The sequence below is a fragment of the Prosopis cineraria genome, unplaced genomic scaffold, assembly GCF_029017545.1.
Source record: "Prosopis cineraria cultivar Desert tree isolate PC_DT_omini unplaced genomic scaffold, ASM2901754v1 PC303, whole genome shotgun sequence".
Classification (NCBI taxonomy): Eukaryota; Viridiplantae; Streptophyta; class Magnoliopsida; order Fabales; family Fabaceae; genus Prosopis; species Prosopis cineraria.
In genome coordinates this window covers 1-56,293 of record NW_026555630.1, presented here as the reverse complement: position 1 = coordinate 56,293, position 56,293 = coordinate 1, and the positions used below count along the sequence as shown (strand labels likewise).

The window sequence follows — 56,293 nt, the reverse complement described above, 5'->3', positions numbered from 1 at the left end:
TTTTCATTTATTTGATGGGTAGATTAAAAAGCATGTATGTATAAGTGTACTCTTCGTTACTTAAATAAGTGATTGGGAATTCAATATCAACCTTGTGTATGTTACAATTTAATTATAAGAGATCTATCATTTGCCTTTCATATCTTGAGAGGGGTAATTTTTATTGTCGGCGAAATCTACTCCTTATGCTATATATATATATATATATAAGCATATATATGTAAGTACCGGGTACTTGAATCAACTGGCTAATGATTGATTCAGCTTAACTGGACTTCTTGAACTTAAACTCTAAGTATACAGTAGTAATTAAATTCTTGGGAGAGGTATACATACACCATTCAAATAGGTGCTGACAGTTGGCTGATCCGATGTTGGCATAAATATTGAAAACTGAAAGTGTAAATGTATTAAAAAAAAAAATTCCAAAACTTGGAGGGACATAATCCCAACCAGTCCCCTGGCTCCTCTGTCATTGTCTTCAGGTCAAATGGTCTTGCTCATTCTCGTACAATATATATATATTGGTGTGTGTCTATTTTACGCCATCTTGAAAACTAGTTTTTTTGATAAGGATCAATTTAAATCCTCTAAAATTAAAACATATGAATTTCTTTGATATTTTATTTTTTTAAATATTTTTATTATTTTATTAGTATTTTATAAAACATAAAATCTTATTTATTTTAGAAAAAATATAATAAAATCTTCCTAAATTATATAAATGATAACGTAGTACCTCAAAATATCATAATCCATTGAAATTTTTAGAGATTTTGTGTTAATAAATATTAAAATAAAAAGATCATTATACCCTTATTTAAAAAAAAAAAAAGAACCACAAATGCAACTTTTGTTTAAGAAATAATAGTTTTTATTTTGTGAATAAGAAATTAAATAAAAAATCACAATTTATCAATTGTAATTTCAATCTCAAAATGATCAATAACAACTTTGCTTAAAAAAATAATAACTCTTATTCTGTGAGTGTAAAAGTTAAATAAGAAATCACAATTTATTAAGTATAATTTTTGTTATTGAGGAATAAGTTTTTCAAATAATAAACTTCAATCACAACTTTGTTTAAAAATAATAAATTTATTCAAAGAATTGAAAATATTGAACAAGAAATCACAACTTGTCAATAAATGTAAAATGATCTTTTCAATTTAAAATTATTAATATAGAAGTCTTTAAAAATTTCAGTAAAATTATGATATTTAACAGAGACTAAATTATTATTTATATAATTTGAGAGGATTTTATTATTTTTTTTTTTAAATAGCAAATTTACAAATTCTCGATTTAAGAGGATTCATTCCGACTAAGAATAAAGTGAGAGTGTGGGTAGAATATGAGGAGTCGAACCTCCTAATGTATTAAAAAATGTGATGCCTGGTGCATACAGATTAAGAAAACAGAACCAAAAATTAGTAGGGAAACCTAACCCTGCACATAGGAGCTCATTAACTTTTGAGATCAGACTTAGGGGCATGTTTGGATGAGAATTAGGTAAAACAGAGTTTAAATAAAATTGAGTTATAAGCATGATTTCAGGTATAATTGATTTAATCAAACACAAAAACATGTGGGAGCTGCTTATGAGAACACTACATTTTGGACTTTCATAATTCATTTTTTGTGTTCATAATTGATTTAATTTAATCAAAATATGAGTACTGCTTGTATAACTCTTTAGAAAATTAACTTTTTAAAGATATTCATCATCCAAACACCCACCATAACTGAAATGCAATACACTCGCATTAAATTTAGATCCCTTCTTATGGCTCTGTCACCTAAGAAAATATAATTATATATATATGAGACAGAGACATCCATGTAATTAAAAGAGAGACATGTACTAATTACGAAGAGAAAATATTGAAAAGGAACCGCGCATAAGCAGCAAAATCGATATTAGTGGCAGAAAGTAGGGACCTACTTGGGAAAATAAATTGGCGTTGTTGCCCACTACTGCAATTTTACATATTTTAATTTATATAAACTCTCCTAAGCTTGACGATGAGGTTGCAATCTGCAATATATATACATCCCAACTCTTTCATTTCTCAAAACCGGAGTCTTAGCTTCATCATCTTCTGTGTGTGTGTATATCTTGTTCTTCTTCTTCTTCTCCTTGTGCCATGTCCAGAATTCATCCAAGCCATAATCATCATCAAGGGCGGATCAGTCCATGTCCAAAGAGAAGACTCATCCGTATGTTCTCACGGTGTGGAAGAGATCCACCATGACCTTCCAGGGCACCGACGGCTTCACCGTCTTCGATCACCATGGAAAGCTAGCTTTCCGAGTCGATAACTATTCCAGAAACAACTCCACCGCCATCCTCATGGACGCCGCCGGCAACGCCTTGCTTACCCTCAAGCCTCAGGTATTACCATATCATATGGAATCTGAAGAACAAGGGCCTATTATTTAGTATAACTCATGAAAGTTTAAAGCCATTTGATATATATATATAGAGAGAGAGAGAGAGAGAGAGACTTTCATATTGATATTAACAAATGATTATGTCTTATGTCTTATGTATGCATGCATGTATGTATGTGACAGATATTCAGCATGCAGTGGCATGCATACAGAGGAGAAGGATGTTGCAGAAGAAGAAAAAGCAGTGAGAGAGGCGAAAAGCCAAAGCGTTGTTCAGCATGAGATCAAGTGGGTCAATGGTGTTTAATGGAGGATCAGGGGACGATGAAGAAGAAGCTCAGGTGTTCATGGGACCAACATCATCATCATCATCATCATCAGGTTGCAAGGCTCATGATGACACACCGGATTTCAAGGTACAAGGATGTTTCAGGAGGAGAAACTGCGTGATCAGGAACAGCCAAGGAGAGATCGCTGCCAGGATTTCTAGGAAGAGAGTGAAGAACAAGACGGTTGTTCTTGGCGATGATGTTTTCAACCTCGTTGTTCAACCTGGATTTCAACCTCAACTCATGATGGCCTTTGTCATTGTCTTGGATCGCATCCATAATAAGCACTACTATACTCCTCTCTTGTGTTCTTAACACACACGCACACGCACACGCACACGCACACACACATCAATGTCATGTATAAGTACAACCTTCCTACAAGAACAGGCATGGCTTATTACTTTGCTCTTAATCATGAGTGATTTAATGACTTCTGTTTCAGAGTCTTGACTGAACTGGGTTTTTCACTCATCTGTACTGCTTAATGTATAACTCATTTAATTGACTGTGGATTATAAAAATAATTAGCATAAAACCAGGTTCAAGTTCTGTTGTGAATATGATCTGTAAAATTTATGATTTTAAACCATAAGGCTTGTAATAACTAATTCTGAAGAATTCTGAAACCCCACAAATGTAGACTTTATCTCTTCACTGTGATGAGAAAAACTTGCAATCTATCTTTATTCTCCATGCATGTTTTGAAGGGGAATGGTTTGTATGAGATGAGAAATTCTTGCATATTTGTAAACTATTCAATAAAAACATGACATGTCATGTATTGTAAATATAAACTAATGATGAGAGAGAGAAAAGAAAAAAAAAATTAAAAGAAATCCTATTCTAAAAATAAAAATCATTAGAAATAATGATACATGAGACTTTATTTAATTGAAATGATGCAATTTTATTGAATAATCTATAAATAATGTGGTGCACTGAGTCCATACAAGAATTTCTACGCATGAGAGATATACAGGTGGTTTCATTCAACAAGCACGAGAGATGTATATAATATGGGGTTATCAGGAATACAAGGAATGGAAGCAAAACTCTGAACATGGGTGGGGATTAGGCCTTAGACTTTTTCACCTCACATGCTAGGATTTTCACAAGTTGTTTTAGAAACTTCTCTTTTTAATAAAAAGTTAAATCAATCCCTATGACAATTAATAAATTAGCAAGCTATGAGATCTGAATGAAGACAAACATGTAAGTGCTTCATGGAGATAGATATTGAAGAAAAAGTGTGACCTCATTCTATTCCTACGAGATCTGCATGTATGTGTGTTTGTGTCGAACAAACTTTATTATAGGCAAATAACTTGCAATGTCTAATATTTCTAGTATCATTAGGATGAAAAGCCCTTTTCATTCAAATGGATCCAAGATAGTTGTATAGGCGAAAAAAAAAAAACCCATGGGCCCATTTGTTTCCTAAAAAGTAATGGAATGGAATATAAAAAAAAAAACAAATTGAATTATCTAATATTTTATCGTAAACATGAACAAAAGAAAAAAACTCAACACCACATACCCCAAACATGGAAATCACTATACCTATCCACAAACTTTGGGAATCATGACTCTCAGTCTTACAAATTTAATTATATATCCCTTTGAATATGGTTGACTTATCTCTTCTTCACATATGGATCATCATATTTTTATCTTAATTTTTTAATAAATTTCATTTCATTCATTTCTCACAAACAAATAGGGCCTATGACTTCCCTAACCTTAGGGCTTATCATGGGAAAATGATAATAAAATTTTATTGAAGTATATAAATGACAATGAGATCCTTCAAAATATCATAATTCTTTTGAAGTTCCAACGAACTTCTTTATTAATAAATTGTAAAATAAAAAGAACCTTTTATCCTTATAAAAAATAAAAGTTCCTAGGCTCCAAAACATATCTGCACGCGCTCTTCTTCTTGTCTTCATCTCTTCCACAACTTTTTTTTTTAGCTTCTGAAACTTTTCAAAGGATAGAAGTATAGGCTACCATTTAGCTAAAGTCTTCTCCTGTTAGTTCACATTGGGGTAGATTTTTTCTGCTCTTATGTTGATTTTCTCCCATTGTAAACTTTTGATCTCTCATTTGTAAAAGTTGAGCTTTCATGTTCATAATATTTAGAATAGTTGTTATTAGATAAAATGTAATAGATATGTGATCATGTAGTTTGAAAAATAAACATATTGATAAAAGGTGATTTAATTGTTACAGGTTGGTATGAGAAATGGCTTTTACTTCTGCTTCTATTGAAAGTAAAATATAACATACATATTTTCAAACAAGAGTAAAAAAATATTGAAAGTAAATATAATATGATGGGAGAGTGTGGGGTAAAAATGGTAAGAAAGGGGATAACACTTGAAGAATTGAGAATAATAATATCATCTTGTTTTGGCATTGCAACTAATTTTAGTGACATAAAATATACTATGAGCTTTGATAAAAGGGTCCTTATAAACCTTATTGATGATGTTGGAATTACTACCCTATTTGAGTATAATGTTTGAAGCAGTCATGGGTATATAGGTTGTAAAGGAAATGACAATAGACAATAAACAATTGAGGAAGTGCAAGTGTTAGTTTCTATGTTAATGTATATCCACCTTTATTGACACCCTATCCCCATCATGGGATAACCCTATAAAAATGTGAGCATCTTTTGCTTTAATTTCTTTAACTTCCCTCTAATATGAAATTGATGAGAAGGTGAATTGTGGTTATGGATTTATAATCTATAAAAATGAGTATGACCATCTAGATGGATAAGCATGACTATGACTGTGAACATGTCATTGCATGGATTTGTATAATCATAGATCAGTAAGAGTTCATCTGAGATAGTAAGGCATTATAAAAATCCATGTGATACTTACTCACTAGTACTGTGAGGTCTTAATTGTTTTGGTTCTTGATTATTGCCCTAGATTGGGTGGAGTGACACCCTATGAGTTTGGAATGAGGGAATTCACTATTTGAGAGTGAGTGTGGGGTCTTGATTGAGTCACCCTTTAAATTAAAGAATGGGGCTAATTTAGTCACACGAGTTAGTCCTATATAATTTAATAACCCTTGAGTTTAAACAGAAGTTATAAGAAGGGTTTACATGTTTTTATAGTCATGAATATATCATTGAAATATGTGTTGAATAATTATGGAATTTATAAACATGCATGTATGCCTAAATTGCTTTTATGTGCCATTCCTCCATGTACTTAGTTATTGAGATTGTAAAATCTCATTCTTGTGGTTTAATATTTTCTAGGAGATACTCAGATTCAGGCATTTTGACATAAAGGCAAAGCTAGAGACATATAGCTAATGATAATGTCTCTAGTTATTCCTAATGTGTAATTGAATATTTATTTCCAACATTATGAGTCATTTGCATAGATTTTATTCTCACTTGCTTGTAGCCTATGATGTTGATTTAGGCATTTTTGACATGAAATGTTTTATGTCTTTAGAATTAAGTCAAGTGACGTATGGTTTACATAATTTGTGAGGATTGTTAATTACCTCTAATTTGATTAGCCTCCTAGTTGATGGTAAGTCTTGAGAGGTGTAACTTGAATATTTATAGCTCATACATATGAGTTAAGTGTTATGCATGTGTATTTATATGTGATGAGTGTGTTTGGCCTGGTAGTGGATGGTAATGGCTGAGAGTTAGGGGTTTGGGACACTTGGTTGTTGTCGTGAGTGTGGCCATATGCTTATTATCACAAGTGTTTAAAATTCTCTTATGATATTGCATTATTGTAAAACTAGAGCCATTAATTAGATTATTAAATTATCTTAATGTGGATGCTTGGATCACCTGAATCGGAGGTTCAAGCAAAAAGTTAAAGGTATTAAAAGTCAGGTCTTGATTGTTATCATATTTGTTGTTGATGTAGCATGTTGGTCATGGTGAATTACCTTACCGACTACAGTACATGACTCAAAGAGTATCAACCGCTTAGGATTGTGTAGTTAGCTGCAACGAATACCTTCTATGATGCAAGCTGTAATATCCATCTTAACTAATCACAATTAAAATCATAAACCATGACAATCAAGGGATTAACCCATAAATAAATTACCAAGTTTAATTTAAGAAAAGGGGATCCCAAGTTTTTCATAAGTTAAAATGAGTCAAATCCAATCATTAACTCTTTAATTAGAGTAAAATTAAGTTGTGAAAGTATGGGATACCTTAGACGAGTGAAAGGAGTAAGAAATCAATTGAAAAATCTCACTTTGCTGAAAACAGAGCAATGCGTTATGGCTTATGCTCTCTACAGCGCAGCTTGTTGCCATGCGCCGTAACTTGTTGCACACAAATGAAAGCAATTCTGCTATCATTTAATAGCAAAATTTTGGCAACTTTTGACATGTTTCATTTTTTTATCTAATGTCTGAATGACATGATCTAAGTGTTTATGGAAAGCTCTTTCATAAATTAACTAATAAAATGGGTTTTACTGTCAAAACAAGTCACACTAGGAAGTTAGGCACCCAAACACAACTTTCACGATAATAAGTATGTCTAAAACTCAAAACAAGTATTAAAAGCCATTCTTAACACTCAGACCATATTCATTGGACCTAGGATTACTTGTATAACATACCACAAGCACACATACACTAGTATATCACAACTTCACTTCCCAACCCCTTTAATATGAAAAATAGAAGGGGGAGGTAATAACATTGCGTTGCATAAAAAATCAATCACATCATACTTAAAACAACCATACTACACTTGCTCTAGTAATTTTAACCTTATCAACTTTACAACTTAACATAAACAACATTTCAGGGCTTAAAATACTATCTAAACAACAATGTAGTGCAAGTAGAAACCAAATGCATTTTAAATTGGGAATATTAATCTATTATACAAAATAAATGAATCTTAGAGGCATTACTCTAGGAATACCTAAATTCCTAAGCCTCTGGAGCTTTTTTTTTCTTTTTACACTAGAGCTAGAGTCTATAAATGTTAAAGGAAAGGGAAAGTTTAATCACTCAGTAACTAAAGTAAACCTACCATTTATAGTTGTATATCAATTGAAATAAAAACATATAGGTATAAAATAGATTTTCTTAAAAACATGCATTAACACATAACTCATAACTTATCATTTCTTAGTTAACTCATTTTTCATTTCATCGCAAAATATATTGTCACAGGACACTTAGACATACGATCATTACCTGCTATATTAACACAACTTACCACAACTCAATCATGTGACACGTGATATATTCACATAGGCATGATCATACCATCCTTATACCCTCCTTATTTCTTTCGATTGAAACTGTAGACTATAACATTGTATAAGGCTTTGTCCATGTGACTAGATTACCTAAGCTCACCAATTGTGAGGTGTGACCTGGCCAAAGATCACAGCACTCACTCTCGGACTACTGTTTCTCCCATTCTCAAATCTTGAGGATGTTACATACCTTAAGCTAATCTCCTTAATAAACTAGTGGAGATAGCTAGGTTCTAGTTCGTCAACAAACTATGAAATAATTCCTCGATAAATTGTGAGACAAGACTATACCCTTGTTTATCGAAAGGCAATCGAAAATACTATATAAATTTTATCTACTCCTGTTCCTAGGTAAACTCTGGCCAACTGATGATGCCATGAAATATGCCCACTCATTTTTCTCAATATCATTTTCAAAATCAACACATTGAGCTCACGACTATGCGTTACCTAAGTAAGCATCAAACTCATTTTCACATTTATCACATGCAGTAAGCATCAAACTCATTTTCACATTTATCACATGCATCTATCATTTCCAATCTCAACAATTATCAACTACTTATTTCATCATCATAATGAAACTTTAAAACTCTTTCCATAATCACTTTGCATCTTTTGTTCAAATCAAGGTAATCATATGAATATATGAATTTTATAACATTCTTATACATATTCACAAATCACAATTTCACATGCTAAATACATATTTACATTACATTGCAATTAATAAACAATTACCTAAAGTAGGGTTCTCTTGGTTACTTTAAATTTTTGAGAGATTAAAGGTTTACCCCTCAATATTTTAGGCTCCAAACTTGATTTCCTAAGCTACAATGGTGCTCAAAATCTCAATCTACAATTAGCCAATTCTAAACTTCATTAATAATACCAAATACATAATTTCCACTCTTATTTTCTACTTCATTAACACCTAACATCCTTAATTTTCACGTTTAGTTTTACCCATTAGGTTTATTAACTCTCTTTTCTTTTCAATAACACTAATGAGCCATTAAACCTCTATTAATGGCATTGCAAATCTTCTGACAACCCTCATAATTGTTGTTTTCAAATATTAATGATATTTACCAACCAAGGATGTCAAAACTCAATATTTTTTAGTTTAAATACTCCAATCTCATTATCTCTATTTAAGCCAATAGATTCAAACTCATATTCTATATAGACTGAAAATTGTCTCTCATTATTAAACCCTAGCCAAAAACTTCATAACTGTGGAAGGAATAGGGAGGAATGGAGTATATGATATTTACCTTAAGTGTTTCTAGCTTTAAAATGTCCCTAACACTCCCTAATATGAACCTTAGTAGAGCTTGGTCGCTTGTTCTTAGTTTCTCCCTTTTTCTTCTTTCAATTTTCTGTTTATTCACGACTTAAACTGTAGAAAATAGGCTGTGCACTATGGCACTTGGCACAAAAAGGCTTTCTGCCTTGAATTATTCTCTGTGCGCCATGACGAACATGCTGCATGCTATGGCATGTGGCACAGAGACATCCCTTCACATTCTTCTCTTCTTTTCGATGCCCGAGTGGCCCGACTTCACTTCAAACCCATACTTAGGGCTAAAAATACAACTAAATACATTCATTAGATCTCCCTAGCTACGCACCACATCAAATCATTCAATTATCCTAATTAAACTTGATCAATTTCTTTAAAAATCTAGGGATTAAAACTTGGGATGTTACACAAACTGTTGGGGTGTTCTCTACACCATGAGCCACAACAAATTGCAATCTTGGTCACGACAAATGATCCTGTTTTGCTAAAAAACTCTCTAACCCCATTCCAATTTGTTTCAATGCTCAAATGCTTTCCCTTGCTTTCGCAACAAATTATACTCTGATTTTGAAGTATTTTAAGGATCTTTTATAAATGTATTCAAATCTAAACTATTTTATTTTGGGATCTCATTTATGCCAAAATATTCTTAATCAATCATTAGAGTTTTTAAATAGCCAAGATTGATCCTATCTTCTTTTGGTATCTTCTTAAGTTGATTTATTGGCTTTAAGGATTGTGGTTATATGTGATTAATGTGAAAGGACATTACAACATTTCATATTAGACATCACCAATAACATTCTCTTGTTGGGTAAGGAACCAAAAACTTTATGATCTATTTTTGCTTTTGTGCTACGAACTTTGCATTTTGAATGCTCACTCAAGTTAGCGAGGGGTATGCTAGTTAGAGATTATGTAATAGCACCTTTTGATGAGAGATATGAACATTAGACTTTGCAAAAACTAGTATTTTTTGAATCATATGAAACCAAAAAGGCAAGCAACGAATGACAAATCAATGGATATTTGTACCCAAGTATGACAAAAGTAAGAGTATTTTATGGAAGAACATAGAATCTATTTGAATAGCCTCTTATAACTTATAGTAGGAAGGCCTTGTATCTCGAAATTAATTCATCAAGTTATGATAAAATACTCACAAGTCCTTATTGTGTGTGATAATGTTCTATCCCATATGATGTCATTAAACAAAATGAATTTATGCATTACCATTTATTACAAAGTTAGATTGTTACTCTTCAAGTCTTATAGTGACGAATTTAAAGTATATTGAATTTTCGAATTGATATGAATTCTTCAGAGAATAGGTGGCCATTTCGAATGCATAGAAGACAATTTCAAATTGCTCTTTCATTCACAATGACTATTAATAAAACTCAAGGGCAATCATTATGTCATGTTGGATTATACCTTTCTAACCTAGTGTTTACACTCGAACAACTCTATGTTACACTTTCATGATTAAGGACTATGGAAGGGTTGAAGATTCTATTGCATAACAACAGGGATAATATGAAATCAATAACTTCCAATGTTGTTTATTGTGAGATTTTTCATAATTTGAAAGCATCAAATATTAAATGCCAATGATTGACGAAGAAGGTAAAAGTGTTATACTATTTTTAAACCTATGAATTATATCAATTGAAATTTTTTCACAATAGTTTTATATAATTTAAAAAGTTTCGTGTTCTTTTAGGTTTTGCTTCCTTAAATAGTACTTCCTCATTTCATTTCTTTGATGTAGTCATACATTTGAATGATAATCATGATAATTGTGATGCTTTCTTTTAAACTTTTTGTTTGTTGTGAAGTAATGAACAGTTGAAATGTTGTTTGGACAAGCAACATGGTTGTGACGAAAGAATAATATATAGTTGGAGTAATTGTTATCGGTGCAATGCATGGAGAGTAAATGCTGGTTCTTTTTTTTTTAAAAAAAAGTTAATAATGTATAAATTTTTAAATATTAACCATCCCCATTTTATGGTGGTGGAGTTTAAATACGGGTTGAAATTTAATTTCATTATTTATATAAAAATATTTTTTAAAAAATGTTACAAATGATATTCTTAATGTGTAACAAGTAATCTTTAAATTTATAACCATTGGTATTTCAATTTTTTATTTTTAAATTTAATTTTATGTGATTTTATTTAAGTTAATATAAATTTTAATTAAATCTAAAATTAATTTAATATAATTTAATAAATATCAATGTAAAATATAAAATATCTAATATTTTTATTTTTTTATAATTATTATGTTTGTTTATTTACAACAGATGAATTATTTTTTAACTAAAATTTGTGTTTTATTACTAGTAAATATTTAATATATTTATATTTGATATAAAAATTTGAATAACAAATGTGTGAAATAGTAATTATTTTATCATTTGATAATTTTTATATATTTTTAATTATTACCTTTACTATCCATGTATATTTGTGTTAATATAAGGTAAGATAATGTGTTAATATATAATCCTCCCTCCACTTAAAAATGTAAAACATTTTTAATTGAATCTTACCTTCTAATAAAGTAGTTACTTATATTTAAATTAACTCTATCTTTTTATATTTACCTCTATTTAATAAAATATTTCCTCCTAAATAAATTTAAAGTAATATATTCAATAAGGGTACTTTTAAAAAAATAATAATTATATCTTAAAAGATTTAAAATACCTTATATTTTTAAATATTCAATCCTTCAAAAAATACATTACATTTTTAAATGAAGAAACTAGTTTTTATCAACTTCATTTTCATTTTTTAAGACAAATCAACTTTATTTTCTTAGTCAATTTCATTTATCTCCTACTATTTAACATGGTACAAGGTTAAGATTCCTTTTAATCATTTGAAAAAATTGAAAAAAAAAACATGAATATAAGGAAATTAGAAAAAAAAAATTGGGAATTAAAAAAATTAAAAAATATATTTAATATAGAAGAGGTATAAATTCATAAAAGAAATTTTAATAATTAATTTTTGGCTCATACGAAATTCTTCCTAAAATTAATTGTAAACCCCGATAAAACCCTTTCTCGTGAGCAGCGGGTCCAGTTCTCTTAGTCGACGAGCAAGCTTCCCATACTCCGTCGGACGCCGTCCACCGTTGTTCTGCGTGGTTGTTCTCGGGCAAGCAGTGAAGAAGGTTCGAACCCTAGGGCTTTTTCTAGTCCCAAAATCCGGTGAGATTGATTTGTTCATTCTGGTGTTTGGAATCTAGATTTGAATTTTTCCTCGCTTCATCTGTTCCCGTTGTTCCTGCTTTGTTTTAAACTTTTCATTTTAATTTGGCTTTGAATCTGGTCGTGTAATCGTTGAATATTGACGCCTGTGGATTTGGGATTTTTTTTTTTGGTTCTAGTTTTTGCTTGAATGGTGTAATTGGCTATTATACTTCTTCCCTCTTCATTTTTATTACTTGCGACTTGTATGATTTGGATATTGTTTTTCTTTTCTTTTGCAATGTTGGATTTGTTGTGTCTTGGCATTCTGTTTATTAATCTTTCTATTATTATCAAATTTGGAAATTCTCAAAGGTACTTGTGATGTATGATCTTGTAAATGGCTTGGCTCGAGTTGTGTCAAAGTATCCAAAACAAAATTTAAAACGACATGATATCAACTTTGCACATTTCAAAGATTTCAGTGGGGGCATGGTATAGGTCCGCCTATGATGGCTTGTAACATTGAATTGTTTCTGTAATGAAAATGAAAGGTGATTCAGAGCTTGGAAATTTAACATTGTTTTAGATGTCAAACATACATGTCCAATGCAATCAAATTTATAGTGATTTTTGTAGTAGAAACATTAATATCTGGCCTTTTAAAACTTGTTTATGGCCATTGATTCCATTCATTGAACTTTATATTTGTCTATCCTTCAATTCTTCAAGGTAAAAAGAATTCATGTAGGGCTTTTGATTTGAATCAGAGTTTTGGGTTCTTGGTACTGAATGAATGAATGCATATGGATGTATGGAAGATTTTTTGCAGCAATGGTATTGTTCAATCACTGAAAGAAGCAGGCTTTGATTTGAATTAAAGGGTTAAATAAATTTCATTGGCTCTCATCTAAAAGCATCTGAATACTGGTCGATTTTAATGAAGATGATTGATCAGAGTCATCAAATATTTATCATGCTTTCAAACGAGGTGGACCAGACATGAATTATGAAGTATGTGTACTTGAAGAGGGACTTCTATATTTCCCGCCTGGTGGGAAAATCAATGTTCCATGTAATTTCTTGACAATTTTATCATCTGTGGACGTTGTATAGGCTGTTATGCTAGTAACTAACAATTTTGATTAGTAAGATTATAAGTAAGGGGCGTGACATTTTTTAGCTAATTTTCAATTCTCCATAATGATACTCTCCTCTTCCCCACGAAAAATATTTGGGTAGACTGTTCATGTGTTATGAGCATCTGCGCTTGTTTGAATCATCATGTATGATTGTTATTTTCCACGTCTTGTGGTATACTACATGATCTTGTGCCTTCTCAAATTTTAGTCAAGGAATGTGATTTTGAACTTTGACAGGGTGCAAAGCAAATAAAATGTCCAAAAGAGCAATTTCCCCCTGCGTTTTGACTCCATGAGTCACATTCTTGATTGAACAACATGAGGTTTACTGTAATTTCTAGATTACTTCCTCGTCGCCACACTCTACCCAGTACATGTGCACTCGGGAACTCTCGTGCATTCCAGCCTGATTTTGTACCCAGAGATCCAAAGGCCAAGCCAAGAAAGTACAAAATTCCTCAGTTTTATGATCCTTATGGTCCCAGACCTCCTCCTTCAGAGAAAGTTGTTCAACTTGCAGAGCGAATTGCGGCACTACCTGATGAAGAACGCAGCCAAATCATGCCTACTCTGGCAGAGAGACTAAGGCTTCCAAAGTTGCAGCCAATTTCAACTGAAGGCATGGACTTGGCCCCACAGGGTGGCGCGGCTGGACCGAAGGCTGAGGAGAAAAAGGCAGAGAAAACAGCATTTGATGTCAAGTTGGAAAAATTTGATGCTGCTGCAAAGATCAAGGTGATTAAGGAGGTCAGGGCATTTACCAGCCTGGGTTTGAAAGAGGCCAAAGATCTAGTTGAAAAAGTACCAGTTGTGCTCAAACAAGGGGTCACTAAAGAAGAAGCAAATGACATGATAGAAAAAATTAAAGCTGCTGGAGGAGTAGCAGTTATGGAGTAAAAGTATTGTTGGAGGCAAAAACTATATTCTGTACGTTGAGGCAAATAAATTACAATTTGATATTGTCTTGAGAATTTTCCTGTAGTCAGATATTGTGAGAGCTTACTGTTCGTATTTTTGACAGTTAAAATTGCAGTTTGTCCTGGGGGCCATCAGGTCAACCTTTTTAAACGGTTCTATGATGAACTCAAAACGATTTCAGCCGGTTACCAGTTGATGTATTCTTTCACTCCTTGCCATGATTCTCGTGCGCATGACTACTCCATGGTAATTGTTTGATCGTCTATTTGTTAAATTTATTTTTTAAAAGCTTTATATGCTCATGTTATCTATAAGAAATCAAACTGAGATTAAGCCCTTGGGTACCATAATATTTCTCTTTTCCCTTGTAGGGAAAATGGGAAAAAGAAAAGGTGTTGGGGTGGTGAGGGTGGTTTAATTCATGTTTTTTTATTAATTTATGTTCAGCTTACTTATTTTTCTTTTAGACGTCTTCCTAATACTGCTATTATGAAGATGTGCTTTATCATTTATTTGTAGGGCGATTAGAGCACACCAAGGTTAAATATTGAATTTTGCTCTCATTTTAATTTCCTATGCTGTTAATTCTTATTATTTTCTGAATTATCTCCTGCGAGGTATTGAAAAATTGTCAAATTTATAAATAAAATAACCCTGAAAATTTAATATAATAAGATTTTAAGGGCAGAGGTTAAATCGACTATTAAGTTAAATAAGGCGCTATCAAAATTTAACGAGATCTCCAATATTTGAGCTCCCGAGAATTTTAGTTTGCCAAAAAACCCACATTTGTATTCATTTACAATAGAAGATTCATTCAAAAGAATCTTTTAATTGTTTAAATACCAAATCAAACTTTTAAAGCTATAACAATTTAGTTACAAATGCTCAAATTATAAACAGTTGAACACAATAAGCAATTAAGCACCTTATCAATATAATGTATAATGAAATATGTAACCAACCATACGATTCATAGATCATAAATAATTAAGGGCAAATAATTTCTTGGACTCCATCCAACATTGCAAAAACCATGTCTACTTTTATGCCAAATCTTCTATGTTGAGCTGAATATCTGAGATCTGTGTATGTTCACAAGCATCAACCTTGTTGGCCCAAAAGGAGCATTATGATTCTTACAAAAATAATAAAATAAATGAGTAAACGGGGGAAATCAAGAGTATCTAAAATCTGATCAAAATTACCTAATGTTCTCCAATCACAGTAATACAATAATCACATCATAGCCTAAAACAAAAGTAATAGCAATAACATTATAGCCAAAAAGCAAAAGAAACAGCAACCTCAAGGTCCTGACTTGTAAAGACAAACATAATCTTTTGCGCATAACCAATTGTAATTTAATATGGTTAAGAGGGAGAGGGGAGAAAAAAAGAGAGAACAACCAGAACATGCATCCTTCACAGCAGATAGAGAACGATCCATGAATCAGTCTCCAGACACGTATGTCTTATCCTCGTAGTATCTTTTCTCACTCTCTCCCTTCTTCTCATTGCGTTTCTGCATGCATAATGGAAAACAATAATGGCATCATTGACAATAATAAGCAAAATTAGGATGAAACTTGTAAGCACATGACATGAGGAAATAATACATCATAAAAACATGAATATATATATATATTTTTTTAACTATGATGATCACATCCTATGAGGTGAACAAGGGACAATGAGAAAATGAACGAACTGATAATCACTGGGATTCCAACACGCACAAGCGTGCACGCATGCACAAAGATCTGATTTGTATCATGAATAGTAAGAAAAATGGGCATTATCACAAGGAAAATTTTGATTTAGAGGAAGAGGCAAAAATTAGAATAAAAACATTACCTGATAAGTCAATCACAAATATACAAAACACCCAAGAGAAAATATGGAAAATTACAGTCATCACTACAAAAGTGCACCTTAACATCTTCATTGACGTTTTTAAATATAAGACACAGCAAATTATTGAGTTCTTGCATTATCTGGACACATCCTAAAATAGTTTATGCATGTTTGTTGTCCGAAGCACCAAAATTGAGTAGGTAAGAATGGAAATGGCTCTTCCTTTTTCTATTCAATCAATTGCATGAAGTGTTCTACCACCATTTTGTATAACTGGGCTATCCTATTAGTACAAATATGATGGAAGGATGACCAACGGGGATTAAATCTAACGGAAGGTGAGAAAGAAATCCATATTTAGTACTCAACTGTGTTTCGAACAGGATTTGCTTTAATAAGAAGACACTTGTGAGTAATCAGAAAAAACATAAGATGGAAGGATGCATTAAATCCTTCCTTCTTAGTAATTCTAAAGTCGTCTCTTTATCATGGAAGGATGCATTAAATCCTTCCTTCTTAGTAATTCTAAAGTCATCTCTTTATCATGTGGTAAAACAGCTTAGTAGCTTGCAACGCCCATAGCTTTAAGGTCTCGCGTTCAAATCCCGTCTCTGCAAAAATTCAATTTGAGAAAAAGCACATCCAAAAAAGGCAGCAATGGTATCACATGCACAAACAGATGCATACCATGAGCAGCACCTAAATAACAGAATAACATAAAAAACATACATGAATGCAAGACGTGTGGAAAAAGAAAATTACCTGGTATGCCTCATGATTTGATACAATCCTTCTAATTATTGTAGTTGTTGTGACATCTAGAGGACTTTCTAAGATTTGGAAGATGCCCATGCTGATGGGAACAGCATATGGATTGCTATTTTCCTGTATATAAACCAATCTCAGTTGACACCTGAATAGTATAATTTTATACAAAACAAAAGCCACTTGATGCCTTCTGTTGGCACCTGGGCTAGAAATCTAGAAGGATCGGAGGCTGATTTGGTTAAATAATTAAGGTTGACCAAATCTGCAAAAGAATCCAGATCTGGCATGAATAATTACTGACCCAAATCTTCTTTTAATCCTCAGATTTCTTGCAACAGATTAGTTAATCTTTTTCTCCTGTTTCATTTTCTTACCTTTTTCATTTTATACTTGTTAGGCTTTTATTACCCAAATTATTGTGTTTTATTTTCCTGTTTCTTCCCTTATCTGGAGCCTGGCCTCAGTGCTATCTTCTTGCTCTGGTAACTACTTATTTTTCAGTTCTTGCCCTCTGTAATTCAGATTATTCACGATAAAATAAGAGTATTCTTCCATGAAACCTTCACCTTCACCAGTAACTAGTAGTGATAACTGCATATAATTCAGAATTTGGCATAAATTATGCAAACTTGCCTTCTGAAAATCATTATTTTCTGCTACAGTTCCATGGACAACTAATGAGATGTTAAATGTTGTGATCTGCACTCAACAGAAATTCAACTATCAGTACATCACAATAATCAATGCAAGAGTAATTATTACTAAACTAATTTTAAAATTATTATAAACAGAAAAGCATTAACACTTCATATTGACCTAGAGATCTCTTCAAACATCTTATAGCTAAATAGTAGCCACATCTTTGCTACAGAACCTAGCAAGACTTGACAACTTTACTAAGAACTTGTGCATCGTTTGGTATAATGGAAATGAAAATAAATATGGAGGTGGAGATGGATATGGATATTGGTTTGAAAACTTGCTTGGTATGTTTATGGAATCATAGCATAACTTTCATTCAAAAGACTAAAATACCCTCTCTGAAAAATAATACTAGTAAAACCATAATTTTCATTCAGGAATGAAATTCTTGGGCTATTTTAAAATTCCTTCCTTGAGAATGAAGCTTCCTTGCCACAGATCGTAGAAATGAACCGTTCAAAACCATTTTATGGATTACTTTTATCTTATTCTTAATAAATATTTTATCTTCTTAAAAAAAAAAAAACACTGTCCACTGTCCTATGCCATTTTTCCCTTTACCCAAATCAATTCCTTTTTCCAGATATGGCCATGGACTTCCGCAAGGGGGGGTGAAGATGCTTATAATGATGATCACAGCTTCTCACCCACTGCCTAGAGACAAGATTGAAGCGAGATGTTTTGGTCTTTCTTGGAGGAGAGGAGGTAGAAGAAGCACTTGATTCGAGGTAAGAGCAAAGTGGTCACCACCGATGAAGGTGGTGGAAGGCATGTTGGAGGCTGACGCCGTCGCCATCACTAAATTGGACAGGATCTCCATGGTGGACTCCATCAGAGACTAAAGAAGAGGACACGGCTGCCATCGGAGAAGTTGAAGAAGATGGAAAGGGAGGGATAAAAATAAAAAGTGATCATGGAATTACAAAACTGAGGCTATATTATAGAACCCAATTCCATGATTTTTGCTGGAATTGGAATTGGAAAATATTTCAATTCCACCATACTAAACAAACACTTTCCCAAATTCCATTTTCATATCCATATCCATCCTTCCCATTTCCATCATACCAAACATGACCTAAGAAGAAATGATTTTGCAGCTATCCTGACAATAATCGAAACATATCTATTGAAAAACATGCATAAAATAAGCTAATCCTCATGCTAGTTTCATGTCAAGAAAAGGGATAGCTTATGAAAGAATGGAAGGATTCTAGTTCCCTTGGGCCTCCCTCCCACACTTCCTCTCCTCTAGCGATTAAAATAACCTAAACAATGGCTCAACTCAAAACATGGAAAAGGGAAAAATGTGATGTACTAATTGTCACAGTTTAAAGTTCAACATTTATAAATAAATTCATAGTACAGAGACATCAATTCAATTATTCCCTCCATTAAATGATCATTGATCAAAACAAATAAACAATATTATCTACATTAACAAATAAACATTCCACAAAGGTTGAACTATTGAGTTTGAGAACCAACCATATCCTTCGACACCTCCCATGGTGCTCCAATTATAACCTCATCCACATAGCGGCATGCTAAAACGCTTAGACTTCTCTCATGAAGATTCATAATAGGACGATGCGCTCCTCTAGTTGCACTATAAAGCCATTAGAAAAATATGTCAAAATTGTCATATACTAACATCCTTAAGCAAAAAGGAAACATGTACAATGATAGCTACTTTCTTATACTAATTACTATATACTACCTCCAGTCCTTTTTATTAGTCACATTCTAGAAAGTTTTCTTAGTCCTTTATATAATTCACTTTCTCTTGTTTTTGTAACCTTTGATGAGCAATTCCAAAACTACCCTCCAGCTAATTCTAAAAAGTGCAACATTTCAATTTTCAAGAAAACTCTTTCCACATATCAAATCATTCTTTTTAAATTTAGTGGAAAAATTAGAAAGTGATTTATTTTTAAGAAAACTTTATTATTTTTACTAATTCACCTTGGTTTTGGCAAGTTAGTTAGAAGTAACTTATCAAAAAGACTAAAAGGAGTACATATTTTGAGGGGCAAGAAACTGCTTTAAAGAAACAGTCATGAGATAAGTCACCAAGGAAAAGGACTGGCATGTTTTGTATGCCAGATTGCCAACTATTCAGGGGAGAAAAATATGGATGACCTAATGGCAAAATGTAGTCCCCACTGTCTATTACTTATCTTTTGCTGAAAATGAAAGAACTTTTTTTCCAAAAAAGAGATGTACCACTATGAAAAGCACCAATAGCTAAAATAGCAGCGCTTAGGCCTAATCCCAATGCCCTTACTCAAGGACCAATACCAGAAAAGAGATGAATGGATGTGTGAACAAGAATAGCTTTCTCTTGTAACCATGAGTGAGTTCCAATTATTTTTCTTTGCCTCACTGCTAACCAAGAGCAGTTGACAGGAGACAGAGTCTTGACTTTATGTTGTTGGATAAGCAGACATTGATGCAGTGTTTTTGGATATGCAGTTTTCTTTTCACCTCTTAGGCCTAAAACATATTCCCCAGAAAATAAGATTCAATCTCAACTCAACATCGGACCAAGGAAATCCTCCATTATCTTCTTCAGCGTATGGAACATACCCACTGATAAGAAAGAGATAACAAACGGGAAATACCGGACACAAGAAGCAGAAATACAGCATTTCCAAAGAAAAAAAGGCTTCCTTCTACTATGAATGCAACCTCCTAGAATCTTTTAAACAGGAGGGTCCCAAAAAAGAAGTATCCCTATGTTACTACCTAAAGGAACTCCTAAATTATAGAGGCCGCTGAAGAGTCTCACAGATAGCCAGGAAACAGAGAATATCAAAGAATATCTATCCAAATCAAAACCCGCTAAGCTGCTTGTGAATAAATTAATCTTGAAGAACAAGAATAGCATTATTATATCACTCATGATGTTTCATCATCCACTGAAAGAGGAGCATCATCAACAAATTGCAGATGAGAAAGTAACACCTCTGAACTAGCAAGAATATCCGTAGTTAGAGGTCAAAATCCCTTTCAACAGCCTAAACATCATCCAACTAGCTGAACCCATGAATATCTTAACCGATTATTTGTCAAAATTAAAAGAAAGCGTGCATGGTGACATGATGCACGCTGACAAGAACTAGAAAGGAACGTGCCTTTCATCTGATATCCTTGATGTTTAATAACCAAGGATGTGCCATACAATAGGGTAGGATCCTATTTATGATTCTTTAACATATATAGAGGTTTTACTCTATAATTTTAGAAGATGATAATACAACTTTAAAAAAGGCTAGACTTTGTGCCTTGGGTGACTGCCTTCTGTGTGAGAATTTCTAGAATGGAAGACTAGTCACATAAAAAAGGGTAGCAAGAGAAAGAGGTAAGCTGCTTGAGTAAAAAATAATAACATAAGAAGCACAATATAAATCAATTCGTGGTGGGGAAAAAGAGAGAGATTAAATAACCCGACAGTCTGATCAGTGTGAATTCCAACAAGAAGAAAGTCTCCAAGCTTCCGTGCTAGCCTCAAGATCTGTACAACATGAAAGCCATTGATCAAAAGGTATAATGTCTTTGCACCCCTGCTAGATCAGAATCTCAGGTCCACATATAAAAGCAATTATATTATCAACAGGGAGAATTGTTGTAGGAATCAACTCTAATAAGGGATAATAAGTAAAAGGCATAGATGAAAGATAAATCTCCAGTTGAAAAGTTTCCCATAAATCATTTCTGCAATGAAAATGTCCAAATGCAAATAATTGACCTAAAACCTAAAGTTCGACCTGAACATGAAACCTCCCTTCAGCCAGTAGCCCACATTTTCAATCAACCTCAACCTGATTTAGGGTAACAGATCTTGCAGTGGTCACTATACCCCACCTTGTTAATTTTACCTTTTCATAACTAAACAATATATATTAACTACAATGCCTTATTATATAATTCAATATGTTGAACTTCAAGGTGCTAAGAAATTAGCACTGCTAACACAGTATTCTCATCACTATTAAGTCCAGCGACATGCCAAATAACCATATTCAACAAAGTAAAGAGAGCACTTGAGTAGCAAAATAGTGCAAGACTGCATGCATAGGAGCACACCTCCACATGTCCAGCATGGAAGAGATCAAAAGCACCATCCATATAAACTATGCGAGCATCAGGACCTGGACCCTGGAACAAGAAACACGAGTAAAATAAGTTGGGGCCAAGTGACATGCCCTGTTTATTAGCATGCACATTTCTTATCACATTAATTAAATAAAGGAACTTACAGCATGCTGTTTTCTCTTTTCCCCCAATAAAAGAATGTTATATTTTAATTTAGAAAGAAAGGAAGAGAGGGAATGAGAGGTGGGAGGAACAGGACATTGTTCAAAAAGAGCCAAATGCTAAGAAACGAAGGAAATTCATGAAAACCTTAAGTTAGATTATGTACATAAACATACCCTTCCATTTGAGAACTGGACAATTCTCCGAGATGTGGGAAGAAAATGAGATATACGAGTTGCACTTGCAGATACACCATCTTCTACCTTGTGGCTATGACCATGGCTGAACTGTCTTTGTAGAGAAGAATGATTATGACTATCACTAACAGACCTTTCTCTTACACAGAGAAGCATTCGACCTGGGCATAAAATTGTTGAATTACTACTAAAGAAGTATCAATGTGAATACCAAGAACAATAACCAAACAAAAGTTTTGATTGGAGAAAAGTCAAATACTAATAACAAAAACATTAAGAAACAATCAAAGAGATGTCATCACAACTAAAAAACATTAAACCAAACCACATGCAAGATCAGCAAGAAATAAATAATGAGGTGTGTCAGAGGCTTCAGTTTAATTGCCAAGTTTGGGCAGAAAAAACCACAAGTTCAATGCAAAAGATACATTCAAAGAGGTGATAAGCTGAGAGTTCTTTACTCCTTTAGAAAGTTCATCTTTTGCTAAAATTGGAAATTTAACATACTAGACTACCAACAGATAAGAAAATCCAAGAAATGCTGTCAAATGCTCTAAATTGGATTACAAAAGGAGCAAAGAGACGGCTGTGTTATTTTCTTTCCCTCGTTAAATCTAGTGTTCACACTAAAATGATAATTTTTGTCAGCTAAATTATCAGCTATTGAAGATGAAGCAGTATTGTTATGGAAATTGCATATATATTTTATGGCCATTGGGGCAACTTATTGTGGTTACTTATTTCACTATTTTATGATAGCCAGTACTTTTCTCATCTTAAAGCAGTAACTCTTGTACTCCATAGATCAGAAATTCCGAAAGGCCATCAATGCATAATATTAAGATATCAAGTTTACCTCACTGACATGGGTTTTTAATTCCTTAGTTTTTTTGAGCAATTTGTCTTTTCAATTCTATCCTTTTATTTTCATGACATGCCTATCTATGGTTCAACTTCACCACGATTCTTCAGTTGGAATGCTAATGGAGTTGATTCTCTCTCCACAAAAAATTTCAGTGTCATGCACAGACTAAAGAATGAAGAGTGATTCTTAAATTACAACCACATACTGATTGCATAGCCTCCAAATTATATAAATGGTATTTCAATTATATAAAATCATAGGCAACAAATAACCATAATTCTTACCAACAATATCTGTGCTTGAGACTCCTTCTGTGCGCTTTATTTGTTTATATCGGCCAGCCTTTTTAGCAAGGATGTATGCATCAGTTCCATCAGGCAGAACACAAGGATCATCTCCATGGATAATGTAATCGATATTGTATTCATCAAAAAGCTTTTTCATGAATTCTTCAGTTATAGCATAAGGTGCATCAGGAATAACCTCGTCAACCCATTTAACAGCCTTAACCATAATCAACCTATGACCAAGTACATATCTTTACCAGTTAGGAAACTATTGATAAAATATACAAATTTTCAACAAAAAATGTAGTTAATTGTTCCAAATAAACGCAGATTCAGAATAAGAAGTAAGGCATCAAACATAAAAGATTTCTTTCCAGAAATGCCGGAATCCCCACAAACATGGCAGTTCAAGCAAGTTGCTAGAAATAATATAATTTCGTCAGACAACATTAAAGCAAACTACAAATCCACAGTTATACAATACATCAGATATAGAAAATTATATCATGACGGTCAGTAGAAGTTAAATAAATTGTTAGCTTGAATGTCATAAGCTATAAATTTCCAGCTAACAGATCCTTCAAAGATCATAAATAGGAATCAAATTAGGCAATAAGGAATGTCGAGTGAACGAAGTACAATTTCTTCTGTAATCAGTACAACTACTGCTAAAAATGGCTGGAAAACGCAACAAACCTCTCATTCAGAGGAGTCACAGGAGGACCTTTGTTGGCGATAATTTCGGCGTCGCTGACAACACCAACGACCAGCTGGTCACCGAGGGCACGCGCTTGACGCAAGGCGTTGCAATGGCCATAATGCATCATATCAAAACAGCCATCCATGTATACGCGAATAGGTTTTTTCCTCCTCCTCTTCCATACTCCCAGGGGAGAAAGATTCTGCGGCGGCAATACTCCGCCAGAGTATAACCCATACAGTGACACTCCCACCAATACGCCTCCGATCAAGCACGTCGCTAAGAACCTCGCGGCCAAGCGTTTCTCTTCCGTTTCAAAAGCCATTGTCGGTCACTCCTTCGCAGAAGCACCGGCGAAGGTAAAGTAGTTTCTACACCCTAAAAGAATAAAGTTAGCTCGAGAAAACTACCGAAAGTGATACTTTCAGATTCGACGATTTCGATTTCCAAAATTCCTTTTGTTTTTTTCTTTTTTTCATGGACAATAAATCATCTTGATTTTCGAAAACAAAAAATAATTATATTATTATTAAATATTTTAATACAAGTCATTACAATTGTAATTTATAATTATAATTACAATTATAAGTCAACAATAACACATGTGTAAAAGAAAAAAAAGGTTAGTCTCAATTAAACTTTACAATGTTTGTTAAAATAGCCCTACTCATAAATATAATAATATTATTATTAGTTAAACTTTTTATGGCACAAAATGATATACTTAATATTATATATTTAATGTAATTTAAAAAAATGCGATTGTTCTCAATTAATTTAAAATATGTGTTGGCCAAAAAAAATTAAGATATGTGAATTTTTATATGTTACTTTTCTATAAAATTTTAAATATTATTAAAACTTTAAAAATCAGTAATCAATAAAAATATATTAAATATATAAATCTAAATATTAAAGTAGTTTTGCAGGTCAAAATTTTTTTAAGTATTTTTATTTTATGTTTATAACATGTAAAGTATAAATATAAGTTAATCCCTTATCACCACGGTTATATTTTTAAGTGGTTTTCAAGTTACAATGGGTAAATTCTAAGCTTATCTGACTTTTTTTAGCGGGGAAAAACTCATTATTATGAATTTTAAATTTATTGAAGATAAAACGACCCGAGAAACTTTTCTTTTGATAGAGAAATTTTCATAAATTCTGTATTTAGTTTTTTTTTTTACTAAAGAGAATTGAATAGTGTCTTGAAAACAGAAAATAAATTCGTGTATATTAATGAAGAGCAAGGATCAAACTTTCCTTTTTTTTTTTTAACTTATAAATTTGGAATGGAGAATCAAAAGAAAAATTAAATTAAATTTTTATGAGTGATTAAAATGTAGAGAATAGTTTTGGATTGAGCTTCTGGCTAGCATTTTGACAGAAACATGACATGACTAATAATATAATCACCGACTCACAGGAAAGGGAAGTAACACTTTCGAAAGCGACATAACATGACAATGAATTTATGAAGTTGATGGTCACATAATAATATTCTCTGGCATATTTAAAAGCATTCACTATGGTTTGAATTTTTAACTCTTTTTTTTTCCTTCTTACCATGAAAAGATATCGGAGAAATTACACTCTAATTTCTTAAAGTTTGGCTTGGCACTCATTGCGTTCATTTCCGCTTTCTAGATGAGCCTTACATTTTTCTTCCTTTTTATTACGTGTCCAAGGGGACACTCTTGTGTGCTTTTAAAATGAATTATTTTATTTTATTTTTTTATCAGTTTTTGAATTCTATTTCGAGCATTGAATTTTACAGAAGAAATAATATTACCCAAATTTAATGCCTCAAATTTTTGAATTCTATTGTGAGACATGTTGGTAATAAAGTTAATATTTTTCCAGTTTTTATTACTGAAATTTATGCTATTAAGACTGTTCTTAAAGTTTGCAAGCAATATGACTTTTGCAAAATTCACCTCTTCTTAGACTCTATTGAGACTCTTAACGTCTTATTTAGAGAGTGGCCAAGAACATTCATTTTGCACATTGTCAACTTGATTGGGGAACTCATCTGTATAGCGAGTGGGACTTGGACGTACTACATGTCAACGGGGAAAACAAACACTGGTGCAGATATAATGGCAAAAACCAGCCATAGCTTTGGTTTCAATATCACTATTCTCCTGGAAGCCACTCCCTCTCGTCACCAAGCTCTTTTGGAAGGCAAAAGCTATTAGTGCTTAGTTGTTTACTCTTTAGTTTTCATTCATCGAGCTTCAGCTTGCCTATGTAACTTAAAAAAAATAAAAAAATATTTGCACGCGATTCCGTTTTATCAATTTTTACGATTTACATCAAGTATGAGGCTGGTGGGCTTGATACCATTGGTATTCTCCGGACAAATCAAGTAATGTCAGCCTAGACTAATAATTTTTTTTTGGGGGGGGGGGGGGGGGACTTTAAGCAGCAGCACTTCAATCATGGCAATAACATGCATAGCAATCTAACAAAGTTCTTACACTTTGACAACATAAGATTTTGAACAGCGTTCTATTCAACCATCTTTTATCCATTTTATGGCAATCAGTGACACAAAATTTGCCAGCCAAATAAAATATAGTGAGACATCCGAACGGAAAATGGCTACAGTTTTGCATCAGCTCCCTTCGTTTTCTTTTTTAATTGGATCTGAACTCACAACTGGAAGATTTTTTCTGTACTGCTGAGACGTCAATCTCCTTTCTAACGGTGTTTTTCTCTTGCTCACAACAAATCTGTTCACCCCTTTGCGCATAGGCATTATTGAAGGAAAGTCTTCGTCAGGAATCTGACTTAGCTCAGATATATCCTTAATCTGTGCAACGCGACGGAACCATCTCTCCGCCTTTGCCTCCTCTGACATGTCTAGAGGATCTGGTTCCTTTACTGCTGATCCCTCCAAACTTTTTCCCGTCCATTGAGCCCTCACATTTTGGTTCTCAGGCGTCGGGGATGAACTCTCATTCGAATTTGGCATGTGATCTTTATTCTCGTACCTGGTATACTTATCACCAGGATCCTTGTCATTGTTACTTGAGCCCTGTACTGAAGCCTGTGGACCCCAGTTGTTCATGCTTAAATCTTGATTTCCACCATCTTGGGCATAATCTCTTCTCTGCAACCCAGGGCGAGCAGGAAATCCTCCATCATTGGTCATACCTTTGACATAGTCTCCACCCTCAATCCTATGTCCAGTATCATCAGACATCTCTGGAAGCTTCTCTGCCACCTCTGATGCTGATTCAATGATGAGTTTATCAGTTGAATTTGTTCCATCTGACTGCTGTTTGTCTTTTTTGGCAAAGTAGCCTGGCGGGAATGGGACAAACGGGACGTAGCTGGTATTACTAGCTTGCTCCATTGCCAATTGTCTCTTGTATGCTGGGGAAGTCAAAGAGCGATCTTTTTTCTTGCTAACAACAAATCGATTTTCTCCTTTTCGCATTGGCATTATCTCCGGAAAATCCTCATCCGATATTGCACTTGTCAAATCTGAAACATTATGCAGCTCAGAAACCTTTCTAAACCACCTCTCAGATTTTTCAGCTTGCTCTTGCTCTTTGTTTTCTCTATCAAGTTGATTTGAAGAACTAGAAAGATGTGAACTATCTCCCAAGTTGCCAGATCCAGCATCACTAACTGGGACCACCTTCTTGCTCTCTCCTGTCTTCAAGTTCTCCGACGTTTGAGCAAATGTATCTGCAGGCAATGGAACAAACGGAGCATGGCCAGAGTCGCTGCTTCTCAAATTTCTGTATTGAGGAGAACTAGAAATTGAAGGTGGGCTGTCTGTATTAGTATTATGTCCAGAAGCAAAGCTCATATTGTCAGATTGAGAATGGCCAGCTGGACGACCAAGAATCTCATCTAGCCTCTGGCTCACAGATGTGTGAGGTGACTTGGTTGCCTTGCTGGCTTGAAAATCATCAACCTCACCAGTGCCATCGTTACCCAAATTTCTGTTATATTGAGTATTATCCAACCTCCTCTCCAATGGTGTTTTCTTTGTGCTCACAACAAATCTATTTACTCCTTTCCTCAATGGCATTATTTCAGGAAAATCTTCATCTGATGTCATACTGTTAATATCAGAAGTACTGTCCAGTTGAGAAACCTTACTAAACCAGCGCTGAGCCTTCTCTTCATTAGCAGCTAACCTACCATCAATATCCGAAGTGTTAGTCCTACTCTCATTTCCAAACCCCACTCCTGTTGGGGTATTGACCACAGCTAACTGTATTTGTCCAGGCCGCTTGCAATCACACCTCATGCAAGTCATATTCCTCCCATAATTATAGAAATCACACCTTCAACAACAACCCAAGAAGAAAAAAAAAAATCCATCAGTTGGCATAAAGAATGACGATGTATAACCATGGGGCAAGAGAAGCACTTCAACAGTAAATTACTCACTGAGGGCACTCCCACTCTGCTCCAGTTAGCTGTCTCTTTGGCCTGGCCTCCTCACACTCGAGACATTTGATATTTCTTGCAAAATTCATGAAATTACACCTGCGACATATTAGGGAAAGAGTCTGCTAACATCAGTGTGCTATAATACTTTATAATGCTAGAACAAAGATGTCAGGCTAATCTTGTATTATACAGAGTCAATAAATAACATGGTTGATTTGGAATCAAAAAATAAAAAAGTTTACCTGGGGCAAATCCAATCACCCCTTTTCATTTCAATCTTTTTTGTAGGAGCCATTGTCTGTCCAGATCTAACAGGCATTTGATTTTGCATTGCACCACATGAGTTTGATCCAGATGCATTACAAGTCAGCTTGAAAAGTTCAGCAAAAAGATTTCGGACTGATGATTCAACAAGATCTCTATTACGAAGATTGTCCCTTTCTGACAATACCAAAGGGTTACTTGTATAACTCAGCATAAATTTCATCAAATCAACCATATGAGCTTGATCAGAATCCAGGACCTATGAAAACATCTTAAGCACAATTAGGTTAACAACTTCAACATATTTATCATGATCCAGATTGAAGAAGAGAGAATAAATGCACCGTACTCATCAAAACACATGCTTGCAGACCAGTAAACTCTTCATCTTTCAACTGAAAAGAGAATTTTCAAACATAGGTTTTCACAAGGTATTTCTTATCATCCAAACACAATTGTGGTGTTTTGAGGAGACAAATATCGCTCAGAAGTGGCAGGTCTGCTTTTACACTCATGGTTAGATCTATAGTATTAAAATCAAGAGCAAGATGAACAAGTATTTCATCACTATTTGATGAAAAGTAAGCCAAGAACTTCCTATATCCCATATCAGGGCTACAACAAGAGGGAATAATTCCACCATAACGATGGCAAATTAACATGCTCAGCAATACATTTCTTAATTCAGATATACAGATTAAAGTATAAATTAGCAAAATACACGGATAATTTATTTTGTTGCCGCAAATATAAGGGAATAGACTTCAATGCCAGTGCTGACTTTTGGTACAATTACTTCAGTTAATTTGTATCAAATTTGCGGCAGCGTGTTTATGAATTTTTCTTCACTTAGTGCTCTCAAGACTATGGATTTGACAGATATTAGTGAAGCCCGTGATTGTAATTACATAGAATTGCAGCATATGATGAAGAATTATGCTACCTCAGGTTACTTTGAAAAGGCTATGGAGACACTGTGTTGCATGAAAAATATAGCTGGGAAGCCTACTGTTTATGACTATAATTATGCTTACTATCAAGAATGTTGAAAAAAGTTATATACTCAGGCCATTTTATTGATTCTCTCAATGTTTTTGACTTCATGATGCAGTTGAAGTATTACCCTACTCATCACAGGTATAATCCCCAATATTTGCTCTTATACTGCTTTAGTATATGGATTTTGTAAAGAAGGTTGGTGTGAAGAAGATCCTTTACACTGTCTAGATGACATGGAAAGTGATGGTTGTAAGCCCAATGACTATTGGTATGTTTTTTAGATACGAACACCAAACTTCGATTAAGAAAGGGGGGAAACTCAACACTTACACTGATTGTACTATTGGATATAAAAGATCTCATCTTTCTCACTGAATCCTCAGCGTCTTGGAACAGAAATGGCGTGCCGTGTTCGACGACCACCTCTACGTCTCTCCTCGAAAGTAGCCTATAACGATTATAATTACAGACAAAAAGGCGCCAAGAGAAGAGACTGGTAAGCAATTCAAAGTTTTACACCAAAATTACTGTGAGAAGGTTAATTCTCATAAAATTTCAATATGCACAATAGGGGGCAATGGATTGGAAACTAACCGCAAAATATTCTGTCGATCCCGAGCAAAGGCCAAGCAAGCACTGGCTTCACGCAGAAAGAAGGGGTTCAATTCCCCCGCCGCCACAAATTCATCCTCACACGGCCGATTATCAAAATATCCAGAAGCAGAGATATGATCAATAAATTTAGACCACTCAGGCCAAGGATGGGAATGGTGGGGACCTAAAGAAGAGTCTTCCAAGTAGCCATTGCGGACAGAGGAGGCAGCCTGGTTATGAAGTTGACGAGAAGCTTTGAGAGGAGGAGACAGAAGAAGTGGAGCATAGGAGGGAGAACAATTAAGATGATGGAAAGAGGATAGGAGGAACTTGCGGTGGCGAGACAGGCGGAGAAGGGAAGAGCTGCTGCGGCGGTGGAGGAGAGGGAAGGGAGTGGTGAGGAGGACTAGGAACCTCGCGGCACCGCCCATTTCTCAGCCTCCCCAACTGTGAAACGAAATGAAATGAAAGTCAAAGCAAAAACCCTGTCAATCTGTTGGCCACAATATAAACCCTGTAACACTGGTGGAGAATGTCAGATATAAAAGAAAACTCCCGTGGAGAATACGGGTATTAACATAAAAATTATTAATTTAAATGACATTATCAGCAGTAATAACAATTCTAAGTTTTATGCTAAGGGGAAGAGGAAATGAGTGGTTGAGATTCTCATTTTTTCCCAACAAATATCTTCTATATGAGTATATAAAAGTTGTTGTGACTTACTGGCTTCAAAAAATAGGTATATCAGTTTGGGAGAGATGTAAGTGAACATACCAGATAGAGAGATCATGTAAATTATTAAAGATGTGATTATCCGGTGATAAATAAGGAAATGCAGAGTAACAAGAAGATTAAGAGTGCATTTGAAAGTTTATGATTAAATAAAAAAGAATTGTCGTTAACAGAATAGAGTGGAGTGAAATAGAATAAATTAAACTTTCTATTGTTTGGAAGTTTTATAATGAAAAATAATAATTTTACATGACTATTGTTTGGAAGTTATTATAAAATAGATAGAACAAAATGAATTAAAACTTTTTTCTTTTAATATTACTCATATAACTAATTTTAAAGAAAATAATAATATCCATTAAATAATTATAATATTTATCCAATAAGAAATAAAAATAATAATTAAAATTAACAATCAAACAAGATACCCAAAACAATACATGTTGCACAAGTAACAAAACTATCTAAGTAAACATACATGTTGCATAAGAGAAAAACAAAGCAGAGTCGTAGTGTTAAAAGGAGAGAAAGAAAAAGATGGTAGGAGCAAAAAAGATGTGAAGGGAGATAGGGCTGTGCACTATACCCAATTAACCTGGCTCCGCTTGAAGCATTCGAGCACATTGGGCTAAGCATTGTCAGGAATCAAATCTTGCCCTTCTCAAACATGTGCAAGTTTTTTTTAAAAAAAATTGTGAATAATATTTATCTTATGGCATTATTTTTTGTTGAAAGTTATCATGAATTATATTATTTTTATAATCTTTTAGACATTTTTTTATCATTACAATTTTTTTAAATGTCTTTCAAAATTTAAAATTTAATTTTAACTTATTATTATGTCAAAATAATTGATAAGTGTTGTTCAATTGAACTTTTAAAAAAGTACTTTTGGTTCTACTATTAGTTTTATGAAGAAAATATTTTAATTTCAAATCAATCAAGCTAGCTTGATGCCCGACTGTACATTGTGTAACATTTTAAATTTTTTAATCTCATAATTAGTGATTAATTGAGGGTAGAGTGAAAATTAATGTGGGAGTAGATGTTTGAATGATTATTTGGTGATTTAACTCATTAGAATATCGTATGAATAAATATGGGTGAGAGGATCACATTTTAGGTCGAAGTAAGTGTGAGTGATGAGAATTATTCTTACTATAAAATGAATGTTTAGAGAGTGAGATTTGAAGAAATGCAAAACCAATCGAAAATCAGAGCATGAATCTTCATATTTATTTTGGAATGAACATATTTGATCTGGAATAGTGAAGAACAAAATGGTTAGAAGCACAAAATTGGTTCTTCTCAAATATTGCTCTTATATCAAAATAAATTTATGCATATAATGATTTGAGGAGCTTTATTTGGAAATAAAAAAAGTTATTCCCAAATACAAGTTATATATCCTTGAAAAATTGAATATATTTTGGAATAATATAATGAGTTTTTGAACGAGAGGTTTGTTCCAAAATAATGAAAAGGGAGAGAATAGCTTGAGATATAGACTATTCCAAAATAAGTGAGCTTACTTTGAAATAAAGAACATTCTAATGTGATATACAGATTAAGCTTTTAATATTATTGATTAATTGGGAATAAGAGATGATAAAAAGAATGTTAAGAGTTTAATCTTAACTAAATTGTGTTTAAAAGGATTTTATAAAGGTTATAAAATAAACACAACACTTAGAAGTTTGAAAGGATTGAATAAGGAAAGAGAACTGAAAAAATCGAGTATGAACATGTGAAACAATGTGTAAAAAATGATACTTATACCAAAATAAGTAAGTTTATTCCTAAATAAGACATTATATTTTAGAACAATGGACACAGTTTTAAAATAAGAAAATTTTGTTAACTTCTAAAAGTCATAACTATTTCATTTTAATTTCAAATTAGGCAAATTACTTATGATTGGAAAGCTTTGGATGTCAAGTTTTCAATGAAATAAAATTCACATAAAAATTTAAAGTATTTTGAGAGTATAATTAAAATTGTGAGACAAGGTTAATGACGTTTATTTGTAGGTATGAAAGTTTCAATACCCAACTTTCAAAAATTATATCTATTTAATATAAAATATATTTTGAGTTTAATAAATGTCTTTAGAAATCAATACAAGCCTATTTTTAAATAAAAAAATTTTTACATTAAACATAATTGTATATTAAAAGATATAAAGAAAACAATGATTAAAGGTCAAAATTAAATATTTAAAAAAAAATTCTTAACTTTTCAAGAGTTGATAACATAATTAAATTCAAACTAAAACCTTTTCAAAATCTAAAAAAATTTAATAAATGATTTAAAATAAATTAAATACTTATTCTACTAAAAAATTTAAGTTCAAGTAACATGTCAGAAAGAATTAGGGAATCAGAGATTAAGCATATATCCTTAATTTTCTTACTTAAAACCTCTACAAGATAAATACTTCTCTATTTTATAATAATCAAAATTAATGTTTAATATTTTTATCTTATTAAAATTTAAATGTGTTATTATTAATTATAAATGGAGTATTGTCAAAATTCAAATGAAGTGTTGTTAATATCTCACACACAAGTTTTTTATTATTAATTTAATTTAAATTTGAGGGGCAATATTATTTTTTTTCATAAAAACTTAATTTCAACCCGATACTAAAAGGTAATTTCAATATCTTACTGTGCTTTTTTTGAAATAAATTACTTTTAGAAGTCCTCAGCTAATATTTTGCCAATCAACTATTAAGCGTGACCGAAAATTCCGAGAAAAGTAGAAAGTAGTCGTTCGGTTTCACTCAGCAGCTCTTTGTTAATGTCGACAGATCACTTGAAATTCAATCGCTCCATAATCCCAATTTGCTCTCAAAGCTTCCTTTCACGCTCTTCTCCTGTTTCTCGTCTTCGCTTTCTGATTCATGCTCGGCTTGGCAGCTACGCTCGATTTCTTCTGTGTTGCGTAATGAAATCACTGTATAGGTGAGTCGCGGCTTCAGCACTCCTTATCTTTCTGGATCTTTCCCCTTTCAATGTGGTTCCAGGGATGAATATAGTGGTTTTTCTGGGTTTTTGTGTGTGTGAAAGTTTCCTGGTTTTGGTCGTGTTTGTATCTTATAAAATTGTTCTCTCTTCATTATATGTTCAAGATTTACATGATTTGGGTTTAATGGCTCTTTGATTCGGCAACCTTCATCAAGGTTAGGGTTCATACCACACAGTCATGTCAGTTACCTATTGAACAATCTTGTGTTTATGTTCTTTTCGTAGGATCTTAATTAAGTTGCTAAATTGCAGCCGAGTGCTATTAGTGTGATCATAATGACTATCGAATTACTGTCTGCTATTCGCCCCCACCCTTTTTTTCTGACATGACGAAGAAAGGATAGACTAGGAATCCAGAGTTCACATTGTTGGTTATCTGATTTTAGTTCATTTGGTGTTTCTATATCTACTCTCTCTCCCCGTTTCTTTCTCCCATGGTTCTTCCTTTTAGTTTAAGTGAAAATTTCCCTTCGTTGTGTTCATTTTCCCCCTTATGAAGGGGTTCGTCTATTATTTTTTGGTAACCTGGGTTTTATTAGTTATTCATTATATGATTTGTCCATTAATTGAAACTTGGCTTCAATTTCCCCCTCTTTTTTTGGGATTATCGAATCAGTACTTCATTTTGTATATTCTGTGATAAGGGTCTTCCAAATCTAATGCATTTGAAAATGTCAATTTTATTTCTAGATAGAACCTTAATCTTAGTTAACTTTACTCTTCACTATTTTTAAGTCATGTTGTTTAGGATTATTTGAAACAAGTTTTTGTTGATCCCAGAAGAATCCTCTCAATGTTGAAGAGATTCAGATGGGACATTCTATTTGAAGATCAATAGTATACAGCATATATGAAAACTTGATCATAATTACTTCATGTCATTTTGTTTCAGTGACTGTTTTTGTCTGTGGACACACAATTAGTAGAGAGACATACACAATGAGAGGATTAACAAACAAGGCTGTCAATGATAATATAATAATATCAGGTAAGTTTCATCAAAGTTACCGTAGGTGAGAATTATGCTCTGTTCAGTTCTTCCTAGTCAAGCACATGTAAGATTACATGCAGTTCTGAGTTTTGAAGAAATATTTGTAAACATCAATAAGATTTTCCAATGATAGTAGCATCGAGTTGGAGGCAAATTCCAAGGGTCATTTAAATACTGCAATCAAAATAATGATAAAATAAAGCACAAAAATGCATGTAGTCCTCTATTTTACATTAAGTTTTGATTTAGTTTTTTGAAATTTTTAAATTTTGAAAGTAATCCTTTAAAATATAATAAAACAAGAGATTAATTTAATTGTCTCACTGCTTAGCATCAAGAACACAATTGTTTACTTCTTTCTTTCTTTCTTATTTTTAATTTTTTATTTTTGGCCAACCCGTTTACTTCTTTTCTTAAACCTTGAGACTTAAGATATCAGATCATTTTTTATTAATTTAATTGAATTAATGAATGAATATTATCGTAAAAGAACATTATCACTCACATGAATGTAGCACTTGCTTCACAAACAAAAATTTCATGAAGTAGACAGCACTCAACTCTGTTTTCCTTTAAAGTCAAGTGTAAATGTGGTCCTTCTTCTTGTTCTTCTTCTTCCCATCAGAAGCTTTGAGTTCTTGATACGAAGTTTCAAGTTTGACCTTTGAGTTGCCATCTGAAGCTACTCTTTCAAACTGAAGTTACTAGTTGAAACTGAGTTGCTTTGCTTTCATTAATTTTAGCGTCTTCTGGTTCACAGATGATAATTGCTGTGAGTTTATTTTAGTGCTGTCCAAGTGGAATATTATGATCTCAGAAGGAGGAGTTTGTAATGTACTTTGATTAATTTGTCATTTCTAAATAGAAGGTTTTATGATATCTCCACGGAGTTCAGGTTTGATCAGTGTTTTCAATCTCAGATGGATTTGGATGAAACAATCAAACTAAGTTTAAACAAATTTAAACAAAGTAAGACTTTACCTATTTAAAGGCCTACCTTTTGGCTTTCATGACAGGCTAGTTCTTTGACCCTCCATTGGTTTTGATTACACATCGTAAGACAATGTTTCTCAAAAATTAGACCGAGCAATAGATTGAGTGAAGTCTTCTGGATCCCCATGTATTGAAGCCTCACTTCTTGCATGTTTTCAGGTTAAGCTTTGAAGTGTTGCCGTTGTCTTCATTTCTCCAGCCTCGCCCATGTATTGAAGCTCAAATTTAATTCTATTCTCTGAACCTTGTTTTTTTTTTTTTTTGGTAATTCGCAAAATTAAGATATATCCCTTGAATTTTGTCCATTTGCAGTTGATTTCTTAGGGTTATTTGGATTCTCATCCCTTTCAAACTATATTGCCCACAAGGTGTTTGATAACTAGCTTGAGTGAAGATACCAATTGTTCCGTTTAATGGCAAACAGTAAATATGAATATGTGAAGTCATTTGAGGTTGAAGATGAGATGATGTTTCCTAATCTAATTGTTGTTTGGATCAATGGTCGTGGCTTTGAAAAGCTTTCAAAAATTCATGACTTTGAGAAACCACGTGATGAAAAAGCTCTCCAATTGATGAACTCCTGTGCTGTTTCTGTGCTGCAAGAGTATGCAGACATTGTTCTAGCATATGGGTTCAGTGATGAGTTCAGCTTTGTCTTCAAGAAGAGCTCCAAATTCTACGAAAGGCGAGCTAGTAAAGTTTTATCCATAATCACATCTTTCTTTGCATCTGTGTATGTAAGAAAGTGGAGTGAATTCTTCCCGCAACAAGAATTAAAGTACCCTCCTTCCTTCCATGGAAGGGTTATAAATTGTGCATCTATTGAAGTCCTTCAAGCATACCTTTTGTGGAGGCAAAATATCTGTCATGTTAAGAATCAATATGATCAATGCTTTTGGCGTCTTGTTAAACGAGGAATGACTGAAAGGGAGGCACAAATTTTTTTGGAGGGTGCTGAGAAACGTGACAAAAATGATCTTTTGTTTGATGAGTTCAATCTCAACTATACCACACTTGAGCCTATATTTCGTCAAGGCTCGTTTGTCGCAAAAGCTGCGGTGGAAGATATTGTGAAGTACAAGGAGAATGGTGATCCGATCAAGAGGCTAAGGAGAAAGATAATTACAGTTCATTCGAAGAAGATAGCTAGTAGAAGATTTTGGAATGATCAGAGTATGCTAGTAAAGGAGCTTGGAGGATTTGTGGAGGAGATTGATAATGTAAAATCGGAGTATGTGAAGTCCTTTGAATTTGACACAAAGTTGATGCCATTCACATGGATTGTGGTCAGAATTGATGGGTGCCATTTCCATAAGTTTTCTGAAACACATGGATTTGTGAAGCCAAATGATGAGAGAGCTCTTAATTTAATGAACTTATGTGCAATGGCTGTGTTAGAAGAGTTTCAGCCGGATGTAGTATTTGCCTATGGGGTTAGTGACGAGTATAGCTTTATTTTGAAACAAAGCACGAATCTATACAGAAGGAAGGCCAGTGAAGTTGTTTCTGCTATAGTTTCATTCTTCACATCTATGTATGTGATGAGGTGGAAAGACTTTTTCAAGGGGAGAGAATTGAAATATCCTCCTTCTTTTGATGGAAGAGCAGTGTCCTATCCATCAAGAGAGATTCTTTGTGACTATCTCTCATGGAGGCAAGTGGACTGCCACATCAACAATCAGTATAACTATTGTTTCTGGAAGCTTGTTGCTTTGGGGAAAAGCAAGAAAGAAGCCCAGAATAGTTTGAAAGGAGCTCAGTTACGGAAAAGACTTGAGGAATTGGAAATTGATTATAATAGTTTACCCATCTTGTTTAGACAAGGATCCTCAGTCTTCTGGAACAAAGGAAGCAAGTTTCTCGAGCATCAAGAGAATGAAGAGTCTCATGAGAGTCATAGAAAAGTCATTGTAGAACACTGTGATATCATTGGATCAAGGTTTTGGCTAGAGCATCCAAGCATCCTTGATGGGGAGTAACGCATGCCGTCAAATCCATGGCCCAATGGTAGAGCAACAGGTCACTCGGTATTCAAGTATTAAATGAGAAATGAAAGCCTTTGCGTTCGTCAATGATTTTTCTTTTTTTTGGCCACTGGGTCAGTGAATGAAGGAACAGTGAAAAACCATTGATCCAGGATTAATGTGAAAGTTAGCATGCAAAGATCGAAGGAGATATTTATTACAACTTTTACGGTGTTTACATTTACTTTTGACCGTTAGTCTCTATACAGTGTTTATGGAAGTTCTTCTGTATAACTATTGTTTTATTGTTGAGAACTTGACTGTTAATATATTAACTGCATTTCTTTTTATTTGTTTTTTAGCATACAGATGATGCTATGATGTTATCCAAACTGAAATACTTAATCTTTTTATGCTTTGAATCATGTTAAAGATACAAATTGCTCTTTAAAGACTAGAATATATTAAGTTTGGGCACCTCAAATCAAGTTCCTCGACACATAGTCCTAGAAGTTGGTGGTTTTAATTTCATAATTTTTTTCCATTTTTTCTTGTTTGTTTTTAATTGCAGATAGCAAAACCTGTAGCAGCTGTTGAAGCTGATTCGAGAGAATCAAAAGCAAAGAAGACTGAGGAAAGCATTAAGGAGGTAAACAAAACTAGAAATAGAAGCAAGCACAGATGAGAGCAGCAAAGCTGAGGCAAGTTATCATTTTTCTAATAATCAAAGATTGGACTTATTTTATGTGAAAAATTATTTTATTTTATTTTTCCCCCTCACATTAACCCTTTATTCTATTTTATTTTTTCTTAGAACTTTAGCTCATAGAATTCATAAAGTTGAAGTACTTTTTTTTAAAAAAAATTTTGGCCTGTTTGAACAGGTTTCATTTGAATTCCACTATGAAAGCTAAAATTAATGTGCTGGTCACTGATCAGTTGTTGTAGCAATCATTACTTTTGATTAGGTCTAACATCCCATGCATTGATTCGTGAGCTGTGTTGATAGGTTAAAATATGATAAATTTGTTAAAGATCAAACCCCAAAAACAAAAAATTGATTGTCCAGGATGGGATGCTCTCTCACTGGGGCCAAAAATGTTGTATTGGAGGCTGAATATGGATGCAAAGAGGGCGCTGTTCTTGTGAACTCTTTATTTGCCCTTCATTTTCTCATTTTGCAATACATACAAACAAATTAAACGTCAAAATTTAAAAAATTGGAAAAAGAATTAAAAGACTGTTGCGAAAGTTTTTAAAAACAAAAAAGGGGAAGGTTAATCTTGCCACAATTAAATTAGGTTTTGCTCAATTTTAAATTACGTTTTTGTAGCTTTATTTTAATCAAAACATTTATAGTTAAAATTATTAATGAAAATTCTATATGTATAAATTAATTTGAATACATAATTATATAAATTATGAGTTATTCTAAAATTAATAAAAATTAAAATTTCTTAATTTCATTTTTTAAAGGAAAAATTTAAGGATTTTAATTTGAAGATTATTATATTTAATTGAATATAAAATAAGTTAAGAGTAATTAATTTAAAATTGAGAAAAGTTATAAATACTTGTAGATTAATTTTTCAGAAAAATAAAATAAGAGGACAATTGGTGAAAAAGACTTGCTTGGAACAATATTTGTGCCCAGGGACTAATTGTACTTGAAGGACTAGTCTGAATAAAATATCAATAAAACAATGTGATTAGATTACTATCATGCCCCTATCTTAAACGAACAAATTTGAAAAAGAAAACACCCTCTCTTCTTCCTTTCTTTGCGTGATTTGGAGAACTGCAAGACTTTAGAGTGCTCTACAACGATTGGCAATAAGGGATGGATTTGATAGAGGAGCGATGATGATCTAAGGTTTGAGTGAGTTGCGAGCGACAAATTTTGTGAAAGAAAAACCCATCTCTCTGCATGCATCCCTAATTAGATAACTACTAGAATGTGTTGCGATCCGTTGATGGTAGAGTAAATGGCAGCCTGAGTAACACTTGGGTGTGCATTGTGTGTGAAAGCTGCCATTTTGTTCGAGTGAGCACAAGTTTGCTTTCCTCTTCTTGTGAGTTGCTTCTTCTCGTCTTCACTTTGTCTAAACTTGATACAAATGCATGTTTTCATTTAGAATGAGCTTCTTTTCATTCATATTTGAGATTGACCCTAAACTTTCAATTGCCCGAACCCAATCCTTTTCAAATATTTCATATAAATTAATCCATGAACAAATTTGAATGTGTGAAAATTACATGTAAGGTGTAAATGATTTCATGGAAAATGAATGCTATCTTCCTGTGTCCCTGCCTTCCATGGAAACTGTTATGAATTCCATGTAAAATAATGTATGAACAGATTTGCTAACATGCCTGTGAGATGATTACATGATTGATTTCATGTAAATTGAAAATACACACATTTACATTTTCTCTAAAGTGTCTTTAATGTTGGGTAATTCCTAACCATATGTCATACAATTCAAGACTTGTAATCTATATATTTGGCAATTAGGAATCATGGTTAAGACAACTGACATGTGTTGTTTGAGGCTTAGTGGATTGCATGTTCATGCATAGGACTTAAAAAAGAAAGGCATGGTCAAGGATTGCAAAATGCTATTGATGTTGCAAGAAAGGGTTGGAAGAATTTGTCAAAAGAAGAGAGGATCTGCTTCAACAAAATGACTAGGGATAAAAGGCATCGTAGAGCATGTGTGTCTTCATCCAAGGAAGCATTTAAAAAGAGATTGCTCACGCATTACTCGCCTAGACAAGTTTGTGAAGTGGTTGAACATGTGAAATAGAATGAAAGGCTCATGGTGAGAGCCAATGCAATTGGTTTTAGCAAAAATTATTGATCTCAAGTGCACGCAAATAAATCATGCTCTATGTGGAAGTTTGATGAGAGCAATTAACTCGGAGCGATTAAGCAACAAGTAGATGCCAATGATGTGCACATGTTTGTGGGCTTACCTAAAAAAGGAGGGGAGGTGGTCGAAGTTGATCCAGAAGGTGAGATATATAATGAATTGAAAGGGAATGTGTTGGGTTGAGATTTTGACAAAAATAACATGTTTGAGCCCTTGCTTATTCTGTATATATTGGGTATATGTGTCCTCTTGCGAGAAGAGAAGTGACTTCACAATTGGTGAAAGTTATCTTTTGTAAGAAAACAGCTTTGATTTCCTACAATTAAAGTGAATTTGTTGTTAAGTAGTTAATGAGAGAGGTCAAGAAATACAAAAATGTTGCATCTAATAAGGAGAAAAGATCATATGTTACTAGCTGCCTTACTTCTTGATGATAAGTAACATAATTTGATTATTTGTACATATTGATTACCTTGTGTATGTGCCATTTTTTTACCTTGTGATTGTATATAATGTTTCTTCAAAATGTTCCCTTGAATGATAATGAGGTCGTCAAAAACAAGGGATGCATTATTCTAATGGAATGATGAGAAGATCAAGGAAGATACCATGAAGGGGAAAGAGTGTTCGAGGGATGCATTACTCTATTGTAGGACAATGTTATGATTAAAATATATTCTTTTAAAAAAAATTACTTTTTCCTGTAATGATTAAGCACTTGAAATTTATTATATAAATAGTTTTTATGTAATATAATTAGCTCTTATCAATATAAAGAATTTGTGACAATTGAGTGTCATTATTGTGTTGATATATTTATTTACACTAATTATCAATTAAAAAAATTAAATAGTAAATTCAACAAGTGAGTAATAAAGTTTTTTATATTAATAGTAATTTAGATCTCAAGAATGCATTTAAATTTAAATCATTCAATACTCATGAAGAAGGTGAAATTTTTACTAATTTAATGATGGTTCATGTTAAGAAAGAAATAGTTAAAAAGTTTATCGTATGCATAATAATTAATTATTTTTATATCATGAAAAATCGATGAGCAAAATTTAAAAATGAAAAGATATTTATTTTAGTTATATATATGTATGTAAAATTGAATATAAATATATACGTTAAAATATTTATGTTATGCTAGTGATATATACAAATTTAATTTTTTTATTATCATATATGCTTTGTCATTTTGGCCCTTTAATAAAATTTTCTCGCTCCACCCTTGCCCGCAAGTGTATAAGATCACAATAATAAATTACTTAGAGTATTTCAAGTGTCAAATCGATTGCAAAGTTGCATTTTTACTAATTTAAATGATTAATAGTTTAAGAAAATAGATAAAATAAATTATTTAATGAGAATATAAAGAATAAAAATAAAGTAAGAAAATAATGATGGGGAAAACACAATCACTTGAAATATTGGGGTTCAAAATTCATCCTATACATTGCTAGCTTTTATTCTTTAAGTTGACTTTTTTAAAGTATTCTAATATTTTCCTAAATTGTCAGTCCCTTTTTAATTAGGGTCGAATTAATTCTCACGATACCCAAATAATTAATTAAATCGTGACATTATAGTTTAAATTGTCACAAAATTTCTATAAGTATCCCTAATCTAGTTATTTATATTTATTTTTCTATATCTAGGTTCTCTCTTTACCTCTTAGTCCATCAAAATCAACATGAAGAACAAAAAAATAGATATAATTGAAAAAAGAAAAATATATAATATAAATGCATAGAGTTAAAACAAAAGGAATAAAAAACTAGCTCCTCAATTAAGCTACATCTCTACCCGAACTTGATATATTAGAAACACATAATAGAATCAAATAACACTATTTTAATATTTTTAATCATGATAAATGATCATAGAGAAAATTAAGGAGTAGAAAAAAAAAATATGATATGAAGAACTCCTCAACGATCTCGCTTTCAGCCTTTAGGATGTTTATACAGGCTCTAGATATCTCATATCAAAGAAAATTCTTGAGGTACTTAAATAAATGATTGGATGCCTTCCCTCTTAATGGAGGAAAATAGTTATAATTAAAGTGAAGGTTTTTCTTTTCTTTCCTAATTAATATGAAACTCTAATATATATCCCATCTATACTTCTTCCTTTCTTTGAATATCGCACCCGCACCTCCTTCTTCATCATTGTTTTAATATATATATATATATATATATATTCCTCCTTCCTCTAACACACACATACACATGCCTTCAGCCTTTAAGATACTTCTACGGGCTCCAAATATTTCATTTTAAATTTTTTTTTGAAGTACTTAGATAAGTAATTGAATGTCTTCTCTCTTAATGGAGGAGAATATTTATAGTTAAAGTGGAGGTTTTTTTTTCCTAATTGATATAGAACTCTAATATATATCTCATCTATGTCTCTTTCTTTCTTTGACTATCATGTCCCCCCGTGAGCACACCTTTCATTCTTTCTTCAATTTGATTTTATTCCCTTTCCTATGAAATAAAAAAGATATAAATAGATTTTGTGGTAAAATTCTTTTTTATCCTATAATAAAGTGAGAAGAGGAAAATATATAAATACTAATTAAATAAATAGGTATGAAATATTAATAAATTTAATCAAACATAAGCCAAAACATATACCTATGTCACTTATCAGTAAATCTTGAAAACGCTTTTGACAAACTTTCTTAGAATTTTATCGAGGATACTCTTCAAGCTATTGGGATGAATATTTTTTTAGAAAAATCACTATGGCAACCAAAACCACTACACGAATGAAAACCCTTTTGAAATGGAGAACCTTTACATGAATTCAATTCTACTCGTGGCATCAAACAAGGGGATCCTCTTTGTTCTTGTCTTTTTGTTCTTTACATTGAACGTTTAATTCATTGCTTTTTTAGTAGTATTGATAAGAAAGAATGGAAACCATTAGCCTAATAGCTAATGAGCTTCCTATTTTTTATCTTTTCTTTACTGATGACTTGTTGTTTTTTACAAACGCTTCTCTCATTCAAGTTGGAATCACTCAAAAGTGTCTCCTTGACTTTTGCAAGGCTTTAAGGCAAAAAATCAACAATGCTAAATCAAAGCTCTATTGCTCCAAAAATGTCAACATTAATAGATCAGCACTAGTTTAGGAATTTCCCTCACTAGAAACCTTAGCAAATATCTTAGGATTCCTATCTTCCATGAAAGAGCATCTAAGTTAACTCTTGCTCCCCTCATTGAAAAAATTAATTCACATTTATCTTCTTGGAAGAGTCGTTATCTTAACATTGATAAGAAATTTATCCTCATAAAGTATATTCTTTTGACCCTTCCTAACTATACCATGCTAAGTATGCTCCTCCCAGATAATGTTCTTCATAAATTAGAAAAAAGTTCTCATAACTTCCTTTAGGACTCTTCTAATGGTTCTAAACAATTGCATCTTCTTTCTTAAGACTATGTTTCTAAATGGAAGAAAAATGGAGTCCTTAGTTTTAGGAATATCGAAAACCAAAATATTGTTTTCATTATAGAACTCCATTGGCATATTATTACAAAGTCTAATTGCCTTTGGGTTCAGGTACTTCACCATAAATATAAATGTAATAAGACTACTATCCTTATGGTCTTTAATTCTAGCCCTTCTTCTTACACCAAGACTAGTATTTGTAAAGTTTGGGATGCCTTTAAAACTCATGTTAGTTGAAAAGTAGGCAAGGGAGATCAAATATCCTTATGGTATGATATGTGTTCTCTCTCCCTAAGCCCCTTGTTATTTATGCCTCCCTTAAAACCAATGTTATCCTACATGCTAGAGTCTTAGATTTTTGCTCAATTACAGGCAGATGGAATATTGAAAAAATAAAGTGTTATATTCATTCCAATGCAGTCAGTTTCATTTTACTTGTTTAGCCTCCTAACTCTCATAGAGATAATGATGTTCTTGTCTAGGGATCTTCTTTTGATGGTGACTTCTCTATTAAATTTGCCTATAAAGTTATTGAAAATCATGGAGGAAATACCAATTCTTAAATTTAGACTACAATATAGAAATGACCTACTTATAAAACAATTAAATCATAGGTAAAGGTGCAAATTTAGCTATATATTATTTTTCGAGAAATATTTGGTAGCCTAAACTATCAGATGGTGCAAAATAAATCACAAACTTTAAAAAATGGAGTATTTAATAGCTCTCTGTTAACTTTAGCTGATAAACGTTATGTGGGATCTACAATGACACGTGGCACGACACAGGCACGAGATGTTAGCATGGTAAAGGTGCAAATTTAGTCACGAACTATTTTTTGAGGAAAACTAGATAGCTTTTACTATAACAAACTGACCATCCAATAGATTCTCCTTAATTTTGACCAAGTACCATTTATTTTTATATTTATAAAGCCTACAAAGTAGTAATCTTTCTAATCCTTTTATCTTTGTTCTCAATCTTAGTTAGAGAAGAAGAGGTTTGAAGAGTTTTTATCTGAAGACATTCACAAAGACGATGCTATCAAAGTAGGAAAAAATAATTCATGGCTAAATTAAGCTAGAATCAAGCTTTTCCCATGAGTAGTAAAATCAAGTTTATATTTCATTGGCATTGTTCACGTGAATGTCTTTAGATAAGAACTCTTTGAATATTTTCTTCTTGAGCTGATACTAAGAATGAAGGTAAAAGATTAGAGAGATTAATGCTTTGTAAGCCTCATAAGTATGAAAATAAAATGTATTTGGTCAAAATTGAGAAGAAAGTGTTGGATGGTCCATTTTTAATAGTAGAGGCTACCCAATGCTCCTTAAAAAATAACTCATGGCTAAATTTGTACCTTTACCATGCTGACATATTGTGCCACGTGTCATTATAAGCTTCACATAATGTTTGTCAGCTGAAGTTAACAGCGGGCTATTGAATGCTTCATTTTTAAAAATTTATAATTTATTTTATACTATATGATAGTTTAGACTACCAGATGCTTCTTGAAAAATAGTATATGAATAAATTTGCTACTTTACCCTTAAATTATTTCTTTAGAAAGCAGCATGGGAATACCTCCACACCAAATTTATCAATGCTAGTGATTCAAACACTTGCATAAGAACTTGTCCTGTTGGTTGCGATTTCCCTAACTTCTCTGTTCACATTTTGCACAACTATAGGAAGTATGGATGAAATTGGTTAAGTATTCCAAATTTAACACTTTCTTTTCCCTTTCCTTGTAGGATGGATACTCTAAGATATAAAGAATAATGTTGGAGGTTTAAATACTAGAAGAATCTCTTAGAAGAAACTTTTTGCTTACTTATACTAGAAAATAAATTTATTTTGAAGAGAACATCCTTGTCAGAGATATCATTTTCACTTGCATTCAAATTATTATTGGTGATCTTAATATTCAATCAAGGCTCGAGAATGTGCACTTCGATCAGGACAAATCTCTAGCAAGATGGATCTCACCTAAACCTAGCTAGGTTAGGCTGGACATAGATGGCTCAGTCTCCACCAATATTCTTGTCACTTGTGGAGGCATAATTCATGATGATCAAGGTAATCAATTAAAAGGTTTTTTCGCATACCTTAGTTATTATCCTAGCATTGTTACTAAACTTTTGGTCATTCTTGAGGATCTTAAACTTTGTCAGAGGAATAAGCTCACCAATGTAAATGTCTACTCTGACTCTCTTAAAGCTCTAACGCTTATTCATAGCGATATCAACTCGAATCATCCCCTTACTAAAAACTATAAAGAAGATTAAAGATCTTAGCATAGGGAATTGGATGATTACTTTCAATCACGTATTTAGAAAAACCAATAAATGTGCAAATTAGCTTGCTCATCAAGCGCTAAACAACAATTGTGATATTTTTATTTTTGATGATCCACCTCTAGGATGTCAAATCCTTATGAGAAAAGACATGTCTTCCTTTTCTTACATGGTTATTCGTGACTATATATTAAATAAAAAAGGAACAAGCTTTGAAATCTAATTGTTTTTTTTGATTAATTTTTTTAAATTTGTTTGCCTGAATTTCTATTATTTATTAGATAACACCTTCATATAAAAAAAAAGAAAAAGACTAAAAGAAAACTTATTGTTTGTTGGTTATAATATAGATGTAGATCACGTTTTTCAAGATTTTTTTTTGCTTTCTAACTATATTCAATTTAAAATTTTTATTTAATATAAGATTGTTCAATTTTGGTACATCATCATCATATTCTAAAAATTTGCTATCATTGTTTATATTTAATCATTTTGTACCATGAAGAAGTGTATTACATTTAATTATATTTTTTCTGTTTAAAAATATAATATATTTTTAACCAAACTACATCTCCAACAAATTAATTAATTATCTTTAAACTAACACTTAAACTCTATTGTCAAGTTTTTAAGGAGGACGAGGAGGAGAAAGAGAGAGACCAAGTGTGAAGGAGATTGATCTTGATCATACCATTAGATGCAGTGACGGACTTAGAAAATTTTACAAAAAATTTATTGGTGGGATTTATATCAAACAATATTAATATTTGATAAATATAATTATAAATATTTATTAAATTAATAAAAATAATTTTGTTAAAATTAAATACATAAGAAATAATAAACAACTGTAAAATTGTAATAAATTTTAAAAAATTATCTTAATATAATAAAAATATATTGAAAATGATAGAATAAGTGGTAGCTATTGATATCAAACCCTGATACTCTTTTTTAATGCAAAGAATCATGCTCTTTTATAATAATTTTTTTCAATATAAATTATTAAAAAATATTTTACATTTTATTGGAAAGTGTTACCTAGGAGTATGAATGAGTATAACTTAAAAATTAAAGAATATGGCCTTATTATATTTTAGAAAATAGAGATTACTATTTTATTAGAGAAGTTGAAAAAAAAAAACTTAATAATATTTTATTATATACTTATATTTATAATATCAACCAACATTCTTTTTAATTTCTATATCTCTATCTCCTTCAAAATCAATAATAAAAATAATATTAACTTTCTTAGTTGAACACTTGAGAAAATGTTGAGGTAATAAAGAGTGAAGACTCAAAATTTAAAAAAAAAAAAATTAAGGGATGCAAGGGCAATATTTTTTTTTTGGCAAATGATAATTTTTTAGAGGGCACAAGTGAAATTTTTCCCTATTATTTTTTTAGGAACAGATGATAGCCTAAATTATCATATAATATGAAATAAACTATGAACTTTAAAAAACGATGCATCCAATCATAAAAAATAGACCATTCAATATCTTTTTATTAATTTTGATCAAATATCATTTATTTTTAGATATATAAGACCCACAATGCATTAATTTCTTCAATTTTTTTGCCTTCGTTCTCAATCTTAGCTCGAGAAGAAGAGATTTAAGAAGTTCTTATTTGAAGGCACTCATGAGGACAATGGTAATAAAATAAAAGCTTGATTTTACTACACATAGAAGAAACTTGATTCAAGCTTAATTTAATCACGAATTATTTCTTTTACTTTGTTGTCATCATCTTCATAAATGTTTTTAAATAAGAACTCTTTAAACTTTTTCTTTTCAAGTTGCAACTGAGAATGAAGGCAAGAAAATTAAAAATATTGATGTATTGTGGGTCTCATAAGTTTAAAAATAAATAATATTTAGTCAAAATAGATGGAAATGTGTTAGATGATTTATTTTTTATAGTAGAAGTTACCTGGTGCTCCTCAAAAAATAATTGATAACTAAATTTATATCTTTACACATGCTGACATAAAGTGCTTGTGAAGTGCCATGTGTCATTATGAGTCTCACATAACGTCTGTCTACTAAAGTTAACTGCAGATTATTGAATGCATAATTTAAACTATTAGATGCTTCTGCAGAAATAATGTGATCATATTTGTACCTTTACCCATACAACTAAGACATGACGTTGGTATGGTGAGGGCTCAGACATAGTTTAGGCTTTTGTAATGCCTGTAATAGAGAGTTCTCTTGATTATAAGTTGTTAATGTACCTTTCCCTAATGTTATTTGCAATGCCTCACCTTTTCAAATAAGATGATAGCTTTTTAAGTGCTGCAGGGAATGTTGATGCGAGAATAATTGTTTTTCTGCTGAAGTTCAAGTCGTTCAAGCAGTAACGGATTCAGAAAACAAAAACACTTTTTGAGAAAAAAATTGGAGGGTGAAAGGATGAAGCTTTTTAATAGATGAAGCAGACCATCATCCTCCGCATAAAATTGACGACAATATGTGGACTACAAGGCAATTACGGCACAAGAAGGGTTAATCTCAATTCAACTTTATTTTGTATTTGGAAAAAAATAATCCTACCCGCAAATATATGATTACTAGTTAATATGTTTAATATAAAATTATATACTTAATATATTTGTGTTCAATTAAATTAGGATATTTATTTTATAGTAACAAATTATTGTATTTAATATTATTAACCTTTTAAAATTTACTACTTTAATTTTATTGAACAAAAGTACATTAAGCATATAAATTTAAGTATCTAAGTTCTTATCTATAATAATTGGATATTATGTTTAAAAAATATAAAATATAAAATGTAAATATAAATATAAATTAATTCAAGTCACAATAACTTCAATATAACTTTTCTAAACTTATCTTTAGAAAAAAATAAAAATTATTATTATGAATTTTAAATTTATCCAAAAAAAAGACAAAAAAAAACTTTTCTTTTGATAGAGAAATGATCATACATTTTGCATTTACTTTATTTATTTTTAATAATGGGAATCTGACAACGTCTTCAAAAACAGTATTTTGTAATTTGTGTATATTTGATGAAGAGCAAGGATTTTTTGACCCAAAAAAATGGAGAGAAAGGGTCAAATTTTTCATATAATTTTTTACTTAACAATCTGAAATGGGGAATCAAAAGAAAAATAAAAATAAATTTTCATGGGTGATAAAATTAAAATGACGAGACCAAATAAAATGGGTATGAGTAGTAAGGGTTTTATTTGAAAAGATCCATCATTTGCTTTTAATGTTTTTAAAAAATATAATCTCTACATGAGTATCCAAGAAACCTACATTTTATACTGTAAAAAAATGGGGAGAATATTTTTGAAAGGAACTTTTAGCATATTGCAAGGAACATGCCATCACTAACAACATATATAATAACAGGAAAAGGAAATGACACTTGTGAAAGCGATAAGCGTCGTGATTTTAAATGTGCTAGTGACAATAAATTTATGAAATGAAGTTGATTGGCACATTTCTGGCTCAAAAAAAAAAAAAATTTGATTGGCATGTAATATTCCCTGGAATATTTGAAAGCGTTCCTATGGTTTGGAACTATTTCTTCTTCCTCTTACCAACAAAACATATAGATGAAATTAGACTCTAGTTTCCTAGAGTTTGGCTTCGCAATTATTACGTCTTTTCTAATTTCTAGATGGGTTTTATTTATTTATTTTTTCCTTCTCTTTTCTCTTCCTTTAAATAAGAGTGAAGGGTTTGTGCAAAAAAAAAAAAAAATTAATAGTGAAGGGGCAGAGAAAATTGAATCAATGTATCTTAAATATTAAGTTTGGTATGCATCTTTATTAAATAAAAATAATCAAAGCTAGAGATATCAGATAAAATACAAAAATCTATAGCCATTTAATTTGCATGGGAGTTTTCATTCACCGCGATTTCTTCAATAATTGCACTTATTTTAGGAAAAAACAGAGTTATCTAAAATGATTTTTTTATACTTAGTATAATTTCAGTAATTTCCAAATCAGTATCGTTAATGAATGTTTTGTTGAGGATGAATTGACAATGTTGATAAATTATATTAATATTATTAATAATTTATTCACAAGTTGTGAACAAACTATTTTCTGTAATTTTGTATATTCTGTAAGACCGTCAGACCACCTAATTTTTTATTAAGTGATTAATTAAATAATCATACCATTAAAAGCAAATTTTTTACCGAAAATAATTATACACTTTTTGCTTATTATGTTTTTTTAAAACTCTTTTAATCAACAAGAACAACAGCAACAATTCTTTTACCCCACATATATCCAAGTTCTAGCATGCTTTATAAATGACTTAAATTAGACTTGAAGAATTTTTTTCAATACTATCAAATGACTTGTAGACTTATCCAAACACATTTTACCAACTCAACTCTTTATTTCAATCAACCCATTAATATTTTTTCATTGCTTATATTTTTCCAACCTATTAGATAGAATTTGAAGAATCTAACTCAACAAAAAGTGTAGATTTCATGACCCAAAAAAAAAAAAAACCCTTAAACTGCGGATTTTATGGCAGCATGATATTTGTGATTAACAAATAATGTTTGATTTAATTATATATATATTGATACATTATTATTAGTCATTAGTTATTACTATAAATTTTTAAGAAGAATTATTTTAGTTTTCAATCACTTAAATTCTATCTCTTTCAATGTAATTTGAATAACTGGTAAAAAAAAAATTTAATTTGAATCATTTCAAAGATCTAACATGAACAACAATTTTCATTCTTTTAACATGCAGCCGGTGCAAGAGTAAAAGAAATCAAATCATGTCAGAGTGTAAATAGTGATGGAACGTTTACAATTTTAAATATCTAATAGTGATTATAAGTTTGGTGCACTGCAACTTATTTATTAGTTTCTTTTTTGATAAATCATTTGTTAATTTCTCTAAACATTTAATTAAAGTGATTATTTAATTTTCCATAATAAATTTTTTATTTTTTAAATTTTTATTGAGGGGATAATTTTGAAAACTCATCAAGAAAATAAAAGTAAACATTAATTGTGGGAACTTGCTCTTTCAATAAAATTTGAGACCTACAAGATTATAAAAATACCACTAGTTATGTGGTGATAGTAGGGCGGTGTCAAAATGTTTATAAAAATCTTTTATCTAATTTTCTTGATAATTTGAGATAAGACCATTAGATTCTAAACAATATATTTTTTAAATAAATATCTTGAAAAGCCTTGGGTAATAATTACTTCATGTCAAATATTAAATTCTAAGCAATTAATTTTTTTGAATAAATATCATGGAAAATTGCTTAGGTAATAATTAGTTCATGCCACATAGTTCATATTATAAATTAAACTGTTCAATATTTATTATATTTTATATTATAATTAATTTATTATATTTATTAATGACATATTATTGTATATCAATAATAAATATTTTTTAAATTTTTAAAAATAAATTTTTTATATATTATTATGAACTAACCATATCTTTAAATTTTTAAAAATTTAATTTATATTTTTCTGGACATAAATTTTTTTTTTTTTGGTGCCAGGAAACTTTTACACGGTAAGAGTGGTTCTGCAAAAATTACTATGACAAGATTGTCGTGTTAATCGGCGGGAATTTATTCTTAAAAAAATCTAAAAGCAAAGTGAAGGATTGAAATTTGTTTACGTAAGTAACGGAGCAGTCGGTGGGTGTCGTACTTCTGTGACTCGTCTAAGCTGCCACCGTTATACGCCACTTCGTATGAAAGAATATACCAAAGGAATAAAAGCAGAGCACTAAAACTCTGTTGTGAAGTTTTCAGACCCCAGGAGGACGAGAAGGAGGACGAGAGAGACCAAGTCCCAAGGAGGTTGATCTTGAACTCGATCACACTATCGGATGGCTTCTACGGAGGGTCTTGTGCCTATAACTAGGAGTTTCCTCGCGTCTTACTACGACAAATACCCTTTTGAGCCTCTCTCTGATGATGTATCTCGTCTTTCTTCAGAAATTCGTTCTATGGCCAATAATTTGCTCATTGATTGTCCTCCTACTCAAGGTTTCATCTCTCTTACGCAATCTTTTTTTTTTCCCCTTGTAATTGCTACCCTCCCCGCTCTCGCCTTCGAAGCTGCTGAACTAGCTGCCTGTAGATTTTCCTATGGCGCATGAGTTTGTGCCTGTGTCACGGCGTTGTAAATTTTCTTCCCTGAACAGTGGGATTAACTGTTGCCCTTGGCATCTTACTGTCTTCAAAAAAAGTGCTTGTTTTGATTTCTAGAGCTTGAAATGGGAATAGATTAAGTTTGGGTGCTTACATAGGGTGTGAGAATCTAAGATCTCCACATTCTTGGCTATACATTGAAATGCACGATACCCATAAATATTGGATATCTAAATGTATCCCAGATAATAGATTTGCTCTTGAATATCTAAGATTCCTATGTCTAACCAAGCATGGGCACCATATACGAATCTTGAATATCTTTTAAATCACGCCGGCATTCTTATATATAACATCTGTATGTCCGTCCAAGATTCCTAAAATGTACAATCTTACATGTATATTAGGGTAAACATGCATCGGATCGACACCTTTGTTCTCATATATGTATATTTTTTTTGTGCCATTCCAGGGGAAAGCATTTTAATCGATGAAGCTGATCATCAGCCTCCGCATAAAATTGACGAGAATATGTGGAAGAATCGAGAGTATATGGAAGAGACAATCTTTTTATTAGAAAGGTCCAATTGGCCAGAAGGGGTAATCTTCCATCTACATTTTTCCCTCCCGTTCAACTCGTATTTATATTTTTTATGAAGGCTGGTATTTTAACTCATGAAAACGAAGTGAATGCATTTTTGAGTTTTCCTTCAACAGAACAACCATAATTTTGACATTCTGCTTGGTATAAGGCTCTTTTTTCTTTTTTTTTTTTTTTTTCAAGTTCGTCCATAACGGGAAAATGGTATCCATTCTTAGATAGCTTTCATGCTGTGAATTCAGCTTAAGCGGCAGTCAACACCTGATGATGTAGAATGTACCGTAGTGCTTGACCGGGTTAAAGACAAAGTTCATAATACTTTGAAAATATTGGAGTCTTTCCAAGCTAAAAATGCAGAACATGTTTTTAACACAGGTACCTCCTTGCCTTTGTCTTGAGCTAGTTGCTTTCAATAGATAACAAACTTATAATCGCTCATGTCTCAATTATTGGATTTGAACAAGTTAATTCATGTTTGATTGTGTATTAGCTTTTGCTTTCGTCATTTTTCTATGCAGATATATAAAAGAATTAAATCAAAAGTGCGAAAATGCAGAATAATTTCTTTGCCAATAAGAGATTGTAACCCTTTAAAAAAACCATGAGCAGAACACCACATTAACCTTTCCCCCACATTAGCTCTAACGAATCATCCTTAAAAATCTAATCTTTTGTCCCAAACTACATGCACCTTATGACTGCAAGTAATGCACAATGGCACAGTATTGTAGCTTCCTTTTTCCTTCCGAGCTCTTTACACCCTATCAATAGACAGCCTTCCAATATTTGAGGATACAAACTAACCAGATAGTTTTATCAGGTTAAGAAAAAAGAACTCCAAATGGGTTTATCTAGAACTGATCTTTCTGTAAAAGAACTCCAAATGGGTTTATCTAGAACTGATCTTTCTGTAATAGGATGGGATAGAAATTGAAAGAAAGACTCACATGAATTAAAAGAAAAGGAGCCAAGTGTCCTGATTCTTCTATCTGGATTGAGAGAAATGGATTCTAAATGTAGCAAGGGGGATTCTAGTTCGTGGGCATTCTAATAATTGAGGTTTCTAAGATTTTAGCAATACTTTTCACAACTCTACTTTTCATTGTGGATCATTTGTGGTTCAGGCTTTGCCTTTTCATTCCTTTCGCTCAGCAGTTTGCAATTATCCAAGCACATTTCTGATGCCCCTCAAACTAGCTTGGGATTACTTTTTAGTGTGTTCCAGCCATTTTCAGACACCTTATCCAGGGTCATTGTCTGGCTGCTTGTCCAAGTCAGCATGATGCTCATAGTAATTTGTGACAACAGGCAGTTTGTAGGTTGTGGTTTGTCTGCAATGGTCACATTTCTAAGGGCATGTCTTATACTTTACATTTTTTATGGGATATAATTGTATTCTAGGCTTCTCTTTGGTTCTGCGTTTGGTGAGATTGGACAACTCTTATTCATTTATCAGGTTGTTTTCAGGGCTTTTGTCATTTTGTTCCGTTATTCACAAGCTCATTCCTGTAGTTAACTTACCTGGTGCAGATAATTTGCACAAGCTCAATCCAATAATTTGCACTTGTATTGAAGTCCAATTGAGAGGTTTTTGTATATCTATACAATATTATTAACTTCCTTATTGATTGGTTATTTGTAAATTGTATATAAAAGCTTGATATCACTTATTAGCCCCAGTTAAAAAAAAAAAAAATTATTGAAGGTATCGACATTTATATCCCACATTATTAATTGTATACTTATGATCATTGACAAAGCATAACTTGAATTTTAACTAGACTGGAGCAGTGGATTCACTTGCCAAAAAAGTAGCTACCTAATATTAGGTCAAGAAAAGCCAATCTCACAAAATCCTAGTTCTAAAAAGTGGGGGAAAAAAAAATGCTGCCTACATGCACTAAATGGCTAGATTAGATGGCAAATACATGACCACAGTAACACAATAGAAATAGAGAAATGATTGCATAACAAGGGACCAATTATTAGTTCTACATACAATCACATAAAAAGGAAATAAAAAATGGGAAATAAATAAGCTGACTCTAATTGTAAAATTCCACAATGATAGAATTCCAAAGATATGCATGCATGACATGCTATTATATACTCCTGAACTTGAAAGCCAAGCCAACAAAAAGGCCATCCACCCAAGATCTTATGAGATGATTCTTGTGAGTGAGAGTCAAATGATTGTATATTTCACAATGAACAAGAGTTTACAATATATATATATTATTATATAGAGTGCCAGGTCAATCTAATCCTTGATTTCTAGCCTACAAAAAATGGAAACAATGATTAACTCTAATTCCAACAGTTAAGGAGAATAATAGGGGATTATAATAAAATGAAGTCAATCCTATTACTATTATTTACAAAATCAACAGGATTTCCACAAATCCCTTCAAGTCGGGTAGTATATGTCTACCATTTCCAACTACTAACAAACTTCTCAAATGTTTCTTTGTATAGACTCTTAGTAAAGATATTCGTGATTTGATTCCATAAGGGCACATGTATGAGTGATACGAGAGGCCCTTCAATTTTTTTCTTTGATAAGGTTGTTTGTCAACTCAACATGCTGATTTGTCATGCTGGATTGGATTGTGCGAATTATTTCTTTAATAAGGCCCTTCACATATACCTTGAGCTACAACTTGAAATTTTGCTTTAGCTTACTTTGTGCAACCACATTTGCTTCTTACT

At 32.2% G+C, this 56,293-nt stretch overlaps 6 protein-coding genes across 13 annotated transcripts; 4 read left to right on the top strand and 2 right to left on the bottom strand.

Moving 5' to 3' along the window:
• Positions 1-2,072: 2,072 nt before the first annotated feature.
• Positions 2,073-3,167, top strand: LOC129296321 (protein LURP-one-related 8-like). The gene is made up of 3 exons (XM_054934913.1): positions 2,073-2,395; positions 2,578-2,620; positions 2,656-3,167. Exons 1-3 carry the CDS (start codon positions 2,198-2,200, stop codon positions 3,036-3,038), a joined length of 624 nt encoding a protein of 207 aa, XP_054790888.1. The 5' UTR covers positions 2,073-2,197; the 3' UTR covers positions 3,039-3,167.
• Positions 3,168-12,382: 9,215 nt separating this feature from the next.
• On the top strand, positions 12,383-15,015 carry LOC129296317 (uncharacterized). Of its 3 annotated transcripts, none has more exons than XM_054934908.1 (3): positions 12,383-12,540; positions 13,899-14,588; positions 14,695-15,015. In XM_054934908.1, the coding sequence occupies exon 2, from the start codon at positions 13,980-13,982 to the stop codon at positions 14,556-14,558; it is 579 nt and encodes a 192-aa protein (XP_054790883.1). In that variant the 5' UTR covers positions 12,383-12,540; positions 13,899-13,979; the 3' UTR covers positions 14,559-14,588; positions 14,695-15,015. The 3 variants fall into 3 exon arrangements, with proteins under 3 accessions (XP_054790883.1, XP_054790882.1, XP_054790881.1); XM_054934907.1 differs by having other exon boundaries at positions 14,683-15,015; XM_054934906.1 differs by having other exon boundaries at positions 13,899-14,844.
• A 750-nt stretch (positions 15,016-15,765) lies between these two features.
• Positions 15,766-24,611, bottom strand: LOC129296319 (ethanolamine-phosphate cytidylyltransferase-like). Its single transcript, XM_054934911.1, has 9 exons — positions 24,211-24,611; positions 23,512-23,747; positions 22,342-22,523; positions 21,995-22,066; positions 21,355-21,422; positions 19,394-19,514; positions 17,837-17,902; positions 17,198-17,320; positions 15,766-16,103 (listed from the first exon to the last, which is right to left on the bottom strand). The coding sequence occupies exons 1-9, from the start codon at positions 24,537-24,539 to the stop codon at positions 16,032-16,034; spliced, it is 1,269 nt and encodes a 422-aa protein (XP_054790886.1). The 5' UTR covers positions 24,540-24,611; the 3' UTR covers positions 15,766-16,031.
• A 2,037-nt stretch (positions 24,612-26,648) lies between these two features.
• LOC129296320 (zinc finger protein VAR3, chloroplastic-like) lies at positions 26,649-30,977 on the bottom strand. Its single transcript, XM_054934912.1, has 5 exons — positions 30,488-30,977; positions 30,224-30,341; positions 28,873-29,153; positions 28,628-28,726; positions 26,649-28,521 (listed from the first exon to the last, which is right to left on the bottom strand). The coding sequence occupies exons 1-5, from the start codon at positions 30,916-30,918 to the stop codon at positions 26,832-26,834; spliced, it is 2,619 nt and encodes an 872-aa protein (XP_054790887.1). The 5' UTR covers positions 30,919-30,977; the 3' UTR covers positions 26,649-26,831.
• A 2,994-nt stretch (positions 30,978-33,971) lies between these two features.
• LOC129296318 (tRNA(His) guanylyltransferase 2-like) lies at positions 33,972-41,532 on the top strand. 6 transcript variants are annotated; one of them, XR_008589745.1, is made up of 4 exons: positions 33,972-34,188; positions 35,144-35,239; positions 36,395-36,444; positions 38,771-41,532. XR_008589745.1 is itself a non-coding variant. In XM_054934909.1 (4 exons), the coding sequence occupies exon 4, from the start codon at positions 36,649-36,651 to the stop codon at positions 38,212-38,214; it is 1,566 nt and encodes a 521-aa protein (XP_054790884.1). In that variant the 5' UTR covers positions 33,977-34,188; positions 35,144-35,239; positions 36,395-36,444; positions 36,548-36,648; the 3' UTR covers positions 38,215-38,621. The 6 variants fall into 6 exon arrangements, 2 of the variants coding, with proteins under 2 accessions (XP_054790884.1, XP_054790885.1); XM_054934909.1 differs by lacking the exon at positions 38,771-41,532 and adding an exon at positions 36,548-38,621 and having other exon boundaries at positions 33,977-34,188; XR_008589749.1 differs by lacking the exon at positions 35,144-35,239.
• Positions 41,533-52,617: 11,085 nt separating this feature from the next.
• On the top strand, positions 52,618-54,989 carry LOC129296316 (uncharacterized). The gene is made up of 4 exons (XM_054934905.1): positions 52,618-52,878; positions 53,456-53,583; positions 53,827-53,959; positions 54,709-54,989. The coding sequence occupies exons 1-4, from the start codon at positions 52,719-52,721 to the stop codon at positions 54,972-54,974; spliced, it is 687 nt and encodes a 228-aa protein (XP_054790880.1). The 5' UTR covers positions 52,618-52,718; the 3' UTR covers positions 54,975-54,989.
• Positions 54,990-56,293: the final 1,304 nt, after the last annotated feature.

Excerpts from the sequence above, each read along its gene's own strand:
- LOC129296321 (XM_054934913.1), top strand. The coding sequence starts at position 2,198 with ATGTCCAAAGAGAAGACTCATCCGTATGTTCTCACGGTGTGGAAGAGA. Across the intron at positions 2,396-2,577 it reads TGCTTACCCTCAAGCCTCAG|ATATTCAGCATGCAGTGGCA; the intron begins GTATTACCATAT and ends TGTATGTGACAG. Across the intron at positions 2,621-2,655 it reads ATACAGAGGAGAAGGATGTT|CCAAAGCGTTGTTCAGCATG; the intron begins GCAGAAGAAGAA and ends AGAGGCGAAAAG.
- LOC129296317 (XM_054934908.1), top strand. The coding sequence starts at position 13,980 with ATGAGGTTTACTGTAATTTCTAGATTACTTCCTCGTCGCCACACTCTA.
- LOC129296319 (XM_054934911.1), bottom strand. The coding sequence starts at position 24,539 with ATGGCTTTTGAAACGGAAGAGAAACGCTTGGCCGCGAGGTTCTTAGCG. Across the intron at positions 22,524-23,511 it reads CTCAAGCACAGATATTGTTG|GTCGAATGCTTCTCTGTGTA; the intron begins GTAAGAATTATG and ends TTTTATGCCCAG. Across the intron at positions 21,423-21,994 it reads TCCATGCTGGACATGTGGAG|ATCTTGAGGCTAGCACGGAA; the intron begins GTGTGCTCCTAT and ends CATGTTGTACAG.
- LOC129296320 (XM_054934912.1), bottom strand. The coding sequence starts at position 30,918 with ATGGGCGGTGCCGCGAGGTTCCTAGTCCTCCTCACCACTCCCTTCCCT. Across the intron at positions 29,154-30,223 it reads TATCCAATAGTACAATCAGT|GTCCTGGATTCTGATCAAGC; the intron begins GTAAGTGTTGAG and ends ATGTTTTCATAG. Across the intron at positions 28,522-28,627 it reads GCAGAGTGGGAGTGCCCTCA|GTGTGATTTCTATAATTATG; the intron begins GTGAGTAATTTA and ends TTGTTGTTGAAG.
- LOC129296318 (XM_054934910.1), top strand. The coding sequence starts at position 36,649 with ATGGCAAACAGTAAATATGAATATGTGAAGTCATTTGAGGTTGAAGAT.
- LOC129296316 (XM_054934905.1), top strand. The coding sequence starts at position 52,719 with ATGGCTTCTACGGAGGGTCTTGTGCCTATAACTAGGAGTTTCCTCGCG. Across the intron at positions 52,879-53,455 it reads TGATTGTCCTCCTACTCAAG|GGGAAAGCATTTTAATCGAT; the intron begins GTTTCATCTCTC and ends GTGCCATTCCAG. Across the intron at positions 53,960-54,708 it reads AGAACATGTTTTTAACACAG|GCTTTGCCTTTTCATTCCTT; the intron begins GTACCTCCTTGC and ends TTTGTGGTTCAG.